General features: G+C 40.7%; 1 protein-coding gene across 2 annotated transcripts; it reads right to left on the bottom strand.

Moving 5' to 3' along the window:
• Positions 1-16,361: 16,361 nt before the first annotated feature.
• Positions 16,362-36,933, bottom strand: TRA2B (transformer 2 beta homolog). 2 transcript variants are annotated; one of them, XM_064277168.1, is made up of 9 exons: positions 36,730-36,933; positions 25,415-25,548; positions 24,049-24,211; positions 22,555-22,743; positions 20,744-20,859; positions 19,721-19,804; positions 18,643-18,699; positions 17,875-17,948; positions 16,362-17,370 (listed from the first exon to the last, which is right to left on the bottom strand). In XM_064277168.1, the coding sequence occupies exons 1-9, from the start codon at positions 36,763-36,765 to the stop codon at positions 17,360-17,362; spliced, it is 864 nt and encodes a 287-aa protein (XP_064133238.1). In that variant the 5' UTR covers positions 36,766-36,933; the 3' UTR covers positions 16,362-17,359. The 2 variants fall into 2 exon arrangements, with proteins under 2 accessions (XP_064133238.1, XP_064133270.1); XM_064277200.1 differs by lacking the exon at positions 25,415-25,548.
• Between the last annotated feature and the right edge of the window lie 35,156 nt (positions 36,934-72,089).

Below are 72,089 nucleotides of genomic sequence, written 5' to 3'. Positions count from 1 at the left end.
TTAGTTCAAAGCTCAAGGATAGTTGTTCCTTCTTTGATACTTGTTCTTTGTCTAGCCTGTGGAGTCTTTTCCTGTGCATGCACAGTTGAGTATTTGGCTAAAGACTTAAGAGGGCCCTTATGAAGATTTCTAGAGCTTCTCCTTGGCATTGCTTCTTTCTCTTTGGTACTCTACCCCACAAATTCCAGACAACTAAGTATCCCTAAACTTTGATTATTGTCTTAAGTCAGTGAGACTGCTATGTTCTGTTTAGGCTACCCCTCCTAACACCACAGACCAAAAACTGACTCCTGATCGAAAGCCAGAGCATATGAGGCTCACCTAGTTTTTTTCCTTTCTCTAAAGGATCCCAGTCTTGTGTTGCCTGTTGTGTAACATCTGAAAACAGTTATTTCATGTATTTTGTCCAGTTCTATGATTGTTTATAGTGGGTGGGATGATTGAGTATCAATTTCTCTGTCATGGTTAGAAACATAAATCCTTGCTTCAGTTGATTTTATACTTTTAATTTTAGGGGCAATGGAAATGTTCTATTCTCATGATTTTAGTGGCAGTTACATGACTATACATTTGTCAAAACTCATTGACTTGTGTCCTTAAAACGGGTAAAATCTATTGCATGTAAAATATACCTAAATAAATCTCATAAAATGACAAAATAAAGGCTTTTTGAGACAAAGTGGTATTATTATGTATTTTAGGCATGCAAATAAACATAGAGAATATGAGAAACCTGTATGATAACCACTCAGATTACAGAATGAAACAATACAAATACAACCAGAAGCTCGCGGTATATTCCTTGCTCCCCTGGAGAGGTAACCACTCTCCTGAATTTTGTGTTTATTATTCCTGTGCTTGGTTTTAACTGCCCTACTTCATATGTATGTATCTGAGCAATATTTAGTATTGTTTTCCCTGTTTTTAAACTTTACATAAATATTTTTACCCATCTAGCTGTATTTAAATGATGTGATAATAAATAGGCAAAGCCACAAACATAATTATATTTATACAACTTCTAGCCTTGGGCCTGTACAGTAAATGCATAAAGTTTACTAGACTCTACATTTTAAACCAACTACCCTTCCCTCAGGAGAGAAAGCCAAGGAAATCACTGCCGTTTACTCCTCTACTCAGGAGAAAAAATTAGTGAACACTCACTCTTGGCAAGTGGCATGAAAGGCAATTTGCAAGGCTGGCCTTGGTCCAACAGCTGCAGTAAAGACTCATGCACCAAGGGGTGGCAAGGGTTTGGACACTCCCATTGCCCTGAGTCAGCAGGCCTACTGATGCCTGGTGTCAGCAGTTTCCGGTCCGAGAGTGACTTGCTGGACACACTCCTACTTTGGGCTGGATGGAAGTGGGTGTCTCAGGGAGATTGGTTCCAGCTTCCAGCTCCAGGCTGGACCATTAACTCTGTAAACCTTGTTAATCCCTTAGAGAAGGTCAGAATCATCTGTAATTCCTTTCCTGTGTGACTTTTATTTATGACATCCAGCCCCCATTCTCCAAAGCACAGCTGAAATGTCATCTCCCTCTGACACAACCCAAACTCAAAATGATGGCTGCTTTTCCTGCATTTTATCTGCACCTCTCCTTGCAATTCTCTACACTGTGCTAGTTTCACTTCAGTACCTGTCTTGTTTCCTCTGTTGGACAGATTAAGTGCCTTTGAAGTCAGGGACCTGCACGTGCCCATTTCTCTTTGTATTCTCCTGGCCCCACCTCTTACCCTCACTCTCAATGACTAGAAAAATGTCTAACAGGTAGTGGGTACTTAATAACTGTTTATGGAATAAATGAATGGATGGATTTAAAGATGGTAATTTTTTTTTCACTTTATCACATCAAATTTAAACCAACAGAGACACTTTGCTCATAAAACCACTCTGTGTGAAACCAAACCCGTTGCTGTCGAGTCAATTCCGACTCATAGCAACCCTATAGGACAGAGTAGAACTGCCCTGTAGGGTTTCCAAGGAGCAGCTGATGGATTGAAACTGCTGACCTTTGGTTAGCAGCCAAGCTCTTAACCACTATGCAACCAGGGCTCCCAAACTGCTCTGTATACAGCATAAAATTGGTATTCTCTAATTTAGTCTACAAGTTTCGTGCGTCAAGTTGTCAAGTTTGGGTTCACATAAGTCCTCAAGAACAAACCCATCAGTGCAATCACTAGCAAGACCACACCTCATAAACATAGCCAGATACTTCAGAATAAGTTTCATTTTCTCGTACACTTTGCTCATTCCAAGCAGAGTTTCATTTTCTTTTCCATTGTTCTTTTGAGCTATAACAATGCCCCTTTTCTCTCCATTTCTCAATTTCCCAACAGGTCAGTTTTGATCATTAGTAGGGTGGTTAAATTTCCTGAAATGCCACAGTGGAGCCAAAACGAACGTAAAGTTCTCAATGAAGACGAGGAAACATCAAACAGAAGAGTCTGTTTTCAAAGTTCCCAGATCACATGCAATTCAGAAGCATTAACTAACATCTTTGAAGATCAAATAAAAATGCAATGTAGAAAAAGTGGTGAAAAGTATGTCAACATTAGTACATGTATGCACTCACACATGCACCCACACACTTTTTTGCACATTTATTTTTATTTTTACTTCAAACCAAGCATCCTAATTTTCTGTGATCATTTGAAATCAATTCCTTCAGCTAGCACTTGTGGAATTCCCATTAATAAGAAGGAATTAACAGAATTGTTTTATAAAAGATATTTTTATCTAAGTAATTTAAAAGTCATATAAAACGAAAAAACGTAGAAAACAAAAGAGATCTCTGCCTTTCTCTCCCTCTTCCAGTTTTCAGAAACAACCACCAACACTTATTCTAGCTTTTCTTTTATCATTTACCTCTACTTCTAAATATGATGCTTATATTGTCATTTCTTACTTTCTCATCCTTCATTCCTTGTTACGGAAGTTGAAGACTTTGCTCTTAACACGCCTACCCTTTCCTCACCCTATCCTGTCAATATAGGTATATCACATAATAGGGCCGTGTTTGCCTTGTGACTGTGTCAACATGGCTCACATCTGGGTCAAGTACTAGGCTGTAGTATAGACTATGAATGGGTTTCTTATCTCTTACAAAATTGTTTTATTTTCTAAGTCCTTCATGCACATATAACTATTTTTTTCCAACTACTTCAATGAACCTGTGAAAAACCCTCAATGTCGTTTCTGAATGCAAATCCAGAGTTCTAGTTTCACTGTGGACTTGGGCGTCTCTAGGCTGGGCACACAGCTGTCATCCTGGGTGACCCTCTGCTGCTCTCCTGGGTGGGAGACCCTCTGTCACCAAAACCCTATGCCGTCCCCTTTCCTGGGTTACACCTATGCCTTCCCCTTTCCTGAGTTATTTCTATGCCTTTCTCTTTCCTGGGTTATTCCTATGCCTTCCTCTTTCCTGGGTTATTCCTATGCCTTCCTCTTTCCTGGGTTATTCCTATGCCTTCCTCTTTCCTGGGTTACACCCTTCTTTTGCCAAAGCACAACTACTAGAACATTCCTTAAGCAAACAGTCTTCTTGTTTTTAAAGCGGGGGTGGGGGGGAGTCTTTGAATGTCTGAAAATATCTTTATTCAACTTTCATACATTATTTAAGTTTGGATGAATATAGAACTTTGGGTTGAAAATAATTTTTCCTCAGAACTTTATAGGCCTTTCTCTGCTATTTTCTAGTATTCAGCGTTGCTTTTGAGAATTTCCAGTGCTGCTCCCATTCTGTTTTGTCTCTTTGAATGGAATCTGTGTTCCTTTGCCCTCTCTCTCTTTCCCTCCCTCCTCCTTTCTGCCCGGTCCCTCTCTCTCTTCTGTCCTCCCTTGCCCCTTCCCACCTCTTAGGACCTTTGTCTCTTCAGTTTCATGATATGGCTTTGCGTGATACGTACTCAGTAAGCCTTTTCAGTATGGAGACTTATTCCTTCAGCTCTGGTAATTTTTCTTGTACTGTATCTTAAACGGAGCCTTGATGGCACAGTGGGTAACGATACAGCTGCTAACCAGAGAGCCGGCAATTCAAATCCACCAGCCACTCCTTGGAAACCCTGTGGGGCAGCTCTACTCTGTCCTCTAGGGTCGCTATGAGTCAGAATTGTCTCACTGGCGACAGGTTTGGTTTTTATATCTTAAATAATTGTCTTCCCTCCATATTCTCCGGTCTCTCTTTCTGCAAATTCTATTCTTAATTTTTTAAAAATAAACCTCTATTTTTTTTCTAACTACGCATATTTTCCATCTTTTTGTTTTTTGGTATTCTATTCTACTTTCTACTTTCTGGAAGGAGCCCAGGTGGTGCAGTGTTTAAAGCAATTGGCTGCTAACAGGAAGGTCGGTGGTTCGAACTCATCAGCTGCTCTTCAGGAGAAAGATGTAGCAGTCTGCTTCTGTAAAGATTTACAGCCTTGGAAACCCCATAGGGCAGTTCTACTCTGTCCTATAGGGTCGCTATGAGTCGGAATCAACTTGATGGCAACACATTAAGAAGTAATCACTATTCTGACTGTATCAACAATTAGTTTTGCCTGATCTTGAACTTCATATCAATGGAATCATACAGTATGTTCTGTGTCTGGTTTCACTCAACAACATTATGTCTATGAGATTCTCCCATGTAATTAAATGTAGTCCATTCATTCTTTATTGCTGTGTAGTATCTCACTGTGTAAAAAAAACTGTGTAAGCATACCACAATTTATTTATTCGCTTACCGTCGAAGGGCATTTGAGTTGTTTCCAGATTGAGTCTATTGGGAATAAAGCTACTATGAACATTCTTATACATGTTTATTGGTGGATGTAGGCACCCATTCCAGTGAATATATCCAGGAGTGAAATTGCTGAGTCATAGGGTATATGAGGGGCCCTGGTGGCACAGTGGTTAAGATCTTGGCAGCTAACCAAAAGGATGGTAGCTTGAATACATCAGCTACTCCATGGAAACCCTATGGGGCAGTTCTTCTCTGTCCTACAGGGTTGCTATGGGTTGGAATCAAGTCAACAGTAATGGGTTTTTTGGTTTTTTTTTTTAGTGTATATGAAGATTTAGCTTTAATATGTATTTCCAGAGTTTTCCCAAGTGCTTGTACCAATTTGTACTCTTGGCAGCAATGTAAAAAAAAGTTCCAGTTGCTTCATATCCTCGTCAGCACTTGGTATGGTACATTTTTTAAATTTTAGTCATTCTAGTGGGTATATACAGTATTTTACTGCTACTTTAATTTGAATTTCCTTGTCAAACTTATTAAACATTTGAATATCCTTTTTTTTGTGGGAAATGCCTATTCAAAATTTTGTCCACTTCAAAAAATCGGGTTGTGTATTTATTATTTATTCTACATAACAAGTTACCTCAAGACATAAAGATTTAATACATCAACAAACATTTATTCACTGAGAACCCAGGGTGGAAAGGGGAAGAGGAGAGTGCTGACACATTGCAGGGATCGCAACTAACAGGATAAAACAATTTGTGTGTAAAATTTTTGAATGGAAAAACTAAAAATAAATATAAGCATTTATTGGTCGGGAATTCTGGAGGGGCTTAGCTGGGTGGTTCTGGCTTGAGGGCTCTCATGAAGTTGCAGTCAAGATGTTGGTTGAGACTACCATTGTCTGCAGACTTGACTAGGGTTGGAGGACCCACTTCCAAGTTGATTAGTCAGATGGCTGGCAAGATGGTGGTGGCTTAAGAGTTTCCTCACAACATTGTGGCTGGCCTTCCCCAGAGTAAGTGACCCAAGAGAGTGCAGGGTAGAAGCTAACACATCTTTTATAACCAAGCTTTGGAAGTTACGCGCTGTCATTTTGGTAATACACTACTGGTTACACAAACCAAAAACCAAACCCTTTGCCGTCGAGTTGATTCTGACTCATAGCGACCCTATAGGACAGAGAACTGCCCCATAGGGTTTCCAAGGAGCCTCTGGTGGATTTGAACTGCTGACCTTTTGGTTAGCAGCCAAGCTCTTAGCCAGTGAGCCACCACGTCAGCCTAATTCAATGTGGGAAGGGACTATCTAAATAATATATCCCTATATATTTTTATATATATATATTCTGGTTAGAAATTCTCTGTCAGATGTATTTATTCCAAGAATCTTTTCCTAGCTTGCGACTTGCCTTTTCACTCTCTTAATAGTGCCTTTTGATGAACTGAAGTTCTTAACAGCTTTATTAAGATAAAATTCACCCATCTAAAATATACATTTCAGTGGGTTTTAGTATATTCAGTTATACAATCATCACCACAATTGATTTTAGTACATTTTCATCACCCCCAAAAGAAACCTCCTACCTATTGTCCATCAGTCCCCATTCTCTGGGCAAGCTCCCAGTCTTAGGAAACCACTGATCTACTTTCTCTTGTATATAGACTTTGTTCTGGATATCGCATACAAATGGAATCATACAATATATGGTCTTTTGTGACTGCCTTCTTTCACTTAGATGTTTTCAAGTTCATCCATGTTGTAGCATATGACGGTACTTCATTATTACCAAATAATATTCCATTTTATAGATACATCACATTTTATTTATCCATTCATCAGTTGATAGATATTTGAATTTTGGGCTATCATGAGTAATGCTCTATGAACATTTATGTACAGGGCTTTGTATGAACATACGCTGTAATCTAGTAGCATCAGGCCTCGTCTACATTCACTGGGGGGATGAGAATCAGGATAAGCCCAAAGCTGATTCTTGTGAGGTGGAGGCCAGACATACCTCCACTCTCCAACTTTTTCACCATTTCTGACACCACCCGTCCTCCTCACAGTTCTCTCTATTTCTCTTCTGGGTTTGATAATTCGTTGCAATGGCCACACAGAACTCACAGACCATGCTCATGATTATGTGGTTTGTTAGGTACAACTCAGGATTAGGATCAACTTGGAAATAACAGGATACAACTCAGGAGACAGGATAAAGTTTGTCCATTAGGACAGCTTCCAACCAGGACAGCTCTCAGTTCCTTCTCAGTTGTGCCCACAAGCAGACCCTTCTCTTGGCCGTGGCTACCACCAGCCTTTCTCTCAGCTGTGCCAGCCAGTGGCCCTTCTTTCAGTTATGCCAGCCTGCAGGCCTTCTCTAGGTCTCTGCCTTGCTTGGACAAGTGTTACAGCTCTTTAGCTCCACTCTACCAGCAAGCTTCCCGCTCCAAGGCGCTCAGCTCTCTCTCACACTGTGGGTTGGAAAGCCCACTGCAGCCGTCTGCTGGTCCTATGGTTCTTGCTGCTACTACTGCTGCTGCCGTTTCTCTGCTACTGTACTCTGCTGTGGTTGCTGCCATTTCTCGATGTCTTCAGCATTGGTTCCTTTTTCTGGGTCTAGGAAGTTCTCAGCGCAGGGATCGTGGGTCCAAATGATGTGCTTCGCTCCAGGCTTTTCTTGATGGTGATGAGGTAACCCTCGACCTCTGTGGCATTGGCCCTTGTATTCAATTTCAAGGCATGGCCCTCCCAGCCAGACCATGAACTGATCAATCCCCTGGGTAGAACACAATAACTCAATTTGCATAGACTTCGACCAATTCCCTCAGGGTCACTTAACCCTACTGGGTGACTTTACGTACCCTATTTTTGCATAGTATACTGATCCTTTTTTTATACTGATCAATCTCTTGCAAGGTTGTGGCCTAGCCAATCTTTTTGTTAGAATTATAAACCTAAGACCAGAAGGCCATATATAAGAGAAACCCATTCTTGTAGGTATATATATACCTATGAGTAGAATTTCTTGGTAAATTGTAACTCTATGTTTTAACTTTTTGAGTAACGGCTGAACTGTTTTTCTCAGCAGCTGCACCATTTCACATTCTCACCAGCAATGTACAAGTGTTCCAATTTCTCCACATCCTTACCAACACTTGTTATTTTGCTTATTATCATTATAGATATTTTAGAAGCATAAAGTGGTGTCTCACTGTGGTGTTAATTCACATTCCCCTGATGACTAATGATGTTGAGCAACTTTTCAAGTGCTTATTAGGCATTCGTAAATCTTTTGGAGAAATGTCTGTTTAGATCCTTTGCCCATTTTTAAACTGGATTATTTACCTTTTTATCATTGAGCTGTAAGATATATATTTTTATATGCAAGTCTCTTATCAGATATTTTGAGTTCTTTTCACCTTCTTGATCGTATTTTTTGCAGCACACAAATTTTTAATTTTAGTGAGGTCCAATTTATCAATATTTTTATGGTTGCTGTTAGGTGCTGTCGAGTTGGTTCCGAATCATAGTGACCCTATGTACAACAGGAAGAAACACTGCCCAGTCCTGCACCATCCTCACAATCGTTGCTATGTTTGAGCCCATTGTTGCAGCCACTGTGTCAATCCAGTGGTTTTTATTTCCTGTTTAATCTCCCAATTCCCTTTTTATAATTGCTGGTTTAGGTCCCTGTCTTTCTTCTTGGAGGCTTGCCTCAAAGGCCCGAGAGATCTTTGATTATCTACTCATTACTTAATAAGATTCTGACTGGAAGCTCCAAGTGCAAGGGGAAGCTCATCAGCTGATGTACTTCACTAGAGGGCAGCGCTTTCCAACCTTTTCCACATCAAGGCACACAGAGAAAATGACAACAGAGGTACCGTCCACTGGAGATTTAGGGGTGTCGATATGGGCCTTGGTAAAAAAACTTTTATGTCATTGTGATAAGGCAAATAAACCATTTTTTGCACTCTTCCAAATAAAATCTTTTCACATATATTAATGATGAACTTGAGCTTGATTCCACTAAGCATAACAGGTTTTTAAAAATTTTTATTGTGCTTTAAGTGAAAGTTTACAAGTCAGTCTCTCATACAAAACTTATATACACCTTGCTACTCTTAATTGCCCTCCCCCTAATGAGACAGCACATTCTTTCCCTCTACTCTCTCTTTTTGTGTCCATTTCGCCAGCTTCTGACCCCCTCTGCCCTCTCATCTCTCCTCCAGACATGAGATGTCAACATAGTCTGTGTCTACTTGATCCAAGAAGCTCAATCTTCTCCAGCATCTTTTTCTATCCCATAGTCCAGTCCTATCCCTGTCTGAAGAGTTGACTTCGAGAATGGTTCCTGTCCTGGGCCAACAGAAGGTCTGGGGACCATGGCCACTGGGGTCCTCCTAGTCTCAGTCAGACCATTAAGTCTGGTCTTTTTATAAGAATTTGGGATCTGCATCCCACTGCTCTCCTGCTTCCTCGGGGGTTCTCTGTTGTGTTCCCTGTCAGGGCAGTCTTCGGTTGTAACCGGGCACCATCTAGTTCTTCTGGTCTCAGGCTGATGTAGTCTCTGGTTTCTGTGGCCCTTTCTGTCTCTTGGGCTTATAATTACCTTGTGTCCGTGGTGTTCTTCATTCTCCTTTGATTCAGGTGGGTTAAGACCAATTGATGCACCTTAGATGGCTGCTTGCTAGCGTTTAAGACCCCAGATGCCAGCGTAACAGGTTTTAATGGATAGACTGGTTACATGCCATTCCTGATTGTTTTTAAAGGTGACCCATTCAAATTCTTTAAGTCTTGTTTGCATATGCAAGAATAACAGAACTCATTTATCACTTTTTCTCTGATTGACAGAAACTTCTTTTCCACATTTACCAAAAACCAAAAAAACCAAACCCGCTGCTGTCGAGTCAGTTCCAACTTACAGTGACCCTGTAAGACAGTAGAATTGCCCCATAGTTTCCAAGGAGCACCTGGCGGATTCAAACTGCCGACCCTTTGGTTAACAGCCGTAGCACTTAACCGCTACGCCACCAGGGTTTCCACATTTACCAAAATGCAAATAATTTGATCTATTTAAGTTGTAGTTCACGTATGCAATCACTCTTTAAATTTGAGTGCTTCTTTTAATTCATTGACTTTTCTTGGGTCCAATCAAAGATTTTCATGTCAAGCATTTAAAGATACTTAAATGAAGATTTTCTTAAGGCATCCAAATGTTACATGACTAGTCTTAAACAAATTTGAACACTGACTAAACAAACATCCAATTAAAACATTTTTACCTTCGCTTTTTCAGTTCAGTTTTTGCTTTGAATCCACAAACACGGCCAGTAAACACTAATATATTTTCACTGTGCTCTTGGAATTTTCATTCTAGTGCTCAAAAATGTCAGTTAACCAAGCCAAGCCATTTCTTGAGGCCAAGATGATCCTTCAACAAATCACAAGTGAGAATCAGTCACACAATTTGTTATTCTTTAAGCTCATCAGCTCTTAACAAAACTCACCTTCTATTTTGGAAAGAACAACTGCTTTCAGTAGGAAACAGCAGAGAATGGTGTTCGCATCCCATTTGTTTGCATAAAGCTGAACACAGGACTGTAGCGTTTGGATTTTGATGGCATAACATGGGATTTTAATCCTCAAACTTTTCTTATTCAGATTTCCCCCGGTACTCATCTGTGTGTTAATTTCTGTATAATTTTATCACATGTGGATGTTTGCATATCTATCACCAGAGTCAAGATATAAGGACAGTTTACAGGCACATTTATATAAAGGGGTTTTTCTGTGAAGCAAACAATGCAATACTTGAACTTCAGGGTTTTCAGGGAACTCTGATGTAACTAGAGCTTTTACTCCTTCCTGTCCCCACATCAATACATGAATTCATGTGTTTTCTGTAATATCTCATTTGTTTCAAAATATTCATCTATCACTTCAAGTATTTCATTGCAAGTTACTTGTTTGGTAACTTTTCGGAAGAATGTTTAAACTTCCAAGCCATTATTTTTTTCAGGGATTCTAACGGTATTAGATGAGCCCAGATTCTTTGGTCTGCAAATAAAACTCTTTTGAATTGAATAACCTTCTGTATTTATATTGTGTGTAACCTGAGAGTTCAAAGTGTCTCTGTCCCCACTTACACTACAGCAGAATGTTCCCTATTTCCTTTGTTTCACTGGCCCCAACGCTGAGTGGATAATTTTCAGGAGGGCTCATAGAAGGAGCAACTCTGCAATTGTGTAAGGCATCTGAACTTTAGTACTTAATTGTAAGATCCTGTAACTATTTTCTTAAATACAATCTGTTATTATAAAGAGTATTTGCAACAATGTATGGGCAAAAGAATTGACAAACACATCACGGGAATGTGATAGAAAATCCAGAAATAAACCCAAGCTTATATGATCAAATTATGTTCAACCAGGGGTCCAAAGCAAGCCAATGGGGAATGGGAAGGAACAAACGACTGCTTCCTTCACAATGGAACTACCTGGTGCACAACTATTTCCCTCAAAGTATATTCTGCATTGGAGCTCAGGGTTGTTCATCATTATTGGCAAGTTAGGATTGACACAATGGGCTCAAATACCAAAGATCATGAAGATGACCCAGCGGTTAACTCAGTTGGTTAGAGCATGGTGCTAATAATGCCAAGGTCGCGGGTTTGGTCCCCGTACGGCCAAGGAAAGGAGTTGATGACCCAGCACCACACATTTCACTGTTACACATCAGGTGGTCCTGAGTCAGAGGCAACTCAACGGCAGCAAACAGGCTGTTGGCAATGATAACCAGTTTAGTCTTGGTGAGTGGAAATCTGTATTGAGGATATGCACTCATTGCCTTCATTTCTGCCATCATGGCCACTTGTGAGTCCATTGTGGCAGGAAACTGTAGCTGTTTACCTCCTCCTCTCCACCAAAAGCCTTTCATTAATATTCTTCTAGTCTAGGCTCAGAGTCCTTCTCTGTCTTGTCACTAAGCCTTTTATCTTGCTACTAAGAAGCTTCTAAGCAGTCGTATCATTACCATTACCCAGGATACACCCAGGAACTCAGGTTATCAAGAGATTTATCTTCTCCGCTATGCATCAGGGTCACATGAGTGGTTCTCTAGCACTCGAGCGTTCTGACTTTGGCTAATGCTGGCATATTGGGTATAGAGTCACCTATAATCTAGGTACAGGTGGGATGGTAAGGTGATTTAAGTATCTGTGGACTAGATTAAGGATTGGCAAACTTTTTCTGTATAGGTCAGATACCAAATATTTTTTATGGTAACAACTTCAGTATTTTGTACAAAAGCAGTCATAGACAATAAATAACGAATGGGCATGGCTGTATTCCAATACTCTATTCACAAAAACAGGAAGCAGGCCAGATCTGGTCCATAGCATGTAGCTCGCTGACCTCTGGGAATCCAGAAAATTGATAACCTTGAGGCCAGATGTAAAGGGGAACTGCTATCCTTTCTAAGCCTGTTGCCGTTGTTTCATAGCAACCCTAAAGGACAGAGTAGAACTGCCTAATAGGATTTCCAAGGAGCACCTGGTGGATTTGAACTGCCCACCTTTTAGTTAGCAGCCACAGCTCTTAATCACTACATTACCAGGGTTTCTGCTATCCTTTCTAGATAAATGCATATTGCTTCCAATGTTAATCTGTTTACAGTAATAGTACTAAGTGTTCATTTTTAGATTAACATGCACGTTCCAAGTGCCAGGGGCCACATTAATGTCTTCCAAGAAACTTCATCTGAATCAGCATTCCTATTTAGAATCACCACGTAGGCTACCAGTCTCAATGCACCAGCCAAACTGGGGGAGTGGCAAAGTCACTTTCATGGTAACCCCTCAAAGTACATTTCCACTAGGGATGTTATTAATTAGGAGGAAGACTAACATCCATTTGGCCTTTTTCTTTTTTTTACATTTGTCTTGTAATATCTCAAGGTTAGGATTAGTGAGGTTCTACTGAACCTGCCATGAAGATTTGGGTCAGAATCCTATTTATCTTCTAGTTCCCATAAATTCTTATACTTTTGAATCACAACGGTGTCCTTGGTGCCCATTTATTACTTTAGGTATCTAATATTAGTGGCTAAGTTTGAATATTTGTTTCTCCAACACTCACATGGGTATCGGCTGCAGAACGTCCCAAGCTAGCCAAGTACATCATATGCATGTGGTATTATTACCAGGTCCTTACTTTGGGTCACTACTCCTTCAACCTAGGTGCTCAGTGTCTGAGTTCTCCATTGTGTCACGAGACACCAGAAGTCTTCTGGTTGAACTGTCAAGACTGATCTCAGCCTGAGCCCAAATACCTAAAGCTTGAAATCCGTCAATTTCATGATCTAACCCCCCCCCCACCCCATTCTGCTGTCTCTAAGTATGACCCTGCCTACTTTAGCTTCTAGATCTGTTAACTCGAGATCCCATTTCAACTTCAGTGCCCCCCTACCAGGCTAGTAAGGCTCTCGGACATATTTTTGAATTCATCAATTAATTACTCACAGGGAGAAGGGAGTATCTGGGGTCCCATTAGAGTATCATAAAAGGCAGAACAGGATGCAGAACCAATCCAGCGCTCCTGTCACTTTAAGTCCTTGAATCCTTTTTTCTCCGTTACCCCAAGAAATAAACCATCAGTGTCGGAGGCAAAACTGCTTCTGTGCACTGGTATCAGTAATCCCAAACTAAACAAAAACTATGTTGTACCCTCTTAACATTTAAGAAAACTTTGAAAAATACAAATTACCTTAGTCCCAACTGCTGATGCTATTTACTAAACCATGTTCTTTCATGTGGTTATGGATTTTGATTAATTCAACAATCCTCCATATCAACTCTGCATCTGGCTTGTCTTCTCGGCCCTGAAGTTATAAGCGATACTGCCTTGAGGCAAAATTTCAAGATTTAAGATGATCTTTTCCTTGCTTTCTATCATCCAGTGCCATCCTACCCCATGGTTCTGGCTGGCACTTTGTCCATTTTAATTGGTCTATAGCAGCAGTTACTCAGCCACTCCTCACCCACTAAGCCTCGTTTCACGGGTACCAAGTGACCGCCATCACAGCACACCAGACTACACTTAATCACAGAATATGCAAAGTCTCATTCTATAGCCTATCTGTTGAGTCCCACTTTTCTTCCAATTGCTACAGTAGCAATTCCTAGTCAAAACTCTTCCCATACTCAATAATCAGAAAATTAAATTTATACTAGCTAAAAAAGGAAACTTATCATCAGCAGGGTAATAGATGGCTTGAGGACAGAACTAAGGTTAGGTCAGGGGTCACCAGCAGCAAGAACTCCAGAGCTCAGTTACCTTACTTCCCACCACTTTCTATCATCTATAAAAATCTACGGGATACTGATCGGCCTACTTCGGGTTATGTGTACAGGGCTGGATAACAGCGTTAAGTACTGACTGGCAGGTACAGTTCCTTAGAGGAGACAGATGCTGTTCCAGAACCGAATTTCTAGGCGGTAAAAGACAGCCTCTTGTCATCGAGTCAGCCACGACGGTTACTTTATGTGTAACATGGTACGCTGCCCGCTCTTGCACCAACCACTGTGTCGAGGCAGCTCACTGAGGGTATCCCTAGCAAATTGTAGTACTAATGTAGAAAAGACCATTTATTACTTGTTTATGGCAACTGGATATTTGTCACCTCACCCAATTGTCATTTAACTGTTTTGTCTACAACGAAGCCCACATTTGCTGCATACTCTCGTCCTCTCTGGGTGAAAACATACAGGCCCCTGCCTTTAACCCAAAGCCTATTAAGGCCGACAAAAACTGAAATCTTACCATTCACTCTGAAAATGACAGACTGGAATGCAAATACCACTTAAGATCAGGAACACCTAGAAAACACTTCGCCTTTATATCCCCAACACCTAGAAATGTCTGATACGCCATCTTCAAAAGATGCTGGGACTTGGTTTATGCTCTGCTGTGTATATTCTCAAAAAAATTGTCAAAAAAAAAAAAAGTTCGGTAAACTCAGATGTGGACCTGAATTTCACTTATTCACTCAATATTAAGCTCCTTAGGTCTAGTTTATATACACCTTAATGCACAAAAACACATTAGAAATCTCTATCAGAATCATCATGAGAGGTTTAAAACATCAAACAGTGGGGGCGGGGGGAGGAGTGTTTCAAGAGTAGTAATGGTAAAACTAGTGTATCCACTGGTGAAAAGCACTGGCTTGGGAATCTGACCTGAATCTGACAGAACCTGCTTATACTTAGTTGTATGATCTTGGGCAAAACAACTTTTCTAGCCTGTCTACAAAAGATGAAGGTCAGACCTCTGCTGTTGTGGCAATCAGATGAAAAAACATTTACAATACACTTACACACAGCACCTGGGAATACAGCTCAGGAGGCAGTCACCATTGGCTTGTTCTGTGGACTGTCATACTTAGATTATAAGTATGGGGGCAGAAACAAGATCAAACACCAAAAACATAGGGTAAAAATCCTATCCAAGAACACATGGGCAGCCTAAATGGGAACCAACACTGTTAACTGCATTAGTCGTCATTTTCTGGGATATGTCAATTAGGTGTGGTTCCTTTCCAAGGACACTCTAAACCTCAGGCTAATGTAGAGTGTGGACTGTTTCTTACCACTACCCCTAACCCACACTACCTTGCTTGTGCTGGCCTCACCCTTGACCCCAGCCAGATGGCTACACAGGCAGCACCATGTTCCTTGATATACGCTACCATCACAAAACTAGGACTCTCAGTCTTTAATCTAACCCTCTATAAACCCAGCCCCTCTGGCTATATCCTAAAACGTGATTTTGTACAAAGATCTGAGTTGTCACTTCTTATTCCAAAATTGAGAATCCAGAGGAGATAATCCATCAGGCAAAGGGTATTAGTTCCAGACACTTACTGGATAAATTGAATTCAAGGTATACGTAAATTAACAAAAGTCTGAGACAGACGCTTTGCCCAGTAAGTGTTACAAATTAAGACCTGCAAATTTTTCTATGCTCCATCACTGACACGCACCTATGATCTGGTCAGCTCAAATCAGGGGCAATATTAGCACTGCATGGGTGAGATTCTGGAGTTATACCACCCGGGTTCAGATACCAGCACTACCAACTTAATAGCTGTTGGGACCTAAATTAAGTGACACAGTAGAATTTTTGACAATTAAATGAATTAAAATATGTGAAGTGCTTACAAGTATCTGAAATACACTAAATAAAATCTAAGTGCTATAAAGATAGCAAGCTAAGAAAATGAAATTATGTCTTCAGCAAATTCCTTAGCATCGGTCATTAAAATAACCTAAGTTAAAAGATACTTACCATATGTAGTCATGGTATCCTCGGGGTTTGTGTGAAGGCTAAAATTATTTAATACAACCCATCGCCCAAAAGGAGATGGTCATTTTAATATCTAATTACCCACTCATGTTTTCTGGGAATATTCAATTAATTTATTAAAAAAATACATATATACTTCAGCCCAGGGTACACTGCACTAGGGACTAGGCTAAAAAATGGTAAACTTAAATACAATGTAACCAGGTTTAAGAAAACAAGAAACCCAGACCAGAACAAACACTCTGTAAACCGCAGAGTCGCACCAACGAATTTCTCTTTGCATTTTTGAGTTTATTTAAACACAGTTCTCAAAACATTTGAGTGAAACTGGGCCTCCTTTGGTAAGCAAAGGACCTAAAAAGAATATTTAGAATTTAAAAAATGAACAGGCAAAGTCTTCAGTTCATCCATGACACAGGTGTAGTGTTCCTTTCTCTCATCGTGTATCGTGAAGCACCCGGTATTTTTCACACAGCCTCAAAGCTAGAACAAGAGTACATCTGTGGTGGAATGTATTGTCACTTGCTGATAACTAGCTGAAATACCATTATCCCCTTGTAACAGCTTGAAAAAATCGCCTTTTTTAGGCACACGCTGGGTAACCCTTCTTATTTCCTGCTATATATAATACAGATTACATAAAGGCGGACAAATCCACACTTAGGTAAGCATTAACCATTTGCTGTATTGAAATAGCTTTAGTTCTAACACTAGCGGTACAGAGTTACAGAGCATAATTTGAACACTTAGTTGCAAGTATATTAATTATGGTACTTTTAATGAACTGGAGGAAAACGGGGTATTTTTGTCTTCAAATTTACTATGGACAACTTAACCTGAACAGTTCTGCTAAGCATTGGTATGTTAGAAAGAAAAGTAAAAATCAAACTTTATTGTTACTTTTTTGCCATTTGGTAGCATTTTACACACAGGCTTTGATCTTCAGAATACCCTGGATTCAGTAGAAAAACCTTTTAAATGAAGTTCTGTACAATAGAAACTTCTCGGCAGTCAAAATTTAGACTGTAAAAAAATACATGCAAAACGTACTTTTCTGAAAACACTTAACTTTGAACAAAGCACCAAACTACACAAATGCAGAATGAAAACAGCATTTCGACTCCACCAACAGTAGTCATCATCAAAGGTGTAAGTCACCTGACTTCACTAGGCACTGTTCACTTTTTAAACAGGAGACAATAAAAATATTGTCCACAAACAATATCCCAACTCTGGAGCACGTTTCAGAAAGTCTTCAACTTCATGCTTTAATAGCGGCCTAGAAAAAAAAACAACAAAAAAGGTACGTTTTAAAGTTGTCCAGAGTTTACCAGGACTTCTAAAAAGAAAAGACACCAAAGGTGAAAGAACATACATTTACAAGGAGTCCAAGGGTTGGTTTTATACATCTCCTTGAACCTCATGCAAACATTTGGGGCACAGGAATATAACAGGTATACACAAAACTACCTGAATTAACCTATCTGCAAAAGAGTAAGTTACTCTGTTGTAGCTTAGTGGAGTCCCTGGGTTGTGCAAAGAGTTAGCGCACTTGGCTAATGGAAAGGTTGGATGTTTCAAGTCCACCCAGAGGTGCCTTGGAAGGAAGAGATCTACTTCCCAAACAGCAGGCATTGAAAACCTCGTGAAGCATAGTTCTACTCTGACATACATCAGAATCGACTCAATGGCAACTGGTGGGGCGGTGCAGTTTTTCATAAGGCAAGTCATTAACAACACAAAACCATTATATTACAAAAATCATATAAAGAGAAAAACTTACGAGGTGAGTATGATCGAGATCTGGAACGTGATCTGTATCCCCCACGGCTGTAGTAGGGAGAAGGTGACCGCCTTCTGTGAACAAACGTCAAGGCTGTCGTAAGTGTCCACAGGTCACAACTAAACTAAGTAACACACAGACTACACAGTACCCTTTATCACTCCCCCAAACGAGGACAGTCTCATGAATTCTAATTCTGCACCAGTCATGGGGATCCGAGGTCTGTTACAGTCCTGAGAATGAAGTACATCATCAGGCCTCATGCCAAATAATCACCCTCTTTAACTATCAGAAGCCACCTACTCCTTTCTATATCTGATCCACCAATAAGATGCCAAACCTTTAAGTTCTGTGAAGTATAATCTTAGGGGTGAATAAAAACCTCTTAACATCAATTCTAACCACACCCTCAGGGGCTAACACGCAGGACAAAGTTCACTAATAGCCACGGTTGCTAACCACAAGGTCACCCACTGGAATCTACCAGCCGCTCCTCGGAAACTGTATGGGGAAGTTCTACTTTCCTACAGGGTCACTGAGTCAGAATCGACTCGAGAGCGATGGGTTTGGTTTTTTAATTCAGTAGTTCTCTAACATAAACCCAGTTACTTTTTGTAAATGCAGTCATCTGGGTTAAGGGTATTTTTATGAACATCATGCCATCTAATTTTCTGTGATGCTGCTTACCTAACTACTCCAATACTAGCAGCCTAGTCTTTAAGAAGCCTCCCCACTGCAGCCCTGATGTTCACGCCTCTCACGGTTTACCTGTAAATCTGATCCCTGTCTTGAGCAGCTCTCCATCCTCCTCCACCTCCACCTCCTCTGCAAAGGCAGAACAGCAACATAATGTTATTTTAGAAGTTTGTGAAAGAACACAGAATCCGTGCAGTGAAAGACCCCAAAGAGTGTATGTGGAAGCAAAATTCTTGTAGGTTAAGTGACTGAGGGCTAGTTTTTGCCACCCTTTTCAAAACCTGGCCTAGAGCTCTCTCTGGTGGCTAAAATGAGTTATCACTAGAATACATTAACATTTCTAAGCAAATGCTCTTAAGAGAAGTTAAACAACCAAACAAATCTAAGACCTTAATCTTCTCACCCTCCAAAAAGTAATCTCTGAAGTACCACTTAACAGTGCTGAAGAAAACTATTTTTTAATGGGTGATAAAAACCTGGACAATGTCAAGAGTATACAAGGTCTCACACTTCCACAGAAATCCACTGACAATTTTGACAACTTATTAAATACACTACCAGATACCATGCAAAAAGAAACCCTGTCAATCCCATACCATGATAAAGTATTAGAATCACTGCTGTGGTTTAAACTGAATTATATAGATTTACATTCTGACAGCAAGACAGAATCCAAATCTCCTGTTGCTAACATGTTACTTTTACCTTTGAAGGTATTCCCAAAGAAATCTTCTACTTTACAAGTACGAAGGGCATTTCCCTATGTTACAGTAAATTAGACTCTTCTAAGAAACAAAGCACTGTCTCTCAAAGTACGGCTCATGACGTGCTAAAAACAAAGAACCTGAGGCATAGTCTAGTTTTGATTGTGTATTTAGTGGGTTCAGTTTTCATCTACACTAAAGGTTTAAAAAGGAAAATGCTCTACTGCATTAAGTAATCTGAATTATAATTAAAGTCCCTCTATATTCTAGAGTAACTAATGAACAGAAATCCAAACACCTGTACCTGTCCTAAGTTATAGACATACAGCTTTAAAATCTTCTTTAAACTTAGCAATGAGAAACATAAATACTGTTTTATTACAGGCCATAACTTAAGATAGTAATGCTGCTTCAAACTGCAACTCAGACAGGTGACGTTCTTTTACCTGTAAGATCTGCTATAGTAGTCCCGATCATCATAGCCTCGATCATATCCTCTGTCATAGTAATCCCGACGGCGTGAGCTGCCACTATGGATAATAACATATCTTCTTACCAAAGTATCAAGTGGTCTTCCCTAGGTTCCTGGTCATGACTTTTGCTACCTGAAAACTGGTTCAGATGCTTACCATCAATACTGCAATACCATGTAACTAGCTCACAGGGTCCTAGAGGTGACATACAACACACACAACTAAGTTCTCTACACATGACTGGGCAAACTGCTTCTACTAGAATCTTCTAATTCTCTTTCTCCAGAGGAAAAATAATGGGAGATAAATCTATAGCTCCTTCTGGCTTGTTTTCAACTAACGCAGCCAATTCACTAATCCCTTATTTTTCCTTACAGGAAGGGATAATAAAAATCTAACACAGAAACTGCGCTATTTTTGGAGTGGAAAAATGTTCCTCCTGTTAAAGGTAACATGGCAACTGTACATAATTGCAATTCTCCCCCTTATGTAAGAGCATTATACTTAGATCTAAAAAGAAACTCATTTATAGTTGTTAGTACAATACTGGTAAGTGTGATGATGAAAGAGAAGTACTCTATCACAACCCAGTATGTCACTATGAGACAGTCCATTTAAGAAACAAAAAAAAACTAAGAAATGCAATTCACTAGATTTATACTCGTACTTGATCTTTCTTATAAGGCTCAAGTGTCTACTATGAGAAAAATGCCTGCAATTCCCAGCAAAGCCAAATATAGGGCATTTCTTTATGATACAGTAGGGCATGATCTATTTTAAAGATGTTAACTCAAATTTGTGACAGAAAACAGCACTGTTTCCACTGAATATATTCTATTGGATATAGTTTAGTTCAGTCAAAACAAAACAAACAGGAAAACCAATTTCTACTGTGGCAGGATAGATGAAGCACTGACAATTTCCCTCCAGTACATGTACGCTTTTGGAAAAGTGGACAAACTGAACGATAAATTTTTACTTTGAAAATAAACTTACTAGGTAGGTCTCCCCATATAAATTCCAGGCGTTGGGGTATGTGGTCTTTTTGTTATGGAGAAATCAACTCTGATCCTACGGCCATCAAGCTCCATTCCATTGGCACGCTCTTTAGCCTTACAAAAAAGAGATAAGTTGCTATATACACCCCCAACAAGGACACAAACTATCCACCAGCTATAAATAAGGCCCCAACTGCATGCTTTAGTTACATCAAAAAAAAATTTTTTAGCATTGCCCAGAACATTAAGACCTACAATTTATATATGGGTTTTCTTTCTACAAAATAGTCATTTGTAAAAGCTAGTTATAAAAACTAAGAAAAGCTTTGACCGTGTTTCCAGAAACTCTTCCAAGCAGGAGTTGGTAAACTATGGTCTGTGGGCTAAATCAGGCCAGCTATGGATTTTTGACCTTCATAGCTCACAAGCTAAGAATTTAAATGGTTAGGGGGAAAAAAAAGGGTATTTTGTGATATGTGAAAATTATATGTGATTCAAATTTTGGTATCTACTTCACAAAGTTTTACTGGAATACAGCCACAGTCACTTATTTACATATTGGCTATGACAGACTTCAGTAGTTATGACTGAAACCATATGGATCAGCAACTTAAATTACATATAGCTCCTTCATCTAGAATATACAAATAAGAGAGAATGCACTTGAAAACAAAAATTACTCCATTCCAAAGACAAGATGGGGTTTTTCTCTCTAATAATTCCTGACACTACAGAATGAGGTACAAACAGGCTATTTTTCAGAGAGATAACTATAGTCCAGTAGCAAATTCGCATGAGGAAAACAAGAGGGCTATACTGCCAATGTACGTTCAGCAAATCATACCTATACTACTTTATAGCATCTTAATTTTTTCTTTTCTCTAAAATGAACCTGCATAACATCTTAAAAATTCCTTTCAAATCGTAGAATTCCAATCATCCATTAGTATTGGTAGCATTCAGCTGTTCTTTGGTTGACCAAATCATTTTTAAAATTGGCTTACTGTTTTTGAAAACAAGTGTACTTTTTTAAAAAATAATTTTTATTGTGCTTTAAGTGAAAGTTTACAAATCAAGTTAAAAACAAGTATACTTTTAATAGAAAACTAACATAAAATGATTTTTACCTAGAGCTTTCAGCCTTCATCTCAACACTGACCTCAATCCTATCAGATTGTCATTATTTCCTTGAGTGTCTCTCTTCCTTATACTTGGAAATGACTTCAGCTATCATTATGGATCTGAAGTCCAAATTTTTCTTAATCCGGATTCACATTCCCGTTTGGGTACTAAAATACACATTCAACTTCCTCTTTATGGTCATAATTTCACCACTTTTTTTGTTGTTTCCCACGCTCAAAGTAAACATTGATTAAAAAAACCCAGTAAAAAACCATTGAGTAGATATATTAAATTAAATGATTATTAATATTCTTATCTTTTGGATAAATGTGCACTGAAATAGCTGCCTATGAAGTGGTATGTCCAGATTTGCTTCAAAATACTATGGTGGAGGGTATGGCCTTGGGCCATAAAATGATAATTACCGAAGTGGGGAGATAGGATCCTTTGTCCCAAGTCACACTTTTCTGTATGTATCTGAAATCTTCCACAATTTTTTAAGTTCACAGTATTATTTACTTCAATACCCCTTCTGAGAATGCATTTTGCCTTTAACTCTGCTATAGTTGCATATCCTATCTACACTCTTAAAAGCAAACACTGTCCTTATCCAAGTAGCTGGTCACTAGTATCTGCAATTAACAATAGAACTAGTGTTCACAAACGTACACATAGACTTTCACTTACTTCCTTGGCATCATCTACATTTTCAAAATATACAAAGGCAAATCCTCTTGAACGCCTAGACTGCTGGTCATATACAATAGACACGTCCGCAATGGGGCCATATTTAGAGAACACTTCTCTTAGATCTCTTTCTGTGGTATACAAGCTCAACCCAAATACTCCAAGACAACAGTTGGGATCAGGATTTGCCTGGAATTAAAAAAAGGGGTTTTTAAAATTTGAAAACCTGTCACGCAGCAGAAGTTAGAAAAGAAAAAACCCTTAACAATAAAAATCAACAGTTATCAATTAGACCAAACATGTTTTGTTTAGAATGAGCAGAAAGAACTATGATAAGTACTTTGATAATTGGGGAAATGGACTCTCACACAACTGGAAAACAAATGAGTCTTTTTTACAGGGTAATTTGGCTGAAAGAGTAATCTTCTACAAATCTATTCTGAAAAAATATTTATACCCTCACCACATGCACACACAAGGTCAGAACAGTACTGTCCCTATCAGCCAAAATAAACTGTAAGCAATTAAAAATGCTGAGTTCATAAACGTCCATACAATGGAATGCTTTGAATACGAGCCCAAGTGCTCAGATACGCATAAATACGAAGCCCAGGAGTAGGTATAGGAACCCATTTTAACAGTGATCAACCAGTTTGCAGAGCCCTGAAGGCACAACAGTTAAGTGCTCAGGAGAACGACCTGGAGATATGCTCCTGTAAAAATTACGGCCTAGAAAACCCTAGAGGGCAGTTCTACTTGTCACATGGGCTAGCCCTGAGTTGAAAACAACTTGATGACACCCAACAACAGCTTGCAGTCATTTCGATAAAGTCAGGGAACCCCACATAAAACAATGAATCATACATCACCAAGGTTTCTGTTGCCATGAGTGTACCTAAATGTTCCATTTATTCCATACATTGAGCATTTACTAGGGAGAATTTCTACTTTGTTATTAAAAACAGTCCCCGACACAGAGCCACTTGGATTATACAATGAAATCACTATATAAATACTAAATTTCATCTCACTTGGACCCTCTCATGGAATACAAGGAAAGCCTTAACAAAAAAGAAATTAACTTAAAATTAAATGGGAACGTAGGAGAACAGCCTATAAAAAAATGAAATAATCAGAAAACTCGGGTGCAACAGGTGTGAAACTATAGACATTGTGCTAATTCCATCACAGTAATGTACAATGGAGTTTTTTTTATGAGGTGAGTCATATAAGGTTTGTCATTATTTTGCTTACATTTGAATGACAGCCCAACTCCAGTCCATCCTTAATTTTTACAGTTGTAATCATTCAAATATTTAAGGTGTTCTTAAAGAACTATCTCAAAACACTAAAAAGCCTCTAGGGGCAACTCATATGCTCACCGCTAATGCTCCGTGGTCACCTAAAATCTGTTCTAATGTCCAACAAAAGTATCTTATGTAAGTGGTTTTAGGCAGTCAATGGCTTCAAAATCACAGAACATTTTCATCTTACCCGATTCCCAACATGCCGCCTGCGAGTAGACATGGGAGAATGACTGTGGCTGTGCCGTCTACGATAATCTCGACTGTAAGACCTGCTACGGGATCGTCTATGGGAGCGGGACCGAGACCGTGACCTCGTGTAATGCCTTCGAGAACTTCTTCTGGATCTAGACCTGCAAGACAAAGGCTTCTGGGTTATGACCAAATAACTAACAGGAGATAAGACGCTAAATTATTTTATTACTCTAGAGGCAAAACTCCCAACGAGGGAATATACTCCAGGCATATAATGACACGGTACAAATTAACTGGGATCAATACCTTTCTTCTCTAATTATCCACAGTTATTTCAACGCTGCTAGAAGTTCCCAAACCACAAGCTCTCTCCAACATTTGTTGAAATAATAATTAAGAGGAGGAGAAAAAAAACTCAAACCCGTTGCTGTAAAGTCAATTCCGACTCACAGAGACCCTACAGGACAGAATAGAACTGCCCCACAGAATTTCCAAGGAGTGCCTGGTGGATTCCAACTGCCGACCTTCTGGTTAGCAGCCATAGCACTTAAACCACTATGCCACCAGGGCTTCCAATTAAGACGAAAGGAGATTAAAATTAACATATTCCATATCTTTTGCAAGTCATACAACACACAAGATTTTACTAGCTGTTTATCACCCTCTATTTTCTCTGCTCCGAATATGCTCACCATTCACTTAACAAGACACTAATCATCGTCACAGGTAGTTCACAGCAGTTTTTTTAAACCAACAAGTGGCTCCTGACTACAGCGACCGTACGTATACCTTGCTGTCTAAACCAGAACATGTTTCGGTGAAATGGGTGCTGCTAATTATGCCTGTCCTGGGCAAACTAGATGTAATATACTCTATTCTCAACCAACATTCAAGGGGGAAAAAAAGAACTGCACTGTGATATTTTGTTTTATACACACCATGTACATAACATGCTAGACTATACCTATTTCTCATCAGGAACTGTAGTTATTATTACTGAAAGCCATTGTTCTGCAGCACAGTTGCCATACGGAACATTTACTTAAGCTCAGAGTGAATCCTCACAACTCCGCAGAACTAGTACTAACTCCCCTTTGACAGATAAGGAAACTAAGGTTGAAAAAGGTTAAGTCATCTGCCCAAGACAGCAAAAAACAGAGGGAAGATTTGAACCCTGACTCCAAAACACAGGCTCTTAGCCACTCAGTCTTCTGCTTCCCAGAACTTAAAGTTCATTTCTAGTACCAATATTAAAAACGCCAACAAACAATGTTACCCTCTCTACCTTCCTGGTTAACAAAGCACACACTAATTTCAGAGCTAAGAGTAACAGAAGAAAACGCCAAGACAGTCTTTCTTACCTAGATTCAGATCTGGACCTGGACTTTGATCTGGAACGCCTGGAATCTTCCTTGGAGCGAGACCTTGCAGGGGTATGCCTTGCAGATTTCCCAGATCCATGAGCACTTCCACTTCTGGAAGCAGAACGGGATTCCTACACGCAGATTTCAAAAGTTTAATTTGTATACTTTCTGGGCAACTTTAAAAACAAATAAGCTGCTGTGAGATAAATGGTGAGGGAAAGCAATCCCCTTCCAAGATAAGAAAACCTAGGTAAGGGTAGGAACTGCGTTATACCTGGTATTATAGTTTCATCGCTCCAACTGACATATGTCAATTAACTTGTCCTTTCTTCCGCCTTTTTGGAGCTGTTTTAAGAGTTATCTGGCCCCACTCCCTTCAGAAAGGGGTGCAAAAGTCAAGCAGGCAAGGGAACTGTCCAAAGATTGTTTTGGGATTGTGATTCCATAAAGACTAGGGTGAGAAAGAATCTTGTTAACTACAACACCTATTCTTTACACCTACTTCAATCAGGTTGCAAGCAATAAAACAAAACCCTATGAAATTTATAAAACTTACTTTTAAAATGCTTGAGATTATTTTTTCATGAGTCCTCAACTTTTCCAGTTATATTTATAATTGAATGGGAATGGAGACAAGGATCATCTCAATTTCAAGTCCTAACAGTAGAAAGAAAGAACCAGCTCTGTCCATCTAACCATGGTGAGGACCATAAGAATCTTAAAACCAGATAGTTACAGAAAGGCAGTGAATTGTGCAGGTAAGAGGAGAAAGGGTGCCACAGCGTCACAGCTACAAGATGAGCTAGGGCAAACTGCTGGGGAACTGGGAATAAGGGCAAGTGAGATAAATCATGTTAAGATGCCATACTGAAACTACAGCAGATTAGATCAGTGGCTCCTAATCCAAGGGGCTCAAAAGCAGTCCAGTAACTATATGCAAACACCAAATCTGGGCATATGCCACATACCCATAGCTTTCCCAATCAAGACTGGAATTAACCAGCAGATAAAGGGCACAAAAAAGAAGGATCTTGAAAGAAAAAGCAGAGGAATAGCTAAACAGGTAACCTGTTCATCAATTAACCACCAGTAAGACACATATAGTAAGTAGTAAAGCCAAGGAAAAGTTCTGCCAAGGCACTGAAACAGTCGAAGAGGAAAGGAGAAGGAACCCACCCACAACTCTGAAAGCTATCTGAAGTATCAAATCCAAGATGGCCTTCATTCCAGGGTCACCCCATTTAGGCCTGTTAAAAGGCATACATAATCTAGTGAAGTCTTTCCACCCATGATAGAGCAGAAAGGGCCAGGCTTGAAAGTAGCAACTTTACCAGGAAAGTCACTGCAGGGTGTGTGCCAAAGTTGAAACTGCTAAATAAAGGTTATCACAAAAGACCTCCCTGTGATTGATCTTCAGAATATTCTGGCCATTCTCAATAAAGACAGAAGATAGAAGATTTTAAACTGAAGCACAGAGTGGTTTACCGTATGAGGAAATGCTTGGAAATCCCTTTTTACAATACTCAGAGAAAAAAATTCACTACAACAGAGAAGAGACAAATTAAGAACTGAAGCTAAAAATGGGAAAGAGTAAACACACCCATTAAAATGAGTTCAGGCCCCTAGGCCCAAAACAACTGTAAAAACATTCATATAGATTTCAAAGTCATAAAACACGGTATAAGATGACATGAACTGTGACAGTTGTCCCTCCTCCCTCCCATAAAGAGATTGAAAGAGAAGGAAAAGATAGCATCCGTTATTAGTGTAAATAAATGCCTTTAACTCCAAGAAGGGAATGGTTAAAAGATGTATTGCTGCTCTGGGAACCTCAATTAACAAATCCCCGAATTTCTCTAGCAAATATTCTAAACACTGAGATACTTGAAAGCACTACTAACCTACTCTCTCTGGACAAAGAAGTAGGTCTCAACTACCACCATCTTTACCACAGGCAAAGCTAATCTAGAAGAAAATCTACAAAAGAGGAACTCAAATGTTAGTAAGTATCTTTGTTCCAAGCTAGAAAGACCACCTCATGGAATAATTATATCCCTTAATGAAAACTGAAGAAAATTTCTTCAGGAAGGGGGAGCAGAATATGGGTGTTTCATAAAAAAAGCTGAAAGAATGCCAATCAAGGACTTTTAGTTAACAGCAGTCACAGCCTAAAGATATGATTACCAAGGAAAAGTGGGTAGAAAGCCAAGATTCCCTTTAAGCATCTTATTTCATTTAAAAGAAATCTTATTCCAAGCTGAAATGCTTCATCAGACAGTCCATCCCACTAAGAGTGAGGGGACACCACTTCTGCTTAATTTAAGATTTCCTCATAAAATTTTAGATCAAGGTCAAAGATACTGCAATATCTGGGAAATTTTAAGGCCTCAGCCTCCCAAATTGGTTATGCTGACATTTTTTGGGAGCAGTAATTCCTCAGACCAGGAACAATAGGCAACCATCAGAATGCAAAGATTTTCACTTCTGCACTGATGCTTGGTTGGGCCAACACCTACCTACACAATGCCTCTCCCGTTTTTTTGTCAGAGATATTCTTAAAGAAGGTAAAGCCCTCTGTAGTTATGTTGGTCATTAGCCAGTTAGAACATATATATATATATATATATATATATACACACACACAAGAATACTTAGCTTGTCTAGAAGAAATAAGACCTGAAACTATTAGCCAAATCTAAAAGCATAAAGAAAGTTAACTTTAATTCAGTTGGGAAAGCTCCTACTCTCAGGGCTGACACACCTATAGTGCCAACAGATTAAAACTCTACCAAAAGCAGCACTACTTGGTAACATCATACCTCAAGAAAAGCTATCATGAACTTAGAAATTCAGTATAAAGCCCAAAATTCCCTTTAAAATGCTGAGGGAATCGAATTCTTATACACTGGACCGTAGCTGTACACTAACATATGTATCTGGGAACACATAACATAACAAGCCCAGCCTTCCAACAAATACCTTAATCTGCATCTCCCTATTCTGAGAATGGCAATTTCTCAGGAAAACTTTCTGAAAGAGAAAGAACTGCGCATTTACATTTCTGAAAAGCACCACATGTGCTTCTGATGCTTGTTAAGAATTTCACTGCCTTTGGTGAATGATAGAAATTATACCATTCCTATCTGATTTTTTTCTTGCCAAAGGCATCTTCATGGCATCTTGTTTCTGTTATCTCCTTCCCTGCTTAGCACGCTCTGCACTATCAACCCTCCTGGGGCATGGACCTCACTGCCTACCCCCAGACCAGAGGCCTGTCTCCCCACCCGTGAAGGTGAAGATATTCCTCAACTTCAAAGCTTCTCTGGTCGAGGGGGGAAGGCGTAGAGTAGAGGAGATGGTCCACCAGCACCAACATTAAAAACAATTCACGGGCTCAAATACAAATGTATCAATTGACATCACTTTTACCTCAGCCTGCTCCTCAATAATTCAGAATGCAGAGTTAATATCACGTCAAAGTGGGTTCTGTAAATAAACTAACTGGTGGGATTTTAAAAATACAAATGCACAAAGCCAACTGGCCAAATGCACACAAGTGGCCCTAAACAAAACGACTGCATCTCGGGAGTAACTAGGTCACCCTATATTTGTGTTCTACTTGAAAACCTAGTTTCACCTGTGAGTGGCCCTCTTAGATAAAAACAAAATCAACCCGAACACTAGGTTAAGTGCCATGTGTGACAGCAGCCTCAAGTAAAAGGAAGAAATTTTACAAAGCAATAATGAGGGCAAAGCAAATGCAGGAAACAGTCTCCTATTACTGAGGATAACCGCCCTCAGCTTGCAAGATATAGAAATAATTAAATATCATAAAAGCACAAGTTTCACATTGCAATTAGGCCACCAAGCCTCAGAAAAATGGATCCTTCAAGAAATGCTATTTAAATCACTTTTTCCAAGAGCTTTAAGACCTGACAACTCTCAGAGAAAGTTTCTAAATTTGTCTTCATTTCAGGAAGGACAAGTGTTGAAGATGACTCTCTTGGTTTGGCTTTCTCAGTAGGGTAGAAGACAGCTGTTGGATGGGTGCTGCTGGGTATTTTTGATGTATGCCTGTCCCATACAACTAAGGTTAACATCACACCAACCACTGGACTTCTATTCAGCTTAAACACACGCACACTCACACAAAACCAAACCAACCCCCCACCCCCACCCAAGAAAGAAAACCACAGAAGAGAAAAAGAACTTTTGTGTTATTTTCCCACTAACTGGCTGGAACGTGGGGAACCAGAACAAAGCTACTTTATAACCTGTATCTATCACATCATTATAACAGGTTAAGTGTCGACAGCAGAATGGGGTTAAAGCTAAAGCACCTGTTGCTTTAAATTAGATATCCTGTTCACCTATGTGACCCACTTCATTCTGAGAGAAGCTACTATTTTTTTAGTTGTCACCCTAGTCACATTAAGCTGAAACTGACATTGAACAATTTGAACTATCCTGTTCATCATTTTGCTTTAATGTTGGGGTTTGCTTCTATAACCACCCTGGTGATGTTCTTTTGGAAAACTCTGACAAACTGAGAAAACATCACCCTACTATATATTGTTCAATACTGAAAAGGGGGTGGATGGTCAACGCACTGTAAAAGTTAAGAAGGGCTGCACAGACCACCAGGGTCCAATACTGGATGGAGGTAGCCATTCATTCATGTCCCGACACCAGAAAAGAGTCAGACAGATGAAAAACCTAGAAGGGAGACCATCAAGGCAACTGTCACCCAAGCTGGAGAGCTCATTTTTGCCTAACATTTGACTACAAAAGGTTATTTTTTTTAAAATTGCATTTCAATCATTTGACTAAGCAGTTAAAATTAGAATTACCTAATTTAACGTTTCCCCTGGAAGGCACTTCTTAACCCTGTATATATTTTCTTCCATTAAACAAATAATGCATGCATGTTTAGCAAAATATACAGGGACACATAAACAGACTAGTAATTACTTAGCGTAGTGCTTTCTGATTCCAGATTACTTCTTATCTTAACTTCATTTTTATTTCTTTTCTTCATTCTTCCGTTTCAAATTCTGACTTCTTTCATCTTCCCCACTTCACACAAATTGCTCAATATTCTACAAGTGGGACTTCTGGTCTGATAATTAGCATGCATTCTTTCTTTTATTTTTTCAAATTTCAGCTTCACTTATTCCTGAGCTTCAAATACTCATTTACAAAACTTGTCAAATGACGACTTCCGCATTTTCCTTCTTCAACATTAACCTTAATAGAAAAAGAACAGGATGAAGAATATTTTAAAACTCCAGGACAAAATCCAGTGCCAAACTGAAACTAGAAAAATCTCGTTTTGGATTTAAAAAACAAAACCTAGAATATGCAGCTCAAAAAACTGAAACTACATAGTTTTCTGTTGATTCTAGAATATATAATCATTCTAGTTTGTCTACTCCACATAGATTTATCATGCTTAAGCTGAATGTGAAGTGCTCAACTGAACATTTACTGTTCACTTAACATTTTAAGAACTATAGTTGTAATTCACATTTATTTTATTCATCAAAAGAAAATGTGTCAAAAGCATATCTCTAGTCAAAGTGACACATTAATACAAAGTGCTAGAAAGGAAAGCACGGACAATGTACTTGTACAATGACAAAGGCTCAGGTTGATGAGGTTTTAACAATATTGTGACTTGTCTAAGGTTAAGAAATGTATTTAATGTCACACATTTTTGCACTGCATATTTAAGAATTCTGTAGAAATAATATCAGGGGACCTAAAAATTTGGAGCTTTAGTGTTCAATCCACCCACAGAAAGCTGCTCTAGTATGAATGGCCCAACTACTAAATCTAGAACACTTTAAAATCAGAAAAAAATTTAGTATTAAATTCACCAACTACTATACGCAAATAGCTACAAAGAAAACCAGAACAAACTTGAATCCAACAGTGGGTACTTTCAAAGGATGTTGTAATATCCTCCCCCCAAATAGAAAATACTAAAGCCTTCTGACTTACAAAAAAAGAACACCTCTTTAAAAGGTGGCAATACTGGGAGAAAATTACAGCCCACCTCGATTACTGAAAAACTCAACATCAGTTTAGCAGGTCAATACAGTGTAATAGTGTATGCTGAACACTCTGAACAAAATACTGCTTTCATAAAACATCCTAGTTTTCCTTGTCACCCTGCATTTACTTCATATTCAAATTCATTTCACTGCATGTCAATGGTTTGTTCACCTAGTTTTAGTTTCTTGTTGGGGAAAAAAAGGCCAAATCTTTCTTTCCTCTAATAAAAAAAATAAATAAAATTGAGGAAGTCTTTATACCTGTATCTGAGTACAATGACAACCATGTCCACCATGGGAAATGTGATGTCTTCTCTAACAATGTAAGCATAACTTTTACTATTGCTTATAAGTTATTGTTCAACTTTATTTAATCCAGGAAAAAACTGAAATAGCCTTTTACTTAAGGGCATCACAGTTATTGCTTTTAACATCCATCACTAAAATGTAATGGGAAATGTTTGCTGGCAGCACAAATGTAATCGTGGAATCAGAATGCCCAAGCAGATTTCCTCTTAGGGCCTCCTAGACGTTATGCACAGGGCTTAGAAGCATAAGACTAAGTACTGCAACTGAGTTCAAAACCTTTAGATGGATACCACAACTATTTCCAATATGGACACCTTCCTGCTGTTATTTTACCCCTTTCAACTTCTTCCTCCTACAGTTAAGGAACAAAACACACTATTGATACTATAAGTATTAGATTTGTTTGAACTCAGCTACTAAGTTCAAGTAGTCACTTTATAAAACCTAAAGACCAATTACTGGGCTAACGTTATTACGTACGTTTAGTTAAGAAACCTCACTTAGAAATAAACTCGTACCATCATCATGATTTTTCTTAAAACGATTCTAAGGGCTACAACTAGAATCTGTTTAACTTTAAACATGCTAAAATTCATGATGATGATTGACAAGGCAACAGTTTAAAAACTGGGAGGAAAAGGGACAAAGGAAAAAGCTTGGTGATCCTGCTATATATAGAAAAGATCAATGCTGGTAACAAATACGAACTATTTTTTTTCTGCAGCCAAAACTGTCCAACAGACAGCTGGATTGACAGAAAAATCCTCAAAGATTGAGCAGAATATTCTTGAAAAACACTCCACTTCCTAGCAAAAGCCAAAAGCTCTTTTTGACTTTTTCAGAAAACCCCATACTTGATCTTTTAAACCTAGCACAAAAATCAATACAAAAAAGGGATTGTCATCCAGGCTATCATAAATAATCTGATAAAATTAATCTAAAAAAAAAAAAAAACCTCCAAAACCTAATTCAAAGCAAACAATTTGGGAAATGTGAAGACTAATTTGCCGTAAGTAACTGTGGCTTGTAGCTTAAAAGGACTAAGTGATAATAATACATAATTCTACTTGACCCAACTAAAAACTAAACTGGTAAATATGACAAATTCCTAAATAGCAATCAACATTCCATCACTATACCTTCTAAGAACACACACAACTATACACGTATAAAAACTGATCAACGTAATTAAAACATTATGCTATGGCTCAAAAGATACACCAAATCGGAGCTCTGTCCTTGTCTTGGGTAAAATATGAGTTCAACCAAGAAAGCATTTATGCTTATCTTTTACAGTTAGGGTTTTTTTTGGGGGGGGGGAGGTGAAAAGGGCTTTACATCTCACTGTCTGAATTACTCTTCAATCTTGACAAAACTGGTAGTACTTACCTTGTAATCTCAATTTGAAATTGCCACCTTCTATTTTCAATATCCAGAGTATTAAAGCGTTCTTACTTAAATTCAAGTAAAACACATTTCAACCTGGTTTCTCCAAGAGACTAGACTACTTACAACTAACTGAACTCATAGTAATACAGAACAATGCAAAATAATTCCCCCTACTTGACATTAATTCTTTATTAAAGAAATTTGGTGAGATGGACAATTCTTTAGAAAGAAAAACAGATTCAGAGATGTTTCAGTATTGAAAATTAGAATTTAGGGTTAGAGGTTAAAAACAAGGAGTACAAAAAGACAACCCAAGATCAAGGAGAAGAAGAGTAAAACTGCAGAATTTGAAGGGCAGTTTGATGGGATGGTATGTATCCAGATGCTATTCACCTCTATTTGAGAATAAGGTAATGTATTTAAATTTTAAACACATTGCTTTGACAAAAAATAAGCAGTATTCAATGAGAGTATTTGGTGGGTCAAAATATATTTAAAGCTGTTTCTACTCTAATTCTGATAGCTTGACAAAAATTAAAACCACCTGGTCCATACAGGTGTTTCCGTTGTTTCTGATTTAAGACTTATTTGTAGAAGCTACAGAATTACAATAGTAAACTGCAAGACCAAACAACATACAAACCTCACACACCCTACGCGCTGTGACCATTACTAGGCCTTAGATATTTATTAAAAGCATTAACATTAACCCCAAGATACCTAGCACCCTTTAAACAAACAAATCCTTATTCATGTTCCCATTCTTCCAAATTGCGAGCAGAATTTAACTGTCAAGAACAGCACACCTCCCCACCCCCCGCCCCGGGAAAAAGTGCCAGTCAACCCCTCTGCAAAATGTTTGTGGAGCAATTCTGCGAGAGCACTAAAAGAGGCTTGAGCTGAGATGAAAATGACATTTTACTCTGGTACTTCGTTTGGCTAAATTAGGCAAGCCAACTCTGACTAGATCCTTGGAGACAGATTTTAAGTAAATCCACCTTCGGATGCAGAAATACATACACACACACATATTAAATCCCAGATAAAGAAACTACCAAACTAAAAAGTGCAATATTAACCACAAAAATCCAAGTTATATCCTAGCTACCCATTTCAAACAAAGGATGCGGGACACAATATGGTCACCCAGTAAGTAAGTATTCTATGATGGACACCGGTTCATTTCTAGAATATGCTAACCAGGTTGAGTATGTTTCATACACACAATCTTGGTCTGTTCAGTAAAGGAATAACTTCTAAAGTTTAAAGGAACAAAAAAATTCCTCGTCACTTATGGGTTGTGTGGCAGTTTGTGGATTAGAGGTTTAGTAGATGAAGCAGGGGGAGATCCACTTGAACCAAGAAATTTGTATTACTGATTTACAGTAACAGAACAGTTAGGCAAATTTAATAGCCTAGAGTTGACTGAAACTCAGTTTTTCAGGCTTCAGAGAAGGTATTCATACCAGGAATGTCCAAGATTATTACCTCGTACACATCTTTGTCACTAATATATTTTCCACTGCTTTCAGGATTTTTAAAGCGAGTTTTAACCAGTCAAATGTGACTGTTCTACAGCATTATTTTTAAACTGCCCAGTTTCAGTTTAAAAATCTCTTCCAGAAAGTCAAGCCTCTTATGCTTTAAATAAAATGAATTAACTTGTTACTTTATAACTTTTCTCTTTTCAGAACTTAGTCAATACCTATTCTATGTAACAACTGTGAAAAACACTAGCGTGTATTTTCTGCTAGAAAGAAAACAGAATTCGAACATCTATTTTAGTACATGACACTATCCCTCGAGCTGTGTCTCAATCCAGGACCTACTTCCTATAACTGTCTACTTCCTCTTGCAAATTATCAGTTTATTACTTTGTGCAAGTTTAGTTTCTACAATTTTCCATCTTCACAAACACAGTTATATACAAGTTGTTCACTTGTATTCGAGCCTCCCTAGGCAGAAACCATTTTGTATACCCTGAACAGTGCGAAAGTACCCACTAACATCTGTTCAAAAACCGAATAATTAAAAACCACTTGCTTTCCAGTCTGAACACTGATGACTAGTTTCGGTGTATTCAACTGGCAGTAACCACAAGACTCAGCTTAAAAAACTTGTGGGCTCAATCCAACTGCTACCCCTAAGTAAAAACTTAAAAAAAAAAAAAAGGTCCGATATTTATCTGAAATCTAAAGGCCAGATCAGTTCAAACTAATCAATTTCGGTTACCCAGTAAATCCTCTCAAGTTCTAGAAACTAAAAAGCTTCTTCCAAAAACCACCCTCTGATGAACTAGGAAAAGCATTTTAAATGCAATTAGCACAGACCTAACAAACGCCATTCAGATCTTCCTGAGACCTACCAGCAGAGAGAAACGGTAATAGGCAAAAAACTGTAAAAATATAAAACACCCGGCACCCAACTTGTTCCTACATCCGCCTCAAAAATCCAATTCTTTGTTGTTTTTTATTATCCTCCTCCTAACAAATTCTCCTTAACCCCTGTACTAGAAACATATAACGTTGTGGTTTGCTATCTTTGTTAAGATGGTTCCCGAAGGTAACGCCCCCAAGTCCCACAGCCAAGCCTTACTAAGCCGTTTGTTAAGCCTCTCAATTGTCTTATCCCTGCAATTTAATCAATCCTCACTGAGCTCACCAGGAAAAAAACTTAAAGAAAAAAAAAAAAGAGTGCTAACCCAAGTTACGCTCAGTGCGAGAACGCCCCTAAACAAAGCAAATAACGGCGCCAGAAATCGCTGCCCGCCAATTTTCCTCCTATGCAACCTCGTGACAAAAAGTCTACCCCAAAAAATACACTCTTAACAGACCTTGGAATCTACTTACGTACTGATAACGTTTCGCTGGGAAGCCCTTTCCTTACCAGGGGAAAGCACTCTTACCGAGGCCAAGCACAAAAGTCCGCGTGCAGTCCCCCGAAAATAATAAGCCGAGAACTCAATCTATCCCGAATCACTGTCCCCCGCCCCACACGAGGCCCCAACCACACCCCAGGATCCGTCCTATCCGGGACCGAGAAGCCCGTCCCACGCTACTGTAACCCCCGGGCGGGCGGCAGCCCCCACAGAACGTCGTCTTCCCCCGCCGCCCCCCCACGCGGCCCTGGGGGCTCGGGCGCGGGCGGCAGGCCTCGCGGCGCCGGCCCGCGTGGACGCGCGGCTCCTCCGCCATTTTGTGCCTCTGGCAGCGCGCCCAGCCCGTCAGCCCAAGATGGCCGCGGCGCGGCTTCGCAGAAGAGCAACGGCGAAGCGATGCCGGCCCTCCCCCACACCGAGGGGCCGCGGCGGCCATCTTCAACCCCCCCATAACGAAAAAGCCGCCGTTTCGGGGAGGAGATCCCCCTAAACCAGCCGGCGGCCTCCCTCACAACTAAACACACTATCTACAAGGGCCTGCTTAAAAAACCCTCTCCCGTCCCTCTCGGCCTCAGACTCCGGACCCTAAATCCCCTGCCTCCCAGCCCGAGGCCAAGGGGCCTCCAAGAGATGCCAAAAGATGTGGACACACGGCCGCCCCCTGCGCCACCGCTACGTACCCGCTCGCCGTAGTTCTGCTCGCCGCTGTCGCTCATGACTCCTGGCTGCAGTCGCCGCTCGATGTGCTTCAATCGCAGCGGTCCACCTCTCGGGCCTTCTCTACGGAGGCTCCTTGGCAGCCTCGCAGAACGCACTACTCTGAGAGCGGTTCAGAGACGAAGCACACCGCGGCGCCTCCACACAGGCTCTGACTCTACCGGACGTGACGCAGCACGCCTTAAGCACGCCCCGCCCCGTGCCCGAACGCGCGCTTTCTTGGTCCCGCCCCCTCTTGGCGTTGCTTTCCCTCTCCTGTGGAGGTGCTGGCCAAACCGGACGTGACGTAGGCCCGCGCTTACAAGGCCCCGCCCCATCTCTGGGCGTCTGTGAGGCGGGAAAGTGAGCGGGTCGTTTGGCCTCTGTGGTGCTCGGTACGGGGCGTGGTGATGTCATCAGTCGTTCTGAATCCCTTCTGGAACTTGCCAGAGCAACTGTCGCTGGTGGGGGAGGGGGGAGATGCCCTCTGCGTTTCTCATTCCCTTAATCCTTTTTTTTTTTCTTTTTCATGTTTTATTTTAACGTAAATCCTAGACTTCCAGAAAAACTGCAGGAACGTTACAAAGATTTTCGATACATCCTTCTCTTAGATTTCTCAAATTTGCTTTATCATTCTCTCGGTGTAAAACCACAGCTCATAGCGACCCTATAGCACAGAGTAGAACTGTTCCATAGGGTTCCCAAGGAAGCAGATTGCCACATCTTTCTCCCACTCCCTTAAACCTTTTTTCTACTTCGTTAGTTTGTGTGTCCTGGCCCCTTCCTTTGGTTGGAGAGGGCAGAATTCCTACTTTCCTGTGCCATTTATTTCGCCTCAGCTGCAGTTCTTTTCTTCATTTGAGTGCCTCCTAAATGCTCAGCACTTTACCAGATCTTCATAGACAAGAATCAGACACTACCTCTGAAAAGGTTTGCGATCTAATAAGGGGGATTCAAACTATAATCTTAAGTGATAGCAGGTATAACCAGTCACTGGAGAAGGACATCAAGCTTGGTGAAGTAGGGGGTCAGTGAAAAAGAAGATGACTCTCAATGAGATGGATTGACACAGTGGCTGTAACAATGGGCTCAAGCTTGACTACCCTTGTGAGGACGTTCTGTTGTACATAGGGTCACTGTGAGTTGGAACCTACTTGATGGCACCTGACAACAACCACATGTATACCTACAGTGGTGTTGCAAGAAAAAATTTAATTCTGCCATCGCCTAACAGTATGGTATAGTAGAAAAACCCAAACTTAGATTCAAGAGACCCTAACCCTCTGCACCTCTGTTACCCTTTCTATAAAAAGTGGATGATACCTGGCTGGTGGAAATCCCTGGGTGGTGCAGAGGCTAGACTACCAGCCCTAAAGGTTATTGGCTTGAATGCCCCAAGAGGCGTAGAAAGACAGGGCTGATGATCTGCTTCTAAAAGATTCCAGCCTTCAAAACCCTACGGAGCAACTAGCAAGAACAGCCTGACTGGTGAGGTGCCTTGTGTTAAAGAAAATGGCTGTCCATCTCCGTTTAAACTTAACTCTCAACCCTTCACAGAAACTAAAAACTCATGACAGAGGCAGTTCTGAGAAACGTTTACATAGTCAGATAAACCATAGCTAGCCTATAGAATGCAGACACCCACACTTAATAAACCAATCCAAGCTGCCTCCTGCCCATTAAGTGAATGACAACAAATCACTTAAAATTTCCCTTTGGGAAATCCCCTGATACTTTGTACTGCATATGAAAAAAATATGAGCTGGTCAAAATTGTGCCAAGCTCATCTCTTCCTAAGAGTGCCCCCTCTACTCAGTTTTTTCCCACCCAATAAAACCTTTTTTACTCGAATTGACTTATTGATCAGATTTTTTGTTTTGACACTTGATATCTGTAAAGGGCAATTAGATTTTTTTTTTAACACATGTGTTGAGATATGATTCACATACCATACAATTTCATGCATTTAAAGTGCACGACTTGAGTGGTTTTTAGTACATTCACAGAGTGGTGCAACCATCACTACAATAAATTTTGGAACTGTTTCATCATTCCAAAAGGAAACCCACTAGCAGCCATTTCCCGTTTCCCTCACCCAGCCCTCCCAGCTTTAGGCAATCACAAATCTACCTTCTGTCTCTATGTTGTTGTTGTTGTTAGGTGCCATCGAGTTGGTTCAGACGCATAACGACTCTATGCACAACAGAACGAAACACTAGCCGGTCCTGAGCCATCCTTATAATCGTTGTTACGCTTGAGCTCATTGTTGCGGCCACTGTGTTAATCCACCTCGTTGAGGATCTTCCTCTTTTTCACTGACCCTCTATTTTACCAAGCATAATGTCTGTCTCCAGGGACTGATCCCTCCTGACAACATGTCCAAAGTATGTAAGACGCAGTCTCTCCATCCTTGCCTCTAAGGAGCATTCTGGTTGTACTTCTTCCAAGACAGATTTGTTCGTTCTTTTGGCAGTCCACGGTATATTCAATATTCTTCGTCAACACCACAATTCAAAGGCGTCAATTCTTCTTCGGGCTTCCTTATTCGTTGCCCAGCATTCACATGCATATGATGCGACTGAAAATACCATGGCTTGGATCACGCGCACCTTAGTCTTCAAGGTGACATCTTTTCTCTTCAACACTTTAAAGAGGTCTTTTGCAGCAGATTTACCCAATGCAGTGTGTCTTTTGATTTCTTGACTGCTGCTTCCATGGCTGTTGATTGTGGATCCAAGTAAAATGAAATCCTATCTCTATAGATTTGCCTATTACAAATCCTTTGCCATGGAGTGGATTCTGACTCCTAGCAACCATTTAGGATAGAGTAGAACTGCCCCCCTAGGGTCTCCAAGGAGCAGCTAGTGGATTCAAACTGCTGACCTTTTGTTTAGCAGCGAGCTGTTAACCACTGCGCCACCAGCACTTCATATAAATGGGATCATACAATATGTACTCCTTTGTGTCTGGCTTCTTTCCCTTAGCACAACGTTTTCAAGTTTTATCCCTAACGTAGCATGTATCAGAACCTCATTGCTTTTTATGACGGAGTAACGTTCCATTGTTTGGATATACCACATTATATTTATCCATTCATCATTTGGGTGGCATGGTGGTTAAGTGCTATAGCTGCTAACCAAAAGGCTGGCAGGTCAAATCTACCAGGCGCTCCTTGGAAACTCTATGGGGCAGTTCTACGCTGTCCTATAGGGTCAACTATGAGTTGGAATCGACTCGATGGCAACGAGTTTGGTTTTTTTTTTATTCATCATTTGATGGACATTTGGGTTGTTTCCACTTTTTGGCTATCATGAATAATGCTGTTATGAGCATTCATGCACAAGTTTTTATAAGAACGTACGTTTTTAGGTTTCTTGGGTATATACCTAGGAGTGGAATTGCTGAGTTCTATGGTAACTCTGTGTTTAACTTTTTGAGAACCTGCAAACTGTTTTCCAGAACTACTATACTATTTTACAATCCCACCACCAATGAATAGTTGTTCCAATTTCTCCACATCTTTGCCAACTTTTGTTATTTTGCTTTATTATTATAGTTATCCTAGTAAAAGTTCTGCAGTTCAAATCCACCAGCCCACTCCTTGGAAACCCTATGGAGCAGTTTTACTCTGTCTTATAAGGTCATTATGAGTTGGAATTGAATCCACGGCAACAGGTTTCCTGGTGGTGCAGTGGTTAAAGCGCTGGGCTGCTAACCAAAAAGTTTGGTGGTTGGAACCCACCAGCCGCTCCACGGGAGAAAGATGGTGGCAGCCTGCTTCTGTAAAGATTTTCAGCCTTGGAAACCCTATGAGACTGCTCTACTCTGTCCTATGAGTCGAGTCAATATGAGTCAGAACTGACTTGACCACAGTGGGTTTTGGTAGTGGGTACGAAAGGAGCCCTAGTGACAAATCATTTAAGCTCTCAGCTGCTAAGCAAAAGGTTGATGGTTCGAACCCACCCAGCCTCTCCAGGGAGAAAGACCTGGAGATCTGCTTCTGTAAAGAATACAGCCAAGAAAGCCCTGTGGGGCAGTTTTACTCTGTCACACAGGATCACTAAGCGCTGGAATCAACTCTACTGCAACCAACAATTCAGTGTTAAGTAGGATCTCATTGTGGTTTTGGTTTGCATTTCCCTAGTGCAAATACATTGAGCATCTTTTTGTGTGTTTATCAGCCATTTGTAGGTCTTTTTTGAAGAAATGTCTAGTCAGATCTTCTGCCCACTTATAAGTTGTGTTCTTTATTTATTTTTTTATTATTGAGTTGTAAGAGTTGGCAATTTGATTCTTGCATAGTTTAAAATGGTCATCTGGAGCAGAATCAGTATTTAAGGTACCTGAGACCCAGAGATTTGGTGATGGCTCAGGGCGACAATTTTTCTTCCTTTTTACAAACCTTTCAGAGCAGCCTTCATCTATTCTCATGGACCTTACGTGCTTATGGTTTCCAAATCCATTATTTACAGCCTTCAATGCCCTTTTCAGTTCCATGCTTAAATTCTAGTTGCCAACTGGAATATTCACCTGGATATTTCAAAGCCTTCTAAAAAATCCACCCCTCCTCTTTTCTCCAAACATTTCTTCTGGAAATATCTTCTAACCCCTCCTTATCTAATTAGTTAACCAACATCTCATCAATTCTACCTCGTAAATATTTTTGAACTTTATCTTTTCTTCGCCATCCCCACTGATACCATTTGTTAGGTCTCAGCATGTCACTTATCTGAAGAATTGCAAAGTATCTTAGAAACTAATTTAATGTTTGTGGTATTTTGTATTGTTTTGTTTTTTAACAACTTTATGCACGTTGTTTCAATTTCTAGTAAGAGAAAATGTTTTTGTTATGTTGTTATGGATCCTTAAGTTGGTTCCCACTCATAGGAACCCTACCTACAACAGAACAAAACACTGCCTGGTCCTGCATCATCCTCACAATTATTGCTATGCTTGAGCCCATTGTTGCAGCCACTGTGTCAGTCCATCTTGTTGAGGGTCTTTCTCTTTTTCACTGACCCTCTGCTTTACCAAGAACGATGTCCTTCTCCGAGGACTGGTCCCTCCTGATAACATGTTTAAAATACATAAAATGAAAGTCTTGTCATCCTTGCTTCTAAGGAGCTTTCTGGCTGTACTTCTTCCAAGACAGATTTGTTCGTTTGTCTGGCAGTCCCTGGTATATTCAATATTAGGATTATGAAAAAAGATTCAAATTATTATCTTGGAGCTGGAGTCATAGTTCACAAAAAATAAAATAAGATAGATTTTATCTGATAAAACAACTCTAGTACACTTTTCCTCAATAATTGTGTTTGGAATTTCGTGATTATCGCTTATATTTTTGTGTATTTATTCATTTCTAATCATTTTATCTGCATGGCTATACTATTTCTAAACTTTCTTATATCCTCCCTGGGAAGAAGAGATTAAATTTATTTTCCCCCTTTTACCATCTAGACAGTTGTCAGTGTGATCTACTTTAAAAATTAAGTCAGGAGCAAAATAATTGTAGAATATAAGTAAACGGTATGTTGTTTTTGTTATTAATTGCTGTCAAGCTGATTCCAACTCATGGTGACCCCATGTGTACAGGGTAGAGCTGCTCCATAGGGTTTTCAAGGCAGGAACCTTTCGGAAGCAGATTGCAAGACCTTTCTCCCGAAGCATCTCTGGGTGGGTTCGAACAACCAACCTTTCAGCTCATAGGCGAGCACTTAATTATTTCTATCACGCAAGGGACTCCAAGTGAAAGGTATATAGGTGTTTACTGCACGGTTCTTTTCACTATGAAAATTTTCATAATAAAGTTTGGAGCCCTGGTACCACGTGCTCTGTAATCATCAATGACCTTCCCATAACTTTTAGAACAGTCCCTAACCCCTCATAAGGACTGCAGTTCTCTGCACGATCTGTTCCTTAATCGCCACTCCCTCTTGTCCACTATGCTGTAAGAACGTTGTTCCTCACACTCCAAGTATCGTCAACCAAGGGCTGGTGGAGGAACTATTCCCTCCTTCTGAAACACTCGCAAACCACTCCTCCCTCTAACACACATGTAAACCTGGATTATTTCTACTTAGATCTCAGGCCTTCCGTTGCTTCCCGGTTTAGATTAGATTAGATGTCTTGTTTACAGACTCTTATAAGGACACCTCAACACCCTTATATCTTTAATAATGATGGCTCAAATCGTTAAGCACTCGGCAATTAACTGACAGGTTGGAGATTCAAATCCATTCAGGGGGCCCTCAGAAGAAAGGCTTGGAGATCTACTTCAGAAAGATCACAGCCATTGAAAACCCATTGGAGTGCAGTTCTACTCTGAAACACATAGAGTTATTGTGAGTTGGAATCAACTCAACGGCAACTGCTTTGATTTGATTTGGTTTTACATACCTACAACCTGTGCCTGGGATATAGTAAGGCTTCAATAGTACTAGTGGAGTGAATGAAAGAAACCAAAGTATGAGTTTAGAATTGATTGGATACACAACAGGGAGACTTTGTAGGTCCCTGAGCAGGGGACTGACTTGCCGAAGGCAGGAAGAGTCCTGGCAAAGACGTGGAGGTCAAGCTGGAGGCCTTATGTGTTAGTCATGTCTGTATCTCCAGCACCTAGCACAGGGGCAGCCACATGACAAGTACTCAGCAGATGCTGTTGAAATAGTAGCCGTGCAGGATGTGGTTCCAATACCCTAGGTGTGAGGTGATGAGAACTGGACTCCCATAGCGACAAGAATGGAAAGTAAACAAGCAGTAGGGAGACTAAGAAGATGGGCCTGACTGGTTTGGTAATAGTTTAGATATAAGGTAAAAGGAAAAGGAATAGTGAGAAATGACCACAAAACCTATGAGTTTTGGTGGGGCAAGTATGTGATTTGCCCTGTAGCCGAGGCTTACTCCCACAGCTTAGAGCAAAACCAGGGGCTTCCCAGCTACAGATACTCCTCAGACATAACCAAACACCTTCTGAGACTGGTTCTCCGGGGTTGAAAACTTAGGACCATAGTTTCATGGGACAACTCAGTCAATTGTGATGACATAGTTCACAAAGTTCATGTTCTGCATCCTAGTGAAGTGAGTAGCCTCTGAAGTCTTAAAAGCTTATGATCGGCCACCTAAGATAGAACTATGGGTCTCTACTCGTCAGGAGCAAAAGAGTAAGAAGGTAGCCAAAATCTCAGAGAAGAAACAAGTCTACAAGGCTGATAGACTACGTGAGCCAAGATCTCAATGACCCTGAGACCAAAAGAACTAGATGGCGAGTCCGGCTACCACCGCTGATAGATCTGACTGGGGTCACAAGAGGTACTCCTGGTTAGAATGGGAAACAAATGAAGAACAAAACTCAAATTCTTAAAAACAGCCAGACCAACTGGACAACCTGAGACCAGAGGGCTTCCTGATACTATCACCCTGAGACACTCTTTGTCTTAGTTATCTAGAGAAATACCACAAATGTGTGGCTTTAACAAACAGAAATTAATTTTGTCACAGTTTAGGGGGGCAGAAATCCAAATTCAGGGTGCCGGCTCTAGGAGAAGGTTTTCTCTCTCTTTTGGCTCTGGGGAAAGTCCTTGTCTCTTTGAGCTTCTGCTCCTGGACAGTGTTCATGTGGCTTGGCATCTCTCTTCCCCTATCTCTGCCTTGCCCCTTGCTTGTTTTAATCTCTTTTATATCTCACCATGAGTCCGAATCAACTCAAGGGCAACAGGTTTGGCTTTGGTTTTAAATCTTAAAAGAGATTGACTCAAATCATACCCTTTACTCAAATCCTTCCTCATTAACATAACTAAGACAAACCTCTCCCAAATGGGATTATAACCACAGGCATACAGTTTAGGATTTACAACATACATTTGGGGGGACACATTTCAATTCATAACACCCTTTAAACCTTGAACAAAAACTATCCTCTGAAATCACCTTCTAGCAGAAAAGCGGAGTAACACACAAAATAAAAGATTTACTTGGTAGATCGGTGCTCTACTGAAAACCCATCTCTATGAGTCCAAATTGATGCCTTTGAATTGTGATTTTGTTGAAGAACATTGAATATACCATGAAATGCCAGAAGGACGAACAAATCTGTCTTGGAAGAAGTATAGCCAGAATGCTCCTTAGAAGCAAGGATAGTGAGACTGCATCTTACATACTTTGGACATGTTGTCAGGAGGGATCAGTCCCTGGAGAAGGACATCATGCTTGGTAAAATAGATGGTCAGTGAAAAGGAGGAAGACCGTCAATGAGATGAACTGACAGTGGCTGCAACAGTGGGCTCAAACATAATGATTGCGAGGATGGCGCAGGATTGGGCAGTGATTCATTCTGTTGTACGCGGGGTCCCTAAGGGTTGGAACCGACTCTCCGCTCCTAACAGCCTAACAGTGCGAGTCTAAAAGGTCGACATTTAAACCAGAGCCAAGAAAAGAAGATCAAGGGGCAGGGAAACTAGAGCACTGGAAATGGAACAACCAGAACACGATTAAAAAGAACGTTGACACAGTGAAAAATGTAACCAATGTCATTGATCAGTTTATGTGGAAATTGTCAAACGGAAACCTAACTTGCTGTGTACAGTTTCACCAAAAACTCAATAAAATATTAAAAAAAAAAAAAACCAACAACAAACCAGAGGCTTCTCCCAAATATAATTATTGTGTCTCCTTACAGAGTCATAGGCCCTTCTCTCTAGCCTCTCTTTTCTGGTGTTCAGCTTTTGCCTTGGAATAGATTATCTCATTCTTTCTTTCATTTATTTGCTCATTTAGTCATTCAACAAGCGGATCACAGAAGGAGTCGAGAAGCAGATCACGGAGGACCTTGTATGCTTTGCTAAGGAGTTTGGATTTTATTTAATAGTGAATAGGATGGTATTGCTATGAGTTGGAATTCCACTCGATGGCAATGGATTTTGGTTTAGAGTGGTATCGGGGAAACCCTGGTGGCGTAGTAGTTAAGAGCTATGGCTGCTAATCAAAAGGTTGGGAGTTCAGATCCACCAGGCACTACTTGGAAACCCTATGGGGCAGTTCTACGCTGTCCTTTAGGGTTGCTATGAGTTGGAATTGCCTCGATGGCAACGGGGTTTTTTTTAGGGAGGCATTGAGGAGTGTTAAACAGAGGAGTTATCTGGGTGGGTCTGAACCACCAACCTCTTGGTTAGCAATTGAGTTCTTAACTGTTCGTGCTACCCAGGTACTCCTGGATGGAAGTTAGTGGATGCTTACGTTTTGGACAAGTCTTTGACAAAATCAAGGTAATACCTGAATGATAGGCATAGGCATGTGACTCCAAGAGTTAGAAAAGTCTTGCCCTTTCATCTCTAAGGGCCTCCTCACCCTCTCCGTGTTTGCCAGCTCCGCCTCTACTCCTTTGGTGTTCAGCTCTGTTAACAGCAACCTCCCAGCACCTGAGAGATTTGTAAAAATCTTGAAGTAGAAAGAACCTCCAGGGCAATCCAATTCTTAGGATTCTAATGTAAGAATTTCCTGAGTATAAGCTGTCTGGTTTTTAAGTTCTAGAGCAGAGTTTCTTTCTCTTTTGGGCTCTTTGAGAATCTGGTAAGATTTATGGGCCCAGAAAAACATGCTCAAAAACATACCTGTACGACATTTTGAATAAAATTTCATGGGGTTTGCAAATCCCTTGTTAAAATACTCCCTCTTCTGATTACAGTTGTTTCCTTCTTTGACCTCTGTGATTGTACATAATGTTTAAAATGAAATCATCTAATGTAAAACAATCTAAAGTTTGAGTTCAGGCAAGGAAAAGAACTTGCCTGTTGCCCCAGGCTGGCTGACAGTTTTTATTTACTTTAGGAATTTTGGGAATTTGCTGGCTGCTGCCCCTGGTTTTGTAGGGGAGACTGTCCGGTAAACAGCTTTCCCTGGCACCCTAGAGGGCAGATTTCTGGAAAATTCCAGAGGTCAGATTTCTATCAAGTTCTGTCAACGTGCAACCATAGCAACATCTCTGCCTTCCAATGAGCCGTGACTTACCCCTTCTAGCAAGGTCAGGATCTTGTCCCTTGGGGGGAGGGCAGTCTTTCTTGGGCACTCAACTTTAGCCCTAGGGGTTGGGGCTCTTCGTTATATCTATTCTTCCTCTGTTCTTTAGAGTTCTCTTTAGTTTTTACTAGTTAATCCCTCATTACCCCTGCACCTCACCCCTGGTGGTGTAGTGGTTAAGAGCTCGGCTGCTAACCAAAAGATCAGCGGTTTGAATCCACCAGCCGCTCCTTGGAAACCCTATGGGGCAGTTCTACTCTGTCCTATAAGAACACTATGAGTCAGAATTGACTTGAAGGCAATGAGTTTGGTGTTTTGGTTTACCCCTGCCCCTAGTTACAGTTAATAATTCTTTATGTTAAATTTACCCTGTTCAAATGATGGTGTGATTTATCTCTCCCAGTTGGGCCCTGACTGATTCTAATTTGCTACCAGGAGTAGTCTCCCAAGATACTGTTGGGATGTGGAGGTGAAAGAGAGGAGCTAGACCAGCTTCCAGGTTCTTGCTTGGGCAACTGGGTGGGGGAATGGTGATCTTATTAACCAGGAAGGAAAATGAGGGTAGGTAGGGCAGAATTCTGGCTCATACTGTAGGGTCACTATGAGTCAGAATCGACAAGACTACAATGGGTTTGATTTTTGTTTTTTGGGGGGGTCAGAACTATGAGTTCAATTTAGGACATGTAGAATTTGAGATGTTGCTGGGACATCCAATTGGAGATGCCCAATGAGTCCTGGTTATAGCAATCTGGAGCTTAGGGGAGAGCTGAGTGAGAGACAGATCTGGAATTACCAGTGTCTTTGCTACTGCTGTTAACCAAAAGGTCAACAGTTTGAATCCACCAGGTGCTCCTTAGAAACTCTACGGGGCAGTTCTACTCTGTCCTATTGGATCTCTATAAGCTGGAATCAACTCGACAGCAGTGGGTTTGGTTTGGTTTTTTGGTAGTCATCTAGTGCTGCTATGGCTTTAACAAACAGAAGTTTATTCTCTCACAGTCTAGTAGGCTGAAAGTCCAAATTCAGGGTGCCAGCTCCAGGGGAAGTCTGTCTGTCTAAGTCGGTTCTCGAGGAAGGTCCTTGTCACTAATCTTCCCCTGGTCTAGGAGCTTCTCCACGTAGGAACCCCAGGGTCCAAAGGATGTGCTCTTCTCCCAGCACTACTTTCTTGGTTGTATGAGGTCTCCTTCCCTGTGCTAGCTTCTCTCTCCTTTTATCTCTTGTAAGGTAAAAGGTGGTGCAGGCTACACCCCAGGGACACTCCCTTTAAGTTGGATCAGGGATGTGATCTGAGAAAGGGTGTTACAATTCCACCCTAATCCTTTTCTGCATAACCCAATCCTACCTCCTTAACCACAGGACAAGATTAGGGTTTACAACACACAGGAAAATTACATCAATCACAAAATGGAGGACAACCACACGATACTGAGAGTCTTGGACTAGCCAAATTGATACATGTATTTTGGAGGACACAATTCAATCCATGGCAACCAGTACAGAGATGGTCAAGGAAATCTTACATTGAATAAGCAACATTCTCAAAGGAGTAAGGTGGGAGTATCCTAAGAGAACTAATAGCACTGCCTCTCTGCAGATAAAGTGATTGAACACCCACACCTACCCACCACTTGGGAACACGGGTGTGAAGGCAAAAAAAAAAATGGAGACTTAGTTAAGGCAGATTTTTCTGAACTGGTTTAGAACTGGGAAGGAATTAAGAAAACAGTATGATAAGTATATAAATAATTGTGGTGAAATAACCAATCACTTCTGAGTGTCCTCAGCACTAAAGAAAATCTCAGTTCAAAAAAAAAAAAAAAAATTAAATCAGAAACCTTCTCCAGGTATCCAGAGAAATCTGGGAAAGGGGTGAAGGTAGCAACATTGTTGTTGTTGGTGTTGTTAGGTGTGGTCGAGTCGTCTCCAACTCATGGCAACCCTGTGCACAACAGAATGAAACACTGCCCTGTGCTGCACCATTCTCACAATTGTTGCTATGCTTGAGCCCGTTGTTGCAGCCACTGTGTCAAGCCATCTTGTTGAGGGTCTTCCAGCTTTTCGCTGACCCTGTACTTTACCAAGCATGATGTCCTTCTCCAGGGACTGGTCCCTCCTGATAACATGTTCAAAGTATGTTAGATGTAGAAGATCAAAATGAAAAATTTACAGCTCAAATATCTAGGATATAAAGAAAGCATTTTGTCTTAAAATTATTATTACGTTAGTAATATAAACGAAAAACCAAACCCACTGCTGTCAAGTTGATTCCGACTCATAACAACCCTATTGGACAGAGTAGAACTGCTCCATAGGGTTTCCAAGGAGCAGCTGGTGGATTTGAACTGCTAACCACTTGGTTAGCAGCCATGCTTATTAATCACTGTGCCATTAGGGCTTCATATATGTTATGTATATGTATATGTGTATGCATATGTATGTGTATGTATAGGCTTCCACATATGGGAAAGAACAAAGGCTAACACAGAGACAGGTGTGTATCTGCCACCCAGGATAACTTTTTTTTTTTACCTTCACACGCAGAAGATCAGAGACTCCCTAGCTTATAGTCCATCCTCATCATCAGTCCATGCAAGGCCCCTCTACTTATATTTATTTATTTCAGTCATCCCCCAATCTATTTGGTTGGGCTCAGTATGCTTCTTTTTGTTTGGTTATGTTTTTGTATAATGTGTATTGTTCTGAGTTTGTGCAAAACTCATGTGAATGGTATTGTGTAAAATATCTCATTCCGTTTCTTACTTTTCCCAGTCAGTTGTATGTTCTGAGGTTCATCCATGTTTGGTGCTGTTTCCAACTATCCCATACTATTATCTGGTGCGCACCCTAGGTTGCCTCCAGCTCTCCAGCACCCTCAACAATGTTGTGGTGCAGATCTTCATGTACATTTCATCATGGACATGTAGGAAATTTTGATTTGATGGGTCTATGGTATCTACTTTGACTAAGAACTACCAGATAGCTTGTCTCTTCCAAATGGCTGCCGACTGACTCCCACTAGCAAAGTGGGAGGTGTCCCATATCCCCCCAACTCTTGGCTTTACCCAATTTCCTATTTTTGACAGTCTTATACCCCAGGGATGTTTTATTCTAATTTATCTACTGGTTACTAATAAGTTTGAGCATTTCTTTGTTTGCTTATTGGCAATTTAGGTTGAAATTGAAGTTACTGCCTTCTTGATTTTCAGGAGTTCCTTGTGTGTTCTGGATTGTCATTGTTGTTAGGTGCTGCCGAGCCCATTCTGACTCATAGTGACCCCATGTACAACATAATGAGACTCTGCCTGGTTCTGCACCATCCTCATTCTTGTTGTTATGCTTGAGCCCATCATTGCAGCCACTGTGTCAATCCATCTCATTGATGATCTTCCTCTTTTTTGTTGACACCCTTAATTTTGTTGAGGAATTTCCCTTCTATTCCTATTTTGCTGAGAGTTTTTATCAAAAAATGGGTGTTGGACTTTATCAAATGCTTTTTCTGCATCGATTGAGATGATCATGTAATTCTTTTTCTTTGTTTTATTTATGTGGTGGATTACATTGATTTATTTTCTAACATTGAACTATCTTTGCATATCTGGTATGACTCCCATTTGGTCGTGATCTATTATTCGTTTTTGGTATCCCATTGAATTCTGTTGGCTAGAGTTTTGTTGAGAATTTTTGTATCTATATTCATAATATTCACGGGGGATATTGGTATATAATTTTCTTTTTTAGAGGTGTTTTTGCCTGGCTTTTTTTTTCATAGAATGCATTCTGGAATATTCCTTTCTTTTCTATGTTCTAGAATAGTGTGAATAGTATTGGTGTCAACTCTTTGAATGTTTTGTAGAATTGTCCAGTGAAGCTGTCTGGGCCAGGGCTTTTTTTGTTGAGTTTTTTTTTTTTTTTTTTGATGACTGCTTCAATCTCTTTTTTTGTAATGGATTTGTTCAGATTTTCTACCTCAGCTTGTGTTAGTTTGGGTAGGTAGTGTGTTTCTAGAAATTTGTCCATTACTTTTAGGTATTTGCATCTTCTCCTTCTTTTCTTTTGTCCATTTAGCCAGTGGTTTGTCAATTGTATTGATGTTTTCGAAGAACCAGTCTTGTTGATTTTTCAACTGTTTTTCTGTTTCTGATTCATTTGTTCCTGCTCTAATCTTAATTATTTCCTTTCTTCTGGTGGCTGTGGGCTTCTTTTGTTGCTCTTTTCCGATTTATTCAAGTTGTAGGGTTAAGGTATTGATTTTGGCCCTTTCTTCTTCTTCTTTTTTTTTTTTTTTAATAATTTTTACTGTGCTTTAAGTGAAAGTTTACAAATCAAGTCAGTCTCTCACACAAAAACCCATATATACCTTGCTGTACACTCCCAATTACTCTCCCCCTAATGAGACAGCCTGCTCTATCCTTTCACTTTCTCTTTTCATGTGCTTTTCGTCAGCTTCTAACCCCCTCCACCCTCTCATCTTCCCTCCAGGCAGGAGATGCCAACATAGTCTCAAGTGTCCACCTGATCCAAGAAGCTCACTCCTCACCAACATCCCTCTCCAACCCATTGTCCAGTCCAATCCATGTCTGAAGCGTTGGCTTCGGGAATGGTTCCTGTCCTGGGGCAACAGAAGGTCTGGGGGCCATGACCACCAGGGCCATGTCCCCCCAGTCTCAGTCAGACCATTAAGTCTGGTCTTATAAGAATATGGGGTCTGCATCCCACTGCTCTCCTCCTCCCTCAGGGGTTCTCTGTTGTGTTCCCTGTCAGGGCAGTCATCGGTTGTAGCCGGGCACCATCTAGTTCTTCTGGTCTCAGGACGACGCAGTCGCTGGTACATGTGGCCCTTTCTGTGTCTTGGGCTCGTAACCACCTTGTGTCCTTGGTGTTCTTCATTCTCCTTTGATCCAGGTGGGCTGAGACCAATTGATGCATCTTAGATGGCTGCTTCCTAGCTTTTAAGACCCAGTCACCACTTTTCAAAGTGGGATGCACAATGTTTTGTTAATAGATTTTATTATGCCAGGTAACTTAGATGTCCCCTGAAACCATGGTCCCCAGACCCCTGCCTCTGCTACGCTGGCCTTCAAAGCATTCAGTTTATTCAGGAAACTTCTTTGCTTTTGGTTTAGTCCCGTTGTGCTGACCTCCCCTGTACTGTGTGCTGTCTTTCCCTTCACCTAAAGTAGTTCTTATCTACTATCTAATTAGTGAATGCCCCTCTCCCACGCTCCCTCCTTCCCCCTCTCATAACCACAAAAGAATGTTTTCTTCTCAGTTTAAACCATTTCTCAAGTTCTTATAATAGTGGTCTTATACAATATTTGTCCTTTTGCAACTAATTTCACTCAGCATAATGCCTTCCAGGTTCCTCCATGTTATGAAATGTTTCACAGATTCCTCACTGTTCTTTATTGATGCATAGTATTCCATTGTGTGAATATACCATAATTTATTTATCCATTCATCTGTTGATGGGCACCTTGGTTGCTTCCATGTTTTTGCTATTGTAAACAGTGCTGCAATAAGCATGGGTGTGTATATATCTGTTCGTGTAAAGGCTCTTATTTCTCTAGGGTATATTCCAAGGAGTGGGACTGCTGGATCTTATGGTAGTTCTATTTCTAGCTTTTTAAGGAAGTGCCAAATCGATTTCCAAAGTGGTTGTACCATTTGACTTTCCCACCAGCAGTGTAGAAGTGTTCCAAACTCTCCACAGCCTCTCCAACATTTATTCTTTTGCGTTTTTTGGATTAAGGCCAGCCTTGCTGGAGTGAGATGAAATCTCATTGTAGTTTTGATCTGCATTTCTCTGATGGCTAATGATTGTGAACATTTCCTCATATATCTGTTAGCTACCTGAATGTCTTCTTTAGTGAAGTGTCTATTCATCTTTTGCCCATTTTTTAATTGGGTTATTTGTCTTTTTTGAAGTTGAGTTTTTGCAGTATTATGTAGATTTTAGAGATCAGGCGCTGATCAGAAATGTCATAGCTAAAAACTTTCCCAGTCTGTAGGTAGTCTTTTTACTCTTTTGGTGAAGTCTTTGGATGAGCATAATTGTTTGATTTTTAGGAGCTCCCAGTTATCTAGTTTTTCTTCTACATTCTTTATAATGTTTTCTATACTGTTTATGCCATGTATTAGGGCTCCTAACTTTGTCCCTATTTTTTCTTCCATGATCTTTATCGTTTTAGATTTTATATTTAGGTCTTTGATCCACTATGAGTTAGTTTTTGTGCATGGAGTGAGGTATGGGTCTTGTTTCATTTTTTTTGCAGATGGATATCCAGGTATACCAGCACCATTTGTTAAAAAGACTGTCTTTTCCCCATTTAACTGTTTTGGGGCCTTTGTCAAATATCAGCTGCTCATATGTGGATGGATTTATGTCTGTATTCTCAATTCTGTTCCATTGGCCCATGTATCTGTTGTTGTACCAGTACCAGGCTGTTTTGACTACTGTGGCGGTATAATAGGTTCTAAAATCAGGCAAAGTAAGGCCTCCTACTTTGTTCTTCTTTTTCAGTAATGCCTTATTTATCCAGGACCTCTTTCCCGTCCGTATGAAATTGGTGATTTGTTTCTCCATCTCATAAAAGAATGTCATTGGGATTTGGATTGCAATTGCATTAAATGTATAGATCGCTTTTGGTAGGATAGACATTTTTATAACGTTAAGTCTTCCTATCCATGAGCAAGGTATGTTCTTCCACTTATTTAAGTCTCTTTTGGTTTCTTGCAGAAGTGTACTGTAGTTTTCTTTGTATAAGTCTTTTACATTCTGGTAAGATTTATTCCTAAGTATCTTATCTTCTTGGGGGCTACTGTAAATGGCATTGATTTGGTGATTTCCTCTTCGATGTTCTTTTTGTTGGTGTAGAGGAATCCAACTCATTTTTTTATGTTTATCTTGTATCCCGATACTCTGCTGAACTATTAGTTTCAGTAGTTTTCTTGAGGATTCCTTAGGGTTTCCTGTGTATAAGATCATGTCATCTGCAAATAGAGATACTTTTACTTCTTCCTTGCCAATCTGGATGCCCTTTATCTCTTTATCTAGCCTAATTGCTCTGGCTAGGACTTCCAGCACAATGGTGAATAAGAGTGGTGATAAAGGGCACCCTTGTCTGGTTCCCAATCTCAGTGAGAATGTTTTCAGGCTCTCTCCACTTAGGGTGATGTCGGCTGTTGGCTTCGTATAAATGCCCCTTATTATGTTGAGAAATTTTCCTTCTATTCCTATCTTGCTGAGAGTTTTTATCATGAATGAGTGTTGAACTTCGTCAAATGCCTTTTCTTCATCAATTGATAAAATCATGTGATTCTTGTCTTTTGTTTTGTTTATGTGGTGGAGTACATTAATTGTTTTTCTAATGTCGAACCATCCCTGCATACCTGGTGCGAATCCCACTTGGTCATGGTGAATTATTTTTTTGATATGTTGTTGGATTCTACTGGCAGAATTTTGTTGAGGATTTTTGCATCTGCATTCATGAGGGATATAGGTCTATAATTTTCTTTTCTTTCAGTGTCTTTACCTGGTTTTGGTATCAGGGATATGGTGTCTTCATAGAATGAATTTGGTAGTATTCCATCCTTTTCTATGCTCTGAAATACCTTTAGTAGTAGTGGTATTAACTCTTCTCTGAAAGTTTGGTAGAACTCTGCAGTGAAGCCGTCCGGACCAGGGATTTTTTTTGTTGGGAGTTTTTTGATTACCTTTTCAATCTCTTCTTTTGGTATGGGTCTATTTAGTTGTTCTACCTCTATTTGTGTTAGTTTAGGTAGGTAGTGTGTTTCTAGAAATTCATCAATTTCTTCTAGGTTTTCAAATTTGTTTGAGTATGGTTTTTCATAGTAATCTGATATGATTCTTTTAATTTCAGTTGGCTTTGTTGTAATATCTCCTATCTCATTTCTTATTTGGGTTATTTGCTTCCTCTCCTGTTTTTCTTTTGTCAGTTTTGCCGATGGTTCATCAATTTTGTTGAGTTTTTTGAAAAACCAGCTTTTGGTCTTGTTAATTCTTTCAATTGTTTTTCTATTTTCTGTTTCATTTAGTTCAGCTCTAATTTTTATTATTTGTTTTCTTCTGGTGACTGTGGGTTTCTTTTGTTGCTCTCTTTCTATTTGTTCAAGTTGTAGGGATAGTTCTTTGATTTTGGCCCTTTCTTCTTTTTGGATGTGTGCATTTATTGATACAAATTGGCATCCGAGCACCACTTTTGCTGTATCCCAAAGGTTCTGATAGGAGTGTTTTCATTCTCATTGGATTCTATGAATTTCTTTATTCCATCCTTAATGTCTTCTATAATCCAGTCTTTTTTGAGCTGAGTATTGTTCAGTTTCCAAGTGTTTGATTTATTTTCCCTGCTTTTCCTGTTGTTGATTTTTTTGGCCTTATGGTCAGAGAAGATGCTTTGTAATATTTCAACGTTTTGGATTCTGCTCAGGCTTGCTTTATGACCTAATATGTGGTCTATTCTAGAGAATGTTCCACGTGCACTAGAAAAGAAAGTATACTTGGTTGCTGTTGGGTGGACTGTTCTGTATATGTCTATGAGGTCAAGTTGGTTGATTGTGGCATTTAGATCTTCCGTGTCTTTATTGAGCTTCTTTCTCGATGTCCTGTCCTTTACCGAAAGTGGTGTGTTGAAGTCTCCTACTATTATTGTGGAGCTGTCTATCTCACTTTTCAATGCTGATAGAGTTTATGTATCTTGCAGCCCTGTGATTGGGTGCATAAATACTTAATATGGTTATATCTTCTTGGTGTATTGTCCCTTTAATCATTATATAGCGTCCTTCCTTAACCTTTCTGATGGATTTAACTTTAAAGTCTATTTTGTCAGAAATTAATATTGCCACTCCTGCTCCTTTTTGATGGTTGTTTGTTTGATATATTTTTTTTCATCCTTTGAGTTTTAGTTTGTTTGTGTCTCTAGGTCTAAGGTGTGTCTCTTGTAGACAGCATATAGATGGATCTTGTTTTTTAATCCATTCTGCCACTTTCTGTTTCTTTCTTGGTGCATTTAGTCCATTTACATTCAGGGTAATTATGGATAGGTATGAATTTAGTGTGTGTTGACACCTTCTTTTTCCCACTTGATTTTATGTGCTGAGTAGATTTTCTTTATATATTGCCCTTTCCTCATATTTGTTGTTGATGATGATTTTGTTTCTGCTGAGTCTGTATTTTTCCCTTGTATTGTATTTTGATGAGTAGGATAGTTTGTCTCCTTTGTGGTTACCTTATTATTTGCCCTTATTTCTCTAAATTTATAACTGACTTTTATTCTTTGTATCTTCCTCTCCATATGGAAGGTGTATGATTACATTTCTTAGTCCCCCTTTATTGTTTGAATGTTGTCTTCTTTTATATAATAACATCACTGTTACCTCGTGTTGGGCTTTCGTTTTTTTTTTTTTTTGGATTTCCCTGTCTGGGTTGACTTCTGGTTGCTCTGCCCAGTGTTCTAGTCTTGGGTCGATACCTGATATTATTGATTTTCTAACCAAAGAACTCCCTTTAGAATTTCTTGTAGTTTTGATTTGGTTTTTATGAATTCCCTCAACTTGTGTTTATCTGGAAATGTCTTAATTTCACCTTCATATTTAAGAGACAGTTTTGATGGATATATGATTCTTGGCAGGCAATTATTTTCCTTCAATTTTTTAAACATGTCATCCCATTGCCTTCTTGCCTGCATGGTTTCTGCTGAGTAGTCCAAGCTTATTCTTATTGGCTCTCCCTTGTAGGTGACTTTTTTTTTTTTATCCCTCGCTGCTCTTATAATTGTCTCCTTATCTTTGGTTTTAGCAAGCTTGATTATAACATGTCTTGGTGACTTTCTTTTAAGATCTACTTTATGTGGTGTTCGATGAGCATCTTGGATAGATATCTTCTCATCTTTCACAATATCAGGGAAGTTTTCTGCCAACAAATTCTCAACAATTTTCTCTGTATTTTCTGTTATCCCTCCCTGTCTGGTACTCCAATTACTCATAGGTTATTTCTCTTGATAGAGTCCCACATGATTCTTAAGGTTTCTTCATTTTTTAAAATTCTTTTATCTGATTTTTCTTCAAATATATTAGTGCCAAGTGATTTATCTTCGAATTCAGAAATTCTAGCTTCTACTTGTTCAAATCTGCTCCTCTTTCTATTGAGTTATCTAATTCTGCAATTTTATTGTTAATCTTCTGAATTTCTGATTGCTGTCTACAGATTTTTCCAGCTTATTAAACTTCTCATTATGTTCCTGAATAATCTTTCTGAGTTCTTCAGTTGCTTTATTTGTGTGTTCCTTGGCTTGTTCTGCATATTGCCTCATTTCCTTCCTGATGTCTTGAAGGGTTCTGTATATTAAACTTTTGTATTCTGCATCTGGTAATTCCAGGAATGCACTTTCATCTAAAAGATCCCTGGATTCTTTGTTTTGAGAGCCTGTTGAGGTGGTCATGGCCTGTTTCTTTATGTGACTTGATATTAACTGTTGTCTCTGAGCCATCTACAAGTTATTGTATTAGTTTATGCTTGCTTACTGTGTTGTAGCTGCTTGCTTTGTTTTGTTTTGGTATACCTCTATGGGTTGCTTGAGTGAGCTAGCTTGATTATTTTAGCCTTTGGAGCTCTGGTGTCCTGTCCCCAGCTGGCTAGAGCTGTTATCAGGTATATCAGTCTAGGAGTCCATTCAGTTTTCTTGTATGAATTCAGCTCAGGTTTCCAGGTAGCTAATATCAAGTGTGTGGTACAGGCTCTGTCCTACAGTCTTAGAGGGGCAGGGGTGATTGGCGTATATACCCGTATCTGATTGCAGCAGGGGGTCATGCTCTGAACAAGGCAGGGGGCTGAGAACCGGCCCCCAAGTTTCTCTGAGGAAAACACGTCTCTGTTCCCTAGAGCATGCTGGTGGGTGGGCTCTGCACAGGGACCATGGGCACCCAAAGATTTTGTTGTGAGGACTGGGAGGTACCAGTTGTCCCTGGGCCCCTGTTGTGGGTGGCTGGGCAACCCAAGTGGAGCCACCAGTCCTTAGGTCCCTGTTGTGGGTAGGTGAGGACCTTGCTTAATAGGCAAAGCAATGTCAAACGTCAAACTCCCACCTCTCCACCACACCGCTGAAATGGTTGGAGTTTGCCAACAAGGGCCTATTCTCCCAAAATAGGCCCACACAGGTCCATGCAGAAGGGAAAGGTGCTCAAGGTCCACGAATGGTTTATGCCTGGACAGGAGCCACTTCTGTCCTGAGCTCCCCCAGTTAATGGAGCTAGCAAATTATCTTTTCCCACCAGTTGGAAATTTTTTCCTTCCCCAAGGCCAGGAGGATGGCTCCAGGTGCTCACCAGGGTCTATCTCAGGCCCAGGGATTCAGCTGCTGAAGCTGGTTTGGGGGTGGGGTGGGGGGGTGTGCAGTAAAATATACACAGGTACTTAGCTTTTGCTGAGAGTGCCCTTCTCCTCAGGTTCCGGAGGTGTGAGTGGGCTGTGTGGCTGGCTGCTTCTCCCTGAGGAAACTGCCGCCGAAGGCTAGGACCAGCCCGTTGCCACCGCTGCCGCCGCTGCCACCGCCACTCCGGGAATGGTGCCTGAGGGCTCCCCGCGATTCAGGTCTGGTAACTCCTCTCTGCTTCTGAAAGGTCTCTTCCTCCCCCTGCCCCTCAGTTCGTTGTCTACGCTTGCCTTTGATGCTCAGAGCTCCCAGCTTGTCACAAATATACTCTTTTCACTTGTTTTTTCGGGTCTTTGTTGTAAAGAGGGCTCAACGGAAGTGTCTGTCTAGTCCGCCATCTTGGCTCCACCTCCCTTTCTTCTTTTTTAATGGGTGGATTTCTTGCTGCAAATTGACCTCTGGGCACTGTTTTTGCAGTGTCCCAAAGGTTTTATTGTTTGTCATTCTTATTTGATTCTAGGAATTTTTAAATTTCATTTTTAATTTCTTCTATTAGTAAGAGGTTTTTAAGCAAGGTGTTATTTAGTTTCCATTTTTTGATTTTTCCCCTTGTTCTTCCTGTTATTGATTTCAAATTTTATAGTGTTGTGATCTGAGAAGACGCTTTGTATTATTTTGGTATTTTTTAATTCATTGAGTTATCTTTTTCTGAAAATTTGTTGTTAATCTTTTGGATTCCCAGTTGCTGTTTCTGTCTGTTTATTTTGTTTTCAACAGTCTGTTGTTTCTAACTATTTAGCCTTTTTGTTCTTCTATTGTTTTCCTGAATTCTTCTACAGTTTTGTCTGTGTTATCCTTGGTTTTGTCTATGTTTTCCTTGATTTCTTTCTTTATCTCTTGGAGGATCCTACATATAAGTCTTTGGAAATCCTGGTGGCATAGTGGTTAGGTGCTACAGCTGCTAACCAAAGGGTCGGCAGCTCGAATCCACTGGGCAGTCCTTGAAAACCCGATAGAGCAGTTATACTCTATCCTATAGGGTTGCTATGAGTTGGAATTGACTTGACAGCAACAGGGTAATTTATAAGTCTTTTGAAATCCTTATCAGGTGGCTCCATTACCACTTCTTCCTCAGAAAACTATTCTGGCCCATCGTTTTGGTCACTTGCTTGAGCCATTTTGTCCTACTTCTTTATGTGACTTGATATTGTCTGTGGTTTTCAAGGCATTAAGGTGTTATTATGTTTGTTTATTGATTGTATGTTTGTTTGCTTCATCCTGCAGTATCCCCTTGTTCTGTTTGAACTTATTTATCTATGTATAGGATCCACATGAACATAATTAAGTGTTCTGGAATGTCCATTTATTGCAATGTTACCTATAATTTGTTATGATCCACAAAGTCGAATGCCTTTGGATAGTCAATAAAATACAGGTCAACATCTTTCTGGTATTCTCTGCTTTCAGCCAAGAGCCATCTGACATCAGCAATGATATCACTCGTTCCATATCCTCTTCTGAATCTGGCTTGAATTTCTGGCAGTTCCCTGACCATGTACTGCTGCAATCGTTTTTTAATTATCTTCAGCAAAACTCTACTTGCATGTAATATTAACGGAATTGTTTGAAATTTTTTGCATTCTCTTGGATCACCTTTCTTTGGAATGGGCACATTCCAAAAGTAGATCTCTTCCAGTTGGTTGGCCAGGTGGCTGTCTACTCGTCTTTATCCTTATACTTCTTGTTTCTTGTCTTTACCTGATATAAAGCATAAGGAGTAATCTAAATAAGGAAATAGGAACATTGTAGTGGATTTCTTTTATGCAGTCCTGAATGAACCCTGAGGATACTTCTCTCGCTAAAACATTGAGAAATAGTTTCGTAAAGTGAGTACTAACTTCTTTGAATACATCTCTAGCGCCTGTTCCCTTTAAGTATAGAGTTCTTGTAGATAATCTGAGGTAGAGACTGATCCAGTATTCCTAGTTTGTGTCAATAAAACAAGTCATTGCAGCTGTTCTGTAATTTCCAGCCATCCGCACGCCTCAGAATCACCCCATAAACATTTAATCCGGAATAGATAATATCCATTAGGTGGTGCCAAACAGCAACCAGAATTGATGAGATTGTGCAGCACATATGTTGTTGTTGTTAGGTGCCAGCAAGTCAATTCCAACTCATAGTGACCTTATGTAACAGTGTGGAACTCCCCCACAGTGTTTTTTAGGCTGTGATCTTTATGGGAACAGATCACTAAATCTTTTCTCCTGCGGAACCACCGGTGGCTTCAAACCGCCAAACTTTTGGTTAGTAGCCAAGTGCTTAACCATTTATATATTTGTTGTGTGTGTGTGCCTCTCAGGGTCCCCATTTTCTGAACATGAAGGGCAGGAAGGCGTGCTTCAGGGGGCAGCCTCAACTACACAGAGCAAGCAGTATGCCAGACAAATGCCAAGCATGGACCCTGTGCACTGATGGATGCGAGCCTCTAGCTCAAAGATGACGCACTGAGAAGGGAGCCAAGCAGCACTGACTGATGTGGGCAGTGTTATTGCCAACCATGCTCACCTTCATCTTCTTTGGGGGGTCTCCACCAGCTGCAGGCCGTTTGCCTTCAGGTGGCAGAGTTCATCAAACTTCATGCTGATGTCCTTGATGGATGGATGTAGCAGGTCCCAGAACACTGCCAGGTCCTGGGCTGTGGGACTTGGGTTGGCATTGGGGTTCAAGCTTGGCTCACAGAGGCCCCAGAACTGCTAGAACTTCTGGGAGATCAGTAGCTGGGCACTGTCCACAGCACCGAGGACTTTTCCCAAAACTTAGAGCACGTATACATTTCTGGAACTAAACCATCTAGTTCTGAAGGCTTACCTCAGTCATTTCATTTACCTCTCAATAACACATCCCTGTAGTTTTGGTAATTGATTCTTTTGATCCTCATTTACCATGTTTCATTGGAGTTTTACCATATTTAGCAAATGGCTTTATTCCCATATTGGCTTTCTGACACCTATTAAGGAAGGTCCAGAAGAAAGGGCCAAGTGAAAGTCTCTGGAATCCTTTTCTATTGTAATACATAGAAAGAATAACGGTATTCTAATTATAGCTCTGCTACTTATGTGGATTTAGGTAAATCCGCTTAATCTCTTTGTAACTCAGTGTCCTCATCTGAAAAATGAAGGGAGTAATACCTGAATTACAGGGTTGTTTAAGGATTAGATGTTTTGTTAAGTACCTAATATAGTGCCTGGGACAGAACAGGCACCCAATCTGTGAGAGCTTTGAGTAGGTATTATATATGAATCCGAATCTCAGCTAAGTGCACCATATACTTTCTCTATCTTAAAAAAAAAAAAACCAAACCTGTTGCTGTCGCGTTGATTCTGACTCATAGTGACCCTACAAGACAAGGTAGAATTGTCCTATAGGGTTACCAAGGAGTGGCTGGTGGATTCGAACTGCCACCAGGGCTCCCTATACCACAAACTCTCTCTCCTGAGAATTTGTGTCCCCTCCCTCACAAGCACACACACTGCTGCTCTGGGAAACACAGGTATGCCAAGGCAAGTCAGCTCCTGAGAGAGCCAGTAGAATGAAAGATTCCCAGTCCAGGCTCCTGCAGAAAGGGTACTATCTAGTTTAAAAGAAAATTACACAAATGTATTTTTTACCTGAGTTCCTGGGTGGTGCAAATGGCACTCTCTACTTCTCTGCCAACCCAGACAGGTCTCTCAGCTGTGTTCTGCTTGACTAGCAGGGCTCCAAGGCATGTTACCAGGCCCCTCTTAGTAGTGCTAGCAGACCCCTCTCAGCCACATTAGCAGGCCCCTCTCAGCAGTGCTCCCGGGCCCCTCTCTGCTATGCTACCAGGCCCCTCTCAGTCATTCTAGCGGGCAGGCCCCTCTTGGCCATGCTTGCCTCTCGGTCTTTAGCCTCTCCACTGCTAACTGTCTCAGCTCATGGCCAGTGTAGCAGCTTATTCAGCTCCCTTAGCTGCTTTCCGAGCAGCAGCTTTCTGCCATCACTGCTGGATCTGCTACAGGCCCCTTATGGACTCCTCACCGTCTTCAGTGTTACAAGCCTTGATTCATATTACAGCTTTTCTAAGATATCCCCTCCTCCTCTTTCTCTCAAAAAAAACCTCTCTGGGGTTGGCAGCTCATGTATACAAACCCCCTGTCAATTCCAAGGTGTGGCCCTCCTGGCGGAAACTGACCCATCCTCTTTGTGGACCATAATGCACTCAATCCTACTGAGTGGATTTTCAAGCTACTATTTGAATGGCAAATTGACCTGTTCCCATTAGGTTGCATAAAATAGGCCAATCACAGGGCAGACTGTGGCCCAATCAATTATTTTTGGCAGAATTGCAAACCCAGCACCAGAAAAGCCATATATAAGAGAAACCCATGGCACTGCCACACCTCCTTCATAGCTGTTGTTGCTGTTGTGCTCCATTTAGTCAATTCCGACTCACAGTGACCCTACGGGGCTGAGTAGAACTGCCCCATAGGGTTTCCTAGGCTGTAATCTTTACAAAAGCAGGTCGCCAGGTCTTCTCTTCTGCAGAGCAACTGTTGGGCTTGAACCACTGATCTTTCAGTTAGCAGCTGAGTGCTTAACCGTTATGCCACCAGGGCTCCTTTCCTTCATAGCGAAGATTCTTAAAGGAGATATCTACACCAGCTTTCTTCACTTCCTCATCTCCCAACTGCTCATCAACAAGCGTAGTAGGCTCAAACCCAACAGGTCCAACTCTGAGCTCATTCCCATCTGAGCTCCACTTCTGCTCCTCTGTGGCTGGGGTTATTTTTTAATTCTTTTTCTTACTTACTCACTCTTCCACACATCAATCAATCACCAACTCCTCAGTTTACATCCTAAATATCTTTCACCTTATCTCCTTTGTCACTGCCTCTGTTCAAGCCTTCATTCTTCCTTTTTTTACACATATAATTTGTCTTATTGTGTCATTGTCATTGAGAATGTACACAGAAAAAACAAATATCAATTCTACAGTTTCTACTTCTACTTGTACAATTCAATGACATTGATTACATTCTTTGAGTTGTGCAACCATTCTCCCCCTCCTTCTCTGAGTTATTCCTCTACCATTAACATAAACTCACTGCCCCCTAAGTTTCCTGTCGAATATTTTGAGTTGTTGTCAATTTAATCCCATATAGATCAACCTTAAAAAAGCATAATGCTCAAGGCAGACATTCTTTACTAGTTAAGCTAAAGTATTGTTTGGTTTTAGGAAGACTTCAGGGGATATTTTTGGTTTAAGGTTTAAAGATCACCTCAGGGCAATACTTCTGAGGGTTCATCCAGCCTGCATGGCTCCAAAAAGTCTGGGGTCTACAAGAATTTGAAATTCTGTTCTGCATTTCCCCATTTTGATCAGGATTCTTCTATAGCATCTTTGATCAGAATGCTCAGTAAAGGCAGCTGGGTACCATGCAGTTCTTTTGGCTTCATGGCAAAGGAGTCAGTTGTTCACAGATGCAATTAGCCACACATCCATTCCCTCCTCCTGTTCCTTCTCTCCTTTTTTCCTGTATTGCTCCAGGCAAATAGAGAGCAATTATTGTACTTTGGATGGCAGCTTGCAAGTTTTTAAGACTCCAGGCACTATGCAATGAACTAGCAGATAGAACAGAAGCACTGAACATGTTATTAGGTCAATTAATTGGGCTGTCCTGTGAAACCATGACCCTAAACCTTCAAACCAAGGAACCAAATCCCATGGCTGTGCATAAGCAGCCTCAGCAGCTTCTTCCTCTCTCTTTTTTTTTTTTTGTCATTGTTGTAAGTATATCTATCATACAACTTTTGCCAATTCAACTTTTTACAGGTATACAACTTATCGACAATTACAATAATTGGCTGTGCAATCCTACCCTTAATCAATGTGATTTTTCCGTCACCATAAACCAAAACTCGGTACTCCATAAGCAATGACCCCCCCTTTTCCCTCTCCCTTACACCTGGTAACCACCATTAAACTTTGATCTCTATGCATTCGAGGTCATTCAATATTTGTCCTATTGTGATTGATGTATTTCACTCAGCATAATATCTTCAAGCCCTACCCACGTTGTAGCATGTATCAAGACTTCACTTCTCTTACTAGCTGAGTAGTATTCCATTGTATGCATGTACCACATATTGTTTATCCATTCTTCTTACTATGGACATTTAGGTTGTTTCCAGCTTCTGGCTGTTGTGAATTGTGCTGCAATGAAAGTTGTTGTACGAGTCTCTGCTTTCAAGTCTTTTGGCTATATACTAAGCGGAATTGCTGGGTTGTGTGGCGGTTCTATTTTTGTTTTTTCCACAATGGCTGTACCATTTTGCCAGCTATGGATAAAGGTTCTAAAGAAGACCATTCCACAACTAAGGGTCTTGACATAACTAAGACTTCTGGCTAAGGTCTAGGCCAAATCCCTTCTTGTCCTAAGTGACTCCATTTTTAAACGCAGCTTCTGTTGTACAATGTAGCCCATTATCTCTGTAATATTGCCACTGTACCCCTTGACCTAGAAACAAGTAGTTCTACAGAAAAATGTGGTTTTTTTATGGTTGGACATGGCTGATGTTAAGAGCAGATAAGCTCCAACCTGTACAGGTGCTAAGCATGTGGCTCTAGTGGTCAGGCCAATTCTCAGAAGATACCCTTTAGCCCTCTGTCTTAGTCAGCTAGTGCTGCTGTAATATAAATACCACAAGTGGATGGCTTTAACAAACAGAAGTTTATTCTCTCACTGTCTAGTTGTCTACAAGTCCCCATTCAGGACGTCAGCTCCAGGGGAGGGCTTTCTCTGTTGGCGCTGGAGGAAGATCCTTGTCATCAATCTTCCCCTGGACTAGGAGCTTCTCCACACAAGAACCCTAGGTCTAAAGGACATGCTCTGCTCCTGGCACTGCTTTCTTAGTGGTATCAGATCTCCCAACTTTCTACTCACTTCCTTTTCCTTTTATCTCTAGCAAGATAAAAGGTGGTGCGAACCACACCCCATTTATATTGGATCAAGGATGTGACTGACCTGAGCAAGGGTGTTACATCCCACCCTAATCTTCTTTAACATAATCTATTCTTGCTTCCTTAACCACAGATGGAGATAAGAATTTACAACACAAAAGAAAATTATATCAATCACAAAACAGAGGACAACAACACAATACTGGGAATCATGGCCTAACCAAACTGACACATATTTTTGGGGGACACAATTCAATCCATAACGCCTTTGAAGACCTTGCCGCCCAGGAAAAAATGTTTTTCTAACTCACATACCCTACTCTGTAATTTTCCATAATATCGTACAATATAGAACACCTGTGTCTTTGTTATCTAGTGCTGCTACAGCAGAAATACCACAAGTGAATGGCTTTAACGAAGAGAAATTTGTTCTCTCACAGTTTAGGAGACTAGAAGTCCAAATTCAGGGTGCCAGCTCCAGGGAAAGTCTTCCTGTCTCTGTCAGCTCTGGAGGAAGATCCTTGTCATCAATCTTCTCCTGGTCTAGGAGCTTCTCAGGCACAGGGACCCTGGGTTCAAAGGGTGTGCTCTGCTCCTGGTGCTGCTTTCTTGATGGTATGAGGTCTCCCTGTCTCTCTGCTTGCTTCTTTTATATCTCAAAAGATATAAAACCTAACCTTGTAGATTGAGTCCTGCCTCATTAACATAACTGCCTCTAATCCTGCCTCATTAACATCACAGAGGTCGGATTTACAAGACATAGGAAAATCACATCAGATGACAAAGTGGTGGACAATCACAATACTGGGAATCATGGCCTAGTCAAGTTGACACACATTTTTGGGGGGGACCCTGCTTCTTATATTTTTTTTCTTGTAACTGTCAAACAACCAATCAGAAACGTTCCAGCTGCCCCCTCCTGCCTTGTGGTTTTTTGCCTTTATTAACCTCTGTAACATTGCAGCTCCCTGGAGCATTTTGTCGAGATTCTCCCAACACCGTGTTTCCCCATTCTGGAAAATGCTTTTAAGCTGTAATAAAATTCTTCATTTTTAAATTTAACAGACTCGTGGTTCTCGCCACTACAATAGTTCCAATATCCCTACATCCTTGAGAACATTTACTTTTTTTTTTTTTAAATCTTAGGCATCCTAGTAGGAGTGAAATGGTATCTCCTCGTGGTTTTAATTGCTTCTCTCTGATGGCTAATGACATTGAACATCTTTTCATGTGTTTAGTGGCCTTTTTAATGTCCTCTTTGGTGAAATGTCTATTCAAGTCCTTTGCCCATTTTATGATTGGGTTATTTGTTGTTAAGTTGTCGACATTTTATATATATTTTGGTTATTAGATTCTTGTTGGATATATGGTTTCCAAAGATATTCTCCCAGTCAGTAGCTTATCTTTTCACATTTTGGTAAAGTCTTCTGTTGAACAAAAGTTTTTTTATTTTTATGAGGTTCCATTTGTTTATTTTGTCTTTTGCTGTTCGTGCTTTTATTATATGAGATAATCCATTGTTAAAAGCTAGACCCAACAGCACTGCCCCCACATTTTCTCCTAAGAATTTTATGGGTTTAGTTTTCACATTTAGGTCCTTAATTCATTTTGAATTTGTTTCTGTGTATGGTGTGAGGCATGGATCCCGTTTCATTCTTCTGCACGTGGAAATCCAATTTTCCCAGCACCATTTATTGAAAAGACTCTTCTTTCCCCATTGAATGGACTTAGCACCCATGTCAGAAATCAGTTGGCCATAGATGTGTGAGTTGATTTCTGGACTGTTAGTTCTATTCCATTGGTCTGTGTGTCTGTTGTTCTACCAGTACCAGGCTGTTTGAATTACTGTGACTGTACAAAACCCAGAAAACCAAACTCACTGCTGCCAAGTCGATTCTGACTCATAGCAACCCTACAAGACAGAGTAGAACTGCCCCACAGGGTTTTCAAGGCTGTAATCTTTACAGAAGCAGACTGCCACATCTGTCTTCCATGGAGCAGCTGGTGGATTCGAACCACTCACCTTTTGGTTAGCAGCCAAGCGTTCAATCAGTATGTTTTAAAATCAGGAAGTGTGAGTCCTCCTACTTTGTTCTTCTCATTCAACTTTGCTTCAGCTATTCAGGGCCTCTTGCCATTCTGTGTGAAGTTGGGGACTCATTTTTCCATTTTGTAAAGAAGGCTGTTGGAATTTTGATTGGGATTGTGTTGAATCTATAGCTGCTTTGAGTAGTATTGGCATCTTAACTATACTAAGTTTTCCAATCCATGAGCATGGAAGATCTTTCCATTTATTTTCAAGCCTTCATTATTTCTCACCTGTATTATTTCTTTGGCCTCCTTAGGAGTGCTTCTGGTCTTATTTTTTTCAGCCCAGCTTCCACCCTCCTTACAGTGTGTTCAAAGGCCTTTCTTGGGGTGGTCTCTGTCCTTTTTCCAGTCCTATTTCCATCACTCACGTAGCTTTGCTGCAGTCATCACAAAAGGCTATTGCGATTGCCATGCCTCTGAGTTTGGCTATGTATGGCACTTCCTGCCTAGAGTGGTCTTCCTCCTACCCTCCCACCTCTCTGATTGAACAACTCACATGGGGTCTTCAGGCCTGCTCTGGCATTGACTCCTCTGGAAAAATCTTCCCTAACATTCCAGTCTGCATTTTGTCCTCTTCTCCATGTCCCCTGTCCCCTCAGCTTCCCTCTGCCATTCCCTGTGCTGAACTTTTTATTTACAAGTTTACCTCCCTTGAAAGATCCAAATTACCAGGGTCTCTGATTCAACGCTTAGCATGCCAAAGGCACTCAGTACACATCTGCTGAACAAATGAAGGCGCGAGTGAACAAATCCTAATTTAGAAAACTGCAGTGTCAGAGTGAGTAAGCTAGCTAGAGGTAACAATAAAAACATTACCAGGGAGGGGCAACATAAACGTGTGGTAATCCAGGCAAGTTCTTGCTGGAAAAGAGCTGCTGCATCTGCTGTGAGAAAAGTTTCTGCAAGCCTGCTCACTCTTCCCTTGTTCAGTAACATGGCCGGCAAGAAAGTAATTGCAGTCTATGGAGCAACAGGTAAAAAAGTCCTTTTTTACGTGCAGGAAACCCTGGTGGCGTAGTGATTAAGTGCTCGGCTGCTAACCAAAAAGTTGGCAGTTCAAATCCACTAGGTGCTCCTTGGAAACTCTATGCGGCTGGTCTACTCTGACCTATAGGGTCGTTATGAGTAGGAATCGACTTGATGGCAATGGGTTTGGGTTTTTTGTTTGTTTTTGAGTGTATGCTAACTTTGTTCACTCTCCTGTCTTCCTCCTTTTACTCCAATCGTGGGCTGAACAAAGAGCCCACTGAAGGAAATTAAGAATCCTACTGCTTGAGTTTCTGACATGGTAAAGCGTCAGGGGGCTTTGACTTGGCTTGTCAGTAATCACCTTAGCTGCACAGGAACAGCTCTGACACATTCTCTCTCTCTCTCTCTCTCTCTCTCTCTCTCTCTCTCTCTCTCTCTCTCTCTCTCGGTCGTGTGCTAGCTTGTTGGTGTAGGCTTCATTTCAACGTAAGCCACACTATGCAGATGTTTCCGCACTCAATTCCTGCTAAGCACAAGGAGCCAGTGGGAGAGGCCTGGGGTATGAGGGGTATACCAAAATGCCTGATCAATATGCCAGCGGTTCAGAAAGGATGGGAGTGGTTGGGGGCTCTCACTTGGCTACCTGCCTGAGTCTTTCAGCTGACCTTCTGCTTCCAGCCTTGCCTCCTTTACAATCACTTCTCCAACAGACGGAGCCGTCTTTAAAAATGTTAACCAAATCACATAGCTCTTCTTCAGTCTATTTTCATTTCAGCACCCAGAATGGCCCATATGAAATGGACCTAGGTCAGGATCTAGGTCAGATCATGTCACTCCTCTGCTCATAATCCTCTAATAGCTCTACATCTAACTCCAAATAAAATGTGAGGTTTTGATGGTAGCGTTCAAGACCCTTTTCAGGCTTCACCTCCTCCCGCCATCCCCTCCCTTACTCTACACCAACCATCCTGGCCACTTTGCTGTTCCTTAAAAAATGCCCCCACCTCAACCTCAAATGATCTTTCTCCCAGTTACCCACTTCTTTCTTTCTCATGTCATTCAGGTCTCAGATTGCTTCCTCTGGTAGGATGCCCCAGACCTCCGGATTTAGAATGGCAACCCCACTCTTGCCCTGGTACTGCCTAACTTTAGTTTTTCAATTACTGTTGGTTTCCATACACTAGAACATAAGCTCTGTGAGGCTGGGGGATTTGTCTGCAGGCAGCCAAGGGCTGAAGAAGGGAGAGCAGTGAAATAAACTCTTAAAAACCAAAAGCCAGGTATGTTACCCAAGACCCGTTGTGGTTGAATCAATTCCAACTCATAGTGACCCTATAAGACAGAGTGAAACTGCCCCATAGGGTTTCCAAGGAGCGGCTGCTAGATTCAAACTGCTGATCTTTTGGTTAGCAGCTGAGCTCTTTGCCATTGTGCCACCAGGGCTCCGCCACGTATGATACGGATCTTAAAAGGAAAAAAAAGGTAATGCAGTGGGGGGGGGGTGCTGACTGTATAAGGCATTAGGGTAATTGGTTTTTTCTGAAAGAGATGAGAAGCTATTGAAGGGTTTTGAGCAGAGTGACATGATCTGACATGGGTGTTAATATATCATCCAGCTTCTGTTTTATGAAGTGACCGTAGGGGGCAAGGGGTGAAGCAGGGACACCTGTCAGTTAGGAGGCTATTGCCATGAACCAGGGTTAGGTGGAGAATGGTGGCAATGAGATGGTGGGAGGTGACCAGCTCCTGAAAGTATCATAAAGGCAAAGTTGGTAGGTTGGTTGACCACATGTCAAGGCCAAGAAACGCGGCATCAAGAATGACTTCAAATTTTTCTGGCTACAGAAACTGAAGAATAAAGCTGCAATTAATTGAAATGGGGAAAGATCGTGGAGGGAGCAGGTTAAGGAAGATCAGGAGGTCTGTTTTAGTTTCATAAAAGGTGAGACACTGACGAAATATCCTGGGAGGGGGAGTTAAGAAGGCGTTGGAATATATTATATCCTCGGGTGTGGTTACTAAGAGAATCAGGTTAGATGTGCCAGAGTTGAAGATGTTTGATTCCTAGTTAAATAAAGTGTCAGGACTGGTTCTGATTACCTTATTGCCCGGTTCGTGGCCCTGGCTCAGTAACCCCGGAGCACAGCAGGCTGAGCAGCTTCCAGGTTGGGTGTGTCAGGTGTTTAAGGTAAGATTGTCAGGTTTAGCAAATAAAAACATAAAATACCCTTTGGATAAGTTTTTAGTATCAGTATGCCCCAGGCAATATTTGTAGAAGTATGTATTTAGTATCAGTGTATTCCAAATATTGCCCAGGACATACTGATACTAAAACATTTTTCACTATTAATCTGAAATTCAAATTTAATTGGGGGTCCTGAATTTTACCAGGCAAACCTAGTCTTCTAGGACCCTTCTGTGCCAATGTTGGGAGTGGCTAGGTCCGGGAGCAGTGGTGGCTGCTGTTGTTGATCTTCTGGAAGGCCAGAAAGACCTGGTGCAGGCTTAGGAAGTCTGTGTCCTGTGCATGTTCCTAACCCCAGCCTCCGCCCAAACCTACAGGGCCAGCTGGGATGATAAGAGGTCCTGCAGGGTGCCAGAAGGAGGTATTATCAGCATCACTTACAGAAGGGGATGAGTTTGTCCCAGGTCATACACTAGTAAGAGGCAGAACCATCTGAGGGGGAAGAGAATGGACTTCTAGGTCAGACAGACTTGATTTGCTAATTTCTGTCGCTTAATAGCTGTGTTACTTTAGGCAAACTACATCTGAGCTTAACTTCCTAAATTTGCAATTTGGGAATCATAACACTGCCTCAAAGGGTTATTGTAAAAGTTGAGATTATTATTATTATCGTGTAAAAGTTCCTTGTCCAATGTCCAATATTTGGTAAGAACTCAAATGGAAATGACATCTGGGCAAGAAGAAGTAGGAAGAATCCATTCCATCCATGCAAAGCCTGGGAACTGTGCAAAAGAAGTGGAGTCCAGAGACCTCTCCCTGGAGGAAGTGGTGACACCAGGCATGCAAGGATGCTGAGCAAGGGGAGAAGCGGCAGAACCTGGTGGGCTGGTCTCTCTTACCGGGGCCCCCTCCTCAGGTACTTCCCGTTAAAGGAAGGCATGTGCAGATGCATTTGCACGTAAACATCTGGAAGGCCCATATTTTGCAGACACTGAACATTCACATCTATCTGGGACTCGTGTTAACCCTTCTGTGTGTATGCTTGCATATCAAACTCTGAGCAGTACCTCCAGTGCCTGCCATTCAAATGCTACCTCAGCATGGAATCACCTGAAAGAGAATTGGATCAAAGAGGGCAGGACTCAGAATAAGCAAGGAGGGTCTGGGACAACAGAGTGGGTACTTTGGGGCTGCTTTTTAGAGCTGATAGATTTATGGGTGTGTCCTGCTGGCTTAAAGGAGCAGGGTCAAGATGGATGAGTTCCTCTCCTGGTTTGGGTCTTACCTGTTGCCATCGAGTCAATTCCAATTCATAGTGCCCCTATAGGATAGAGTAGAACTGCCCCATAGGGTTTCCAAGGAGTGGCTGGTGGATTCCAACTGCTGACCTTTTGGTTAGCAGCCAAGCTGTTATCCACCGCGCCACTAGGGCTCTGATCTTAGCGAAACATTAAAGTGAGAGTGGTTAGGTGTTCCAGTCCTGGTTCTGGTCTAGTTTCTCTTACTCTTTCTTCATGCTAGTCCATGCCATTTGCTTTTCCACCTCACACTGATCCGGGCAAGACTGTCCACCTACAAAGCTGAGAGCTGAAAACATGGAGAGCTCGGTCTTTCCACACAGTCATATATTCATTTTTCGTCCATCCATTCAACAGATAGATATGGAGAACTTGTAACGTGCCAGACACTAGGTCAGGGGTATGGTTAGGA

This window comes from Loxodonta africana, chromosome 1 (assembly GCF_030014295.1).
Source record: "Loxodonta africana isolate mLoxAfr1 chromosome 1, mLoxAfr1.hap2, whole genome shotgun sequence".
Taxonomy (NCBI): Eukaryota; Metazoa; Chordata; class Mammalia; order Proboscidea; family Elephantidae; genus Loxodonta; species Loxodonta africana.
Note: the sequence above shows the minus strand (reverse complement) of the source record. Positions and strands in the feature narration are given on the sequence as shown.

Bases quoted from the DNA above. Each gene is read 5' to 3' on its own strand.
- TRA2B (XM_064277168.1), bottom strand. From the start codon at position 36,765: ATGAGCGACAGCGGCGAGCAGAACTACGGCGAGCGG. The intron at 19,805-20,743 runs GTAAGTTTATTT...TATTATCCATAG, and splicing joins TATATGGGGAGACCTACCTA to TGGCAGCTCACGCCGTCGGG. The intron at 17,949-18,642 runs GTAAACCGTGAG...GTTTGTTCACAG, and splicing joins GACAGGGATCAGATTTACAG to AAGGCGGTCACCTTCTCCCT.